This window comes from Hakea prostrata, chromosome 5 (assembly GCF_041222555.1).
Source record: "Hakea prostrata isolate BN-2017 chromosome 5, UWA_Hpros_2, whole genome shotgun sequence".
Taxonomy (NCBI): domain Eukaryota; kingdom Viridiplantae; phylum Streptophyta; class Magnoliopsida; order Proteales; family Proteaceae; genus Hakea; species Hakea prostrata.
This window is the reverse complement of record NC_142604.1, coordinates 20,776,717-20,844,936: the sequence shown is the minus strand read 5'-3', so window position 1 is coordinate 20,844,936 and position 68,220 is coordinate 20,776,717. Positions and strand designations below refer to the sequence as shown.

General features: G+C 39.9%; 2 protein-coding genes and 2 pseudogenes across 3 annotated transcripts; 2 read left to right on the top strand and 2 right to left on the bottom strand.

Moving 5' to 3' along the window:
* The first annotated feature begins 6,353 nt into the window (after nt 1–6,353).
* Nucleotides 6,354–16,434, top strand: LOC149015667 (protein LAZ1-like; annotated as a pseudogene). The gene is made up of 4 exons (XR_016173542.1): nt 6,354–7,536; nt 7,648–7,736; nt 9,072–9,332; nt 15,870–16,434. The product of XR_016173542.1 is annotated as a protein LAZ1-like (transcript).
* Nucleotides 16,435–16,702: 268 nt separating this feature from the next.
* On the bottom strand, nt 16,703–17,377 carry LOC149015666 (uncharacterized). The gene has a single exon (XM_089156568.1). It carries the CDS (start codon nt 17,375–17,377, stop codon nt 16,703–16,705), a length of 675 nt encoding a protein of 224 aa, XP_089012694.1.
* Nucleotides 17,378–17,449: 72 nt separating this feature from the next.
* LOC149015665 (zinc finger protein 1-like) lies at nt 17,450–18,611 on the top strand (annotated as a pseudogene).
* Nucleotides 18,612–40,324: 21,713 nt separating this feature from the next.
* On the bottom strand, nt 40,325–52,760 carry LOC149015664 (serine/threonine-protein kinase STY13-like). Its single transcript, XM_089155078.1, has 4 exons — nt 52,600–52,760; nt 52,272–52,349; nt 51,076–52,174; nt 40,325–41,057 (listed from the first exon to the last, which is right to left on the bottom strand). The coding sequence occupies exons 3-4, from the start codon at nt 51,978–51,980 to the stop codon at nt 40,718–40,720; spliced, it is 1,245 nt and encodes a 414-aa protein (XP_089011204.1). The 5' UTR covers nt 51,981–52,174; nt 52,272–52,349; nt 52,600–52,760; the 3' UTR covers nt 40,325–40,717.
* Between the last annotated feature and the right edge of the window lie 15,460 nt (nt 52,761–68,220).

Here is a 68,220-nt window from a genome sequence, read left to right as displayed (position 1 = left end):
AGCAAAATCCTCCAACTCGAAGGAGAGGAGGAGGATGCCAAACAAGCACCGGAGTTAGAAATAGGAGCAGCACTCGCTGGGACCACACCTTCATCGGACGCCAACATAGTTGCCTCGGATGCCCGAAGAGTCTCCTTCGGGGGTGCACCAACAAAGCTCACCAACGGCTCACCAACAGAGAGCGCCGGCAGCACCATCGGCAACGGAGTGATCAAGATCTTCCTGGGAAAGACGAGCGATCACTTCGGGCAAAGGAGGCGCAGGGACGGCATCAATAGAAGCTGCAGAATCGACTTGAAGATTCACCGCCAGCAAGCCGCCTTACGCTTGGAGGATTCACTAGCTGAAACCACCGCACCGGCCCCAACCACCACCGACGGAACGCTTTTCTTGCAAGATTTTGCTCTGATAAAGTTCGGGTTGATCTTGGGAGCCACTATGCAAAACAACAAAAAAAACGGCCGTATCAGACGTAAATAAACGACAACAACAATGGGGAAACCCTAGTTTTCTACATCTTCGACAGCACCAACAAACTAAACCCCAAGTATAACTACCGTGCGGTTTACTCGGGGGGAAGTGGGGAAAGAGATGAGTAATCAAAAAACTCACTTGTTCGTAAATGGATAGAGTCATCGTTGGAGTACGAGGAATACGGAAGGAGCCGAAGGACGAAAGGTTGCTTTGGCACTTTAGCAAATCTATCTTGCGAAGTCGGATAGATGGAGAGTACCCACGAAGGCTTTAAATAGCCTAAGGTATAAGACGACGGTTGAAGGCTAAGGACAACCGACGACCCAGATCGAAATGACGCTTCGAAATCCGCAAAAAGCAAGATCAACGGTCGAAGGGATGCCACATGGAAACATGTGGAAGCCATCACCTGATGCAAAGATACCGCCAATCGTCGCACTGCCATTAAAATAATGCATGTATTTCCGATTCATTGGAAACAGTGAATGGTATACAAAAGCAGGAAAACGTTTGAACTTCGCAGAAGGGAAACGTGCGGACTTTGCATTAAATGAAGTAGTGGGGAAGATTAACGCATCTTCCCGAAACGCATCTTCACAATATTTCTACAAGATTATTATTCGGCGAGGAATGAAAAGTTAAGTGATAAGTTTTATCATTAATACTTTGATATTCAAGGCAAGATTTCGGCAGAAACGGGGAAATTTTGAGGCCAACATGAAAAAAGAAATGTCTATTCATTAAATTGAGGGTACATCTTTACAAAAGAACAACTCCCTAAGCCTTTTCTTCATTTTTGCCCGAGGGACTCTGGTCGGGAGGACTTTTCTCAGGACCATGAGAAGAGCCTTCCTCAAGAGTGGCATTGGCTGAATTCTCTACAACAACAACTTGAGACTCGGCTTGTGATTTCTCCTCTGGAAGTGCCGGCTCGTCATTCAGATATGCCTCATATTGAGGGTCAGCTGGAAAAGGATCATCTTCTCCCTGAGCCCAATCTGGGAGATCCATACCAACTTTCCCGAAGACCTCTGGGTGGCATACCTCACGAAAAGGAGCAGTGTCGAAGTCAGGGATCGTTCCAAGGATCTGCTCCCAAACGTCGTTCTACCCCATGCGATAAGCTTGAATGTTGTAGAAACCTAGCAATTCGGAGAAAGGTACGCTGTTTAGGTATTTCCGAATGCACTCCTTCCGAAGGTCTGGCTTTATATGCTCAGGCTTGCTAGGGATCGCCAACTTCAGATGTTCTTCGAGCTCCCTACTTTTGATTTCAAGGCTGTCACCAAACAACGTGGCAGCTGCCTTTTGCTTCCTGGCCTCGCGCTCGGCAGTAGAGACACGAATTTTCGAAGCTTCAAGGGCTTCCTTGAGGGAGATCACTTCTTCCTCATGCTTTTTCTGCAGCTCCACGGTAGCTGTAGTCAGTTGGTCTATTTCAGAATTGGCCTTGGCCAATTTCTCTTCACAAGTTTGCAGCAAGGAGCTGGTACGACCAACCCGGCTCAATGCTTCCATGTGTTGATAAAAGCTCAACACAAAGCATTCCCGGGAAGACGGAAGATATCGAAGAAGTCATAAGAAATTATGAAAACATAAGTAAGCAAGAAGACCGGTACCTTGTAGATTGACTAACAAGGGAGGTATCATCCAGGGCTTCAAACTTTTGGTGATCAGAAGGAGCAAGACTGAGGGAGCTCCATTCTCGCAGCTTTCTCGAGATCCCGAGTGACCCCGTCGGTCATCTTCGGGGTCCACCTGGGGATGAAGACCTCCTCACCATCCGTCGAAGCTTTGGATTTTTTATTTGAGGGAGCATCAATTGTGTCATGCCTCCTCTTGGTTCGGGCGGAGGAAGAGACATTAGCCCTCTCCACCATTGGTTTCTTCCCTTTACCCGAAGCATCAGCCTACGAGCCTCGATATTCCCGATACCCCGTAAGAGGGGTCGGGAGAGGGAAGAGAAGCCTCTTGATCTACGGTCAAGTCCCCCGGGCGATCGTTGCTCGGCTGTCACAACGGCCCTAGCGGCCTTCACCCGCAGGCTTTCGGGGGTCTGTTCGGGGAGGCACCGCAAAGAAGAAGGACAAGAATCGAATTCAAAACATATCACTTCAGTCAAATCAAAGGATGATGGTTAGAAGCTCACAATGAGCCAAGCCCCAGTACTGAAGGATGGAGTTATACTCCACTTCATATCCATGTATCTCTTGATACCACGGAATGGATTTGATCTTCCTGATGGCCGCCTCGTCTTCTCTCGGATAAGGGAAGGCCCCGGTTACTTTCGGACGAAGAAGTAAACCTCCTCCAGGTGGTTGGGAAGTTAAGATCTGATGGAGGCGCTCGACGAGAAAAAGTATCGTTCGCGCCATCTTTTGTGGTTAGAAGGGCAAGTTCCTTTGACAAGGATGCTGCCCCTCCAATCAAGTTCAGCCTTATTGCGTTTGGAAAGAAAAACCCATCCGGGAGGATGGGAGATAGAAAGAACATGAAAATGTACAAAAAGAGAAAGAGATGGCGTAATGCCAAGCTCAAAACACAAACCCAAGAAGCCGACGATGAGACGCCGGCTATTGGGGAGGAGCATTCTGGGACAAATGTTCCAGTGATTCAAAACTGCGGAGAATAAAGGATTAAAAAGGGAAAGCGAACCCCGCTTTCAAAGTGCATCTATGTACAGAGAAAATTCACCCGAAAGGTATGAATCAACCCTCTCATCGGGGTGGGGAGCCCTAACCCGATAAGAGGAAGGAAGGTCAAAATCTTGGACAAGCTGAAAGAAGGGTTTCTCCATTGTAAATGGAAGGAACGAGCCGAGGTCCACCATTGGACCCGGAGGTTTGAGGCTGCCTAGAAGACTCGATAATCTTGGAAGATCTAGACTCGAGAAGGACAGGAGAAGTTTCGGTTTTTCTTTCAAAACCTTTTTGAGAAACTTCGGCGAACTCCTGCTAGAGGACGGTTAGGGTTTTGTTATCACTATCCGACTGTTCGGGAGCGGGGAGAAGCAAAAGCATCATTGCTATCACCAACATGGGGTACTAAAGAAGCCCTATCGTCCGCCATTACTCGTTTCAAGTAAACTACAAAAAGAAAAGACCAAGAAACTTACCGATTCAAAGGAGACGGAAGCTTGAGAGCAAGAAGGCGCGAAAGCGAACAACAAAGGTTCAAATTCCAGATAGGAAGAATGAAACCTACGAGGACAACGAACCGCTTTTAAAACTCCCGCAAGAGTGTTCGGGAATCTGAACGATCGAGATTGATTCAAAATCAACGATCAAGATTGAAAGACGTTTTGAAAGTTTGAACTCACGAATCCGAAATAGGCGTTCGGAAACCGTCGCTTGGATGACGTGAGCCACGACAGTGTGGCCTTACACTTACAACGCTCGAGGAAAAGTGACCACCGCATTAAATGTGATATGACATTTAATGAAGCACGCAGAGATCATCACCTGACGACGAACCCAGTTAAAAACCAAGCCCTCGGGATCGACCGAACGCTTGGTCTGGGGGGCTCGTGATATGGAGAGTTTATGATCAGACCGGGTTCATACCTGGTCCGACCCTCGACCCCGGTCAAGACGAAGAAAACCGATTCGCTCCCGAGCGAACCGGATCCGGAAGATGGCTTGCTGAAGAAGAAAGCTTATTCGGCTACAAGCATGCCCTAATCTTACTTATGGATTAGGGTAATCACCCTGATGATGGCAGACTCAAACTGACGGCTGCGAATAATCATCATCAAAGGGATAACTATCACATAACCTAACGGTTATCTCAGGAGTCCTCTACTAGTCCAAACTAGTAGAAGTCTATCGCTCAACGGATCTCACTGATGAAATCCAACGACTACCCGAAGAGGGCTCAAGTGCATCCAACGAAGGAAATTCGAAGGTACACTCTATATAAACCTCACTACCATACAAGGTGAGGGAGGGATCAATCGATCAATAAGAATACTATCTGAGACTCAGGTTCAGATACATACTGATAGATCTAAACTATCAGCGTTCTGCTATCTAGATCACCTTTCCCGTTTCTTCATTCATTAGCTCTGTGCTTCTAGCAGAGCCGTTTGTGATTAAGTTCATCAACTGATTTAGCCTTCGGAGGTGGACTCCCGACCCCAGCGGTCGGGCCACATCTGACGCTTTCGTTTTGCAGGACATCACGTGGAGATCCAAGGGCTGAGCAGATTTTGGACGCATCAGGACGCATAAAAAATATAGTGGCCATTGAAAATATATAGTGTTTTGGGAAAAAAAAAATAATCTCAAAACCTTAGCTCTAATACCATGAAAGCATGCAAATAAAAACTCTAATTTTGATAAGTAGGTTGCTTATTTTGATGGATAAGTCTTATGTATTTATAAATAAATATGGCTGTTGTACAAGATTCGTTTACAATATTCAAATTTGAATTCAAAATTAAAAACTTGAATTAAAAAATCAAATTCAAACCATAACACATCCGTTATGGTCTTTCAATCACTTTTCCACAAAATCACAAAACCGTTTCCTTCTCTTTCATTTCTTTCTCCCTCATCCCACTACACGGGACCCACATATTTTTTTTCTACCTTTTTTTTTTCACCCAACCTTTGCAAACAAACGTAGGCTAAAGTGAGAAAACCAATTTGTAGAGAACTATTTATTGTTTTTTTTCTTTAAAATCTATATTAGGAGACTCCTAATTAAACTAGGGAACTCAGGTTTCTATCACCCACCGACAAGTTAATCTGGTTACCTAATACCACTAGGACTAGGAGTCTTATCTAGTCTTAAATACAACTGGCGACCTCCTTCTCTTACTATCATATTTCATATCTTTGCCATTTTTCCTTTTCTTTTTCTTCGTTTTGAAATTCACGGATCACTCAATCATGCTTCAATTATTCTTGAGCAGACAACTAATTTGTTACCGGTGAAACAATTGGACGTTGAGTTTGATAGCCTGTTTATCCCTCAAATTAGTAAGTGTAATATTCACATTATGCTTACAGAACTTGAGATCCCTATTGTTTCCGTTGAGGGATTGAAGGATGAGATATCTATATATGCTTCTGAAGAGGCAGAGTTCCATAAAACCGACAAGATAATGGAGAGTTGATTATCGTCATAATTATTGATGTCTGTTTGGTAGACTATTTAGATTTTTGGCAAGAACTTAGAGATTTTGAAGCCAATTTGAATGGAGGTGAAGGTTTTAGCTTGTTACATGATACCTCTTCTGCAGACTTGTGTATGATTTGCATGGAAGAATACGTTGGAGGAGCTGACATCATAAAGCTGGATTGTTCACATTTTTTTTACAGCCAATGCATCATCAAGTGGTTGGAGTACAAGAATTCATGTCCATTATGTCGTTTTACAATGCCAAATTAATCTGAATCTTGATTTCTTATGGTCTCATTTTACCTTGTAACGACCTTACTTGAACAGGATCTGTTCTATAGGCTTGTACCTCTTGTATTTTTGAGTTCTAAGTATCTTGTAAATTTTTAGTTACTCGTGACTAGAACAATAACGGTTTGAATTTTGAATCTGATCTTGTTAAGTTGTTATATATTAATGAAATAAAATATGTCAATACATTTGTTTGCGTCTTATGTGTGTAATCGTCGTTATTTTCTTACTCGCGACAACGTTGCTGGCGGTTCCAGAAAAGAAAACTCTCTTTTGGTTCAATCACTCCCTCATCATATTGATTGATCAATTAATGGAAACGCGCGAATTGTTATCTGAATCGTCCAAGAAAGTTTTTAATTTTCCTCTCATTAATTAATTATGTTAACCTTCCATCATGGGTTGTTATTTAAATGGTATTAGTTTTTCAGAAAGGAAAGTAGTAAACAACGGTTGATTTTCCCCGGGTGAGAGTGAGAGAGTAACGTCTGTTTTGCAACACATCGTCTCTCTGAAAACTATGCTTCTTAAACGAGTTATTCATCTTCAGAATCGGGCATTTAATTTTCTCATCAAATCTTTTCTTTTCTTCATCAATTTATCATTTCTCCATAGCTGGAGCTGGATTTCCAAGAATTCAATCTTATCGACTGCTTCAACATGGGTTCATCACAGAATTCCCAAGATAGTCTCCCCAAGGTGCGGAAGCTGAGCCAAGAGTCTTCTCCTGTAATTACTATCAAAGGAAGTTCTACAGTTCACAAGCACTTGGCGTTTAAGTTCACTCCATGATCCATAAAGCCATCTTACTATCCTTCCTCTTCAGGGTCTTCTGGACAACTTTATGGGCATCATGGATGGTCAAGACCACTAATTGATCAACAACCAGTAATTGGGAGGTTAGCAACCGAGGATTATCATGTAACACTGGGAAGATTATCACACAGACCATCCTGATTGAAACTTTAGACCTAGAAATGCAGATGAGGATTACTTGTGTGGTAGGTATTTACAGAAAGCCCTGTCACGGATCCCCATCTGCATATGGTTAATGCCCAAGCTAGTTCTTATATCCCTGAATCATCTCTTTGCTTATTCTTGGGCCCTTCAAATGAGTTTGGTTAACCCACTATATCTGGGCTGGCCACCTTGTGGTAGTCCTGATATGGACAAAATGTGCCTGTTTCATGAGCATCTGTGAGGTATCAAAACAAAAGGCCTGCATAATGTATAGTGTATAATGGAGGGGTTATATATATCGGCAAATGCTGTGGCATTTTCTAGGATTTTAACTTTATGTACCTGAGATGAGTGTATTTCCTTTAGTACTCTGGCTGGAGAAGGGATTCAGCAGGAAAACTATATTATGTCTCAGGTCATTGCATCACAGTAGATGGTACATTTATCATGGATATTTGAACTTAAAACAGTAGCTAATGTTCATATTTACCAATGTTATGTTCATTTTTAGGTGGGGAAGAGAGGACGATCGAGTTTATGGAGCGGCAAGGACGGAAAACACCCTTACTAGAGAATAGTTCTCACAAAGGAACTGTAAAGCATACCTTTCCTATGAACTATTTCTTTAAACCATGGAAACTTGGTCGATGGTTTTACCAGCTTGTAAAGTTTGGAATTGTTTAATATGTATGTTTACTTTCTAGCAGAGCCCTATGTCTTTCAATATTTATTTTGTATTAGTGGAACTACTGATGCAGTTTTGTTGATAGCTTTGTTTTTTTCCTTACTTTTTATCAGATGATAATAAAGACTTTAACTTCTATTTTAGTGGTCATCCTACAAGCGTTTGGGGTGTACTGTGATGGAGAATTTAAATGGAGGTGTGGGTAAGTTACAGGCTGTACCACTGTAAAAAAATCTTTTTGTATAAATTCAATATCTTGGCATTGGGAAGCATTCACATTTAGTTGGCGAGCTCCATGACAGTTGTTACACCTAAAAAATCTAAGGATTGATAACTTTGTAACTTTAAGATGAACCACTCCAGTCCACCAGAATAGCATTAGGGTAGCAACATCTATTTACTCAAGGTAATGCATCTGCGGAAACAGATCACTCAGCCATGAAGATTCATTTTTGGATCCATTGGTACTGCTTAGCTAAGCAGGCATGTATCATTGGGGGGCTAGGTATAAGAAGATGCTCTGCACAATAGATGACTCACTATTTGAGCAATTAATAATACCTTTGTGTGGAATGAAGAAGAAGAGTTGTGCTGGCCATACCCAACATGGCCACTGTATTCACCATACCTCAAACTAGAGACTAGTGCAAAGTTTTGGTTTCTTGTCAGATTTATATCTGGTTGCTTGAAACCAAAAAAATTCACAAAACTGCAAAATTTCAACTGAAACCTTGTAAGTAATGACAGTTGCTTTGGAGGCCCAAAGCCAAACTAGGTCTTGAAACCCACACGAAACTCTATTTAGCCCTCTATGCATAGTTGAACCCTTAAAATTTTGTGAAAAACAAACAACTGAAGTTGTTGGTCGGCTTTGGACCTCAGGTTCGTGGAGTATTGTGTTGTATACATGGTCTATACAACCTAATCTACACAATTAAAACAACTAAAATGTGAATTTTGAATGAATAAATATAGAATTAGAAAAAGATTTATGAACATTGTTAACAGGGTTCATTACAAACATTTTGAAAAATGAAGAATACAAGCTAGTAAGATTGGATCCACTTGACCATCCTAGAATCCAACTTTCCTGTTTCTACATCAAGTTTTTGACAGGATCAAAATTATTAGTTGATTGTTGTTATTGTATCACAAATGCTGGCCATGTCATAGCAATGCTGGAAGAAATGCTAAAATTCTTTCTTAGAGCCCTCTTAATGAATCATCATTGGTTGTCATCGCATATCATATGCTTTTTAGTATGTAATAGAGCATGCATTTTGTAGTGATTTTGTTTATGTTCTTCAGCAAACAGTGTCTTGATTCGGTAAGTTGTATAGGTTGCAGATGGATTGCTAGGTAATTGTTTTTTACCAAAAGGATAATGGAGTTTGCTGGTTATTGGAAATTTCTAGCTGAAACAGCATGTACTTGGCTGATTGCAAATTTTAATCGATATATATGCATGAAAGGCCATAAAGCATCATTCTGTGATGTTTTCTCTGTTATTGATATAGTATGTCTCCTCAATTTCTAGGTACCCATACTTGTCAGTGGTTCTCAACTTCAGCCAGTCTTGGGATTTGTACTGTCTAGTTCAATTCTACACTGTTACAAATGTTGAATTGGAGCACATTAAACCACTTGCCAAGTTTCTGGTCTTCAAATCAATGTCTTTTTGACTTGGTGGCAAGGTGTGGCAATTGCAGTCTTCTCTGCATTGGGTTTGTTTAAAAGCCCTACAGCTCAAGGCTTGGAGTTCCAGTCAAGTGTTCAGGACTTCATAGTTTGTATGGAGGTACTCTCTCTCTCTCTTTCACAAACACACACACACACAAAAAAAAACAGTTGTCCCTTGGGTCTCTCTTTTTTTTTTTTTTGAGGTAGTTAATAGGATTTCCATTGGTTATGCTTTTTAATTTTTTTTTTTTACTACACTGGATGTTTCCATGGAGGATCACCTCTATCACCATTCATTTCCCTGTAAGTGTCATTTCTTTCAATCCACTCAGATTATATTCCATCTTTAAATTTCCTTTCCCAGTATTATTTTCTATTTTCGATTCATGGGTCTTTGATGGCTATATCCTGTTCATTGGGTTGGCATTGTTAATCTAGGGTTTTTAGGTGCTGTTTATGGTATGAGTATTTGATAGATCATATTGAATGTTTTGGTGATCCTTTCCTGCCACCTAAGAAGTGTTCAAATCAGGAGCCAATTTACTTTGGAACTATACTGGGATACTGCTCCCCTTCCCCCTTCCTTTACTGTTGGCTCTTTAAAGATCCTAATTTTCTCTCTCCTTCCTAGGGTATTTCGATAAGCTATACTCTTTACCCCAGAAAAGAAGCCTCCCATCTCCTCTATTCATGTCAAACCAGTCACTAAAAGACAACGATGCAAGAAAAAGAATAAACAAGGCTGGGCAGTCTCTGCTGATTATTTTTATCCACAGCAGGATAGCCTTTTACAGTCGTCTATCATTAAATCCACCGTGATTAAGGACCCCACTGCAACTCAAAAATGAAGGACAAAAAGCTGTGGTTTAGAGAGGTAAGGATTGTGATTTTCCAGGAGGGTTCCAATGGCTGCGTTTGATTTTCCAGCCGATGATTCAAAGGGAGGTTTTCTATGTTCATCTTTGCTGATAAGTAGCCCTGGTGGTTCAGGCAACAGCATAGGGTTCGCTCAAGCTGGGAGGATCCTAGGAAGAATAGGACATGAAAAATAATGGCATTATTGTAATTTTAGTACTGCCCTTAGTTAGTAGGGTACAATGGTCATTTCATAGTCAATGTTTATAAAACAAGCAGCATCAATTTTGGAGGGACCAAATGTGGTTGGTGATTTTTTGATGGAGCACATTTAAAGAAGTGAATGAATCCTAACTTGTGTCTAAAAGACATAGCAGAAACTTTATTTAGGGTCATAAGTTACCAAATACAGAAGAAATGAAATCTTTCCTGTGTGGGAATCTTATAAAAAAAATAAAAAGAGAGATCCTAAAAAATCCTAGCAAATCTACCCACAATAAGGAAACCTCAAACATGGAAAGTAAATCCAAAAAGTAAATATTTTTCTAACACCCATATCACTGCCCAATTTTGTCTTACAACACTCCTCAAGTTGGAGCATAGATATTTATCATGCCCAGCCAATGATACTACTGAACACCTTGGCTTAAGCTCTTTGTAAGCACATCAACACATTGATTGTTGAGGTAGCAAAGGTAATATGAATTAGTCCAGCCTCAATCTTCTCTTTTAATTTGTCTATCAATCTCCATATGCTTGGTCTTGTCATGTTGTACTGGATTGTGAGCTAAGTTGATCGTGACCTTGCGACCACAGCCTGGTTCTTACTCCTCCAAGTCACCAAGTTGCCTCCTAGATATACACAATACTCAGGGGTAGATCTTCTATCATCCGGGCACCCTACCAAGTTTGCATATATATATATATATATATATATATATATATATATATATATATATATATATATATATATATATATATATGCCTCAATCTTTAAGTGTTTATGAGCTGAAATCGAAATTCCTTTTCTTGGTGTGGCCTTCAAGTACCTCAATATACGATACACTGCGTCCAGGTGTGAGGAGTAGGGATCATACAAATACTGGCTAACAAGACTGACTGCAAATGTGATGTCTGGTATGAGATTGAACAACTCTCCCTCCAACTTTTGATACCTCGTCTTGTCAACCAGTTCTCCTTCTTTTGCCTTCAAGGTTAGGATCAATAGGAGTTTTAACAAGCTTACATCCTAACATCCCAATCTCCTCAATTAGATCCAGAGTATGCTTTCTTTGAGAGAGAGACACACCACTGGCCGAATATGCCAACTTCAACCTTAGGAAATATTTGAGCTTTCCCATATCTTTAATCTCAAATTCGGCTCTATGAAGGTCTTTACACCCAAAATTTCATCCTCGTTGTTGTCTGTGATGAAAATATCACTTACATATACTAAAAGTACATTAGTGTGGGAATCATCTCTTTTAATAAACAAAGTCTAGTCTGCATTGCTCTGCTTGTAGCCATTAGAGATCATGGCGTTATGGAACCTTCCACACCACACTCTTGGAGGTTGCTTCAGCCCATACAATGCGCTCTTCAACTTGCATACATTTCCATGAGTCTCAACAGTGTAATACCCAAGTGGCACATCCATGTAAACCTCCTCTTGGAGTTTTCCATATAGAAAAGCATCCCTTGACACCTAACTGTTGTAGAACCGCACTGTGTTCATCTTGGTAGCATGGAAAATGTCTCATGGTAGTCAATTCCATAAGTCTAAGTGAAGCCTTTGGCCACCAATCTTACGTTGTACCTCTTAACAATCCCATCTACCTTGTGCTTGATCATGAACAACCATTTGCACCCAATTGTCTACTTTCCTGCAGTTAAAGTCACCAATTCTCACATTTTGTTTTTCTCCAGAGTTCACATTTCCTCATCCATTGATTCCTTCAAGTTTGAGTGAGATAATGCTTATTGCCAAGTGTTAGGAACAAAGATAGAGGACAAAAAGGAAATGAAAATTTGAAACTTTGGGAATAGGGGCTGATATGAAAGATAATTGGAAATAAGATCTTTGGTGCAAGCCTGCAGCTGCTTTCTCAATGCAATTGGTAGAGACATTAGGATTAAAAAAAGGGGATCAAAGAAAGGCTCACCTTCAGAGATAGGTTCATCTGGAGAAACTTGTATTTCAGGATTAGGAGTTGAAGCTTCCCTCTGGCTTGGCATAGGAGGGACTTATCCCTGCTTTCTTTGATAAGTCTTTAGAGGTCTTGCTCCCTCTACACATCATCCACTAGCTGTCCCTGTCGAGTTATTCTATTTTCTAGAGTACAATCTTCTACAGGATTCTTGGGAGAAATATCTAAAGGAGGAATCAAGACCGGAATCTCTTCACTAAAACCCTCCCCTTGAAGAGTGTAGGGGAAAAAAAGGAACTTGTTCCTGGATCACAACATTCAAACAAAGAAATGAAAAAACCAGAATGATAACACTTATACCCCTTCCTGTGTATGAGGATAACCCAAGGAAATGCACTATAACCCATGAGGATCCAACTTAACATGAATGTGGTGGTTTTGAGCAAAGGCAACACAACCAAAAACCTTAGGTGGTACTATAAAGGTTGGTTCCCTTAAAAGAACCTCAAGGGGGCAGCTGTTATGTATGTGGCCCCAATTCTATGTTACTTTAGGGGGCGTCAGCCCCCCGCCGGGAACGAAGCACGTGGAAAATTATTTTTCTACCTGATTTACATGGAAATTCATCCAACGGCCCAGAATTACCCGAGATATGGACAATGTTGATTATATCTTGGTTTAGGGTTTTTGGCATAAATATGTAACTCTCCTCCTCTGGAATTTATTTTTTTGGCTTGTTAAAATTAGTGGATTGTTTGGCGGCCGTGGGTTTTCTTCCCCTTAAGTGTTTCCCACGTAAAATCTTCTATGTTTTGTGTTTGATCCTTTTTTTTCCCTTTTTCTTTCATTGTATGATTGTTCCTCAGTTTCGATCCTAACAACAGTGCTGGTCTAAGACTTGGGAAGGCATTCGGTTAATAAGATAAGCTGCAGTAAGAACCACATCACACCAAAACCAAGGTGGCACAAGCACAATTAACATTAGGGAATGTTGTATCTTAAGTAGATGTCTATTCTTATGTTCGTCAACCCCCATTTTTAGGTGGAGTGTCAGCACAGCTGATCTTGTGTATGATATAATGGTTAGTTAGCTAAGAGGGGAATGCACCACCCAAGTATTAAGTCCCATTATCCGTACAAAAGATTTTGTTTATGGATCAAATTGTGTCCTAACCATGTTATGAAAACTTTGGAAACCTGCGAAAACATCACTCTTTCGGTGAAGTAGACCCATACAGTCCTAGTGCAACAATCAGTCAAGGTGACAAACCAGTAATTGGGCGATTAGCAACGGAGGATTATAATGTAACACAGGGAGGAGGAGCGCCGTCGTTGTGGGGCAACGCCGCCAGGTTTGATGCTGTTTGGACATCATCAGCTCCTACTGCTAATGAGCTAATTGGTTGGTATTGGTGGGCAGGCAGTGGGCGTCTGAAGACCAACCAAGAATAATCACAGAAGCTTGACTTGTCCCTCAAGCTCAAATGAAAACTAGTCCCTTTGATAATTAATTCCCTAGTCCTTCCTCTGTTTTCTTGTTCTTTTCTTCATTTTTTTCCTCTAATTTTGGCTATACTAGGAATATTTTTTACATTTTGAATATTGTATTTTTGTTAATGTAGGAGTCTTTCACTCTGAACTTGTCATTAGGGCATCTGTCTTCTTGACGAGCCAAATCATTCTCTCCCTCTCTCTCTCTCTCAGCTGCAGCTAAATCTTGGCAGAACTGTACACATCTTTGTTGCTGTAGCATTTCAAGATTCTCCTTCATTATGATGCTAGAGATTGTGGGTCAGACAGACCATCCTGATTGAAACTTTAGACCTAGAAATGCAGATAAGGATTACTTTTATGGTAGGTATTTACAAAAAGCCCTGTCACAGATCCCCATCTGCATATGGTTAATGCCCAAGCTAGTTCTTATATCCCTAAATCATCTCTTTGCTTATTCTTGGGCCCTTCAAATGAGTTTTGTTAACCCCTTATATCTGGGTTGGCCACCTTGCGGTAGTCCTGATATGGACAACATGTGCCTGTTTCATGAGCTTCTGTGAAGTATCAAAACAAAAGGCCTGCATAATGTATGGTGTATAATGGAGGGGTTATATATATCGGCACTGCTGTGGCATTTTCTAGGTTTTAACTTTGTGTACCTGAGATGAGTGTTTTCCTTTAGTACTCTTGCTGGAGAAGGGATTCAGCAGGAAAACTATATTATGTCTCAGGTCATTGCATCACAGTAGATGGTACATTTATCATGGATATTTGAACTTAAAACAGTAGTTAATGTTCATATTTACCAATGTTATGTTCATTTTTAGGTGGGGAAGAGAGGACGATCGAGTTTATGAAGCGGCAAGGATGGAAAACACCCTTACTAGAGTATAGTTCTCACAAAGGAACTGTAAAGCATACCTTTCCTATGAACTATTTCTTTAAGCCATGGAAACTTGGTCGATGGTTTTACCAGCTTGTAAAGTTTGGAATTGTTCAATATGTATGTTTACTTTCTGGCAGAGCCCATGTCTTTCAATATTTATTTTGTATTAGTGGAACTACTGATGCAATTTTGTTGATAGCTTTGTTTTTTCCCTTACTTTTTATCAGATGATAATAAAGACTTTAACTTCTATTTTAGTGGTCATCCTACAAGCGTTTGGGGTGTACTGTGATGGAGAATTAAATGGGGAAGTGGGCAAGTTACTGTCTATAACACTGTATAAAAATCTTTTAGTTTAAATTCAGTATCTTGGCATTGGGAAGCATTCACATTTAGTTGGAGAGCTCCATGACAATTGTTACACCTAAAAAAATCTAAGGATTGATAAATTTGTAACTTTAAGATGTACCACTCCAGTCCACCAGAATAGCATTAGGGTAACAACGTCTATTTACTGAAGGTAATGCATCTGCGGAAACAGATCACTCAGCTATGAAGATTCATATGTGGATCCATTGACTGTTTAGCTAGCAGGCATGTATCATTGGGGGGCTAGGTATAAGAAGATGCTCTGCACAATAGATCACTCTGTACTTTTCCTATGCACCGGTGTGCCTTGACTTGTTTAGTTATCATTGCTTTACTCCCTAAAAAACTCTTCTTCTCTCAATCTTCCTAAGCACCCCTGTTTGAAGTCCCCTGTTTCTCATTGCAATATGAGTTATTATTATAATTGTTATTGTTCTCTTTGCTGCTCTTTACAAGGAGATTGTTATGCTGTAAGTGCCACCGCCATTGTGTTATATGGCATTCGATATGATTATTGGAAGATGCTTCTAAATAGTATTTGGTCTTTCTCCACAATTGGATTCTCAAGTTCATTGAAACCCAATTGAAGGTTGAAGTTGTAAAAACCTAGGACACATCACTTATGCTGTTGCTCTACCAGTTTCATGAAAATACATTTCTGAGTTAGTGGTTGGTTCTTCAACAATTCATGTGGAACAAAGGAAGAAGTGGAAGGGAAGGGTGAGATGAACCCCTTCACCAACTTCTGCATGTGAATATTTCCATATTAACCTACCGCAATTGAGATTGATCCTTAAGATTCACTCACTTGGTGTTGCATTGCATTTGTCAGTTTTTCCTTGTTTTTCATATCGTGCTTCTAACAAAATACTAGCTTAACAAGGATGTCTATTCTGCTTTACAGATTGTGAATGATGTCAAGTTCACAGTCACCCAGGCTGTGGAGCCTATGGAGAAGGGAATTACACAATTCAATGAGAAGCTACACAAGATATCACAAAACATAAAGAAACATGAGACGGAGAAGAGAAGTAAAGATGATAGCTGCATCGGTTCAACATCTCCTACACGAAGAGTGATCCTGGGATTGATGACCCTCTCCTGAATGGTAGTGTTAGTGATAGTGCAGTATCCAAATCAAAGTAACACCATCAGAGAAACCAAACCAGCAGCAGTACTGAGAGTGCAGGAGAGAGTAGTAGCACTGATCAAAACTATGGTGGCTATAATCAAATAAGTAATTGCCACCCCCACCTTGCCTGTTTTTGAAACACCAGCTGGGAAATATTTTCTTCTGAGTGATGGTAGAGAGAGCTCTGTTCATGCCATATTTGCATTGTTGTAATAGTTCTTGGCAGCCAACGATGTATGGGCTATAATTCATATGGCTCCAGTCTCCACTGGAAGCTGTAATTGGATTGGTTCAAATGAGTTGTATTGATTCATCTGTTTGTCATTGCATAAGTTGTCCATTGAATCCTTGAATATTCATCTCTATGTAGCAAACCAGAATCCTTGAATCCTAAAACTGATCCAATGCAAGAGCTGGGGGTTCTCATATGGACACCTATTGCAATCGTCAAATCTCTCAAATTAATGAACCAGATAATGATTGAAGAAGATTCACAATTCCATTATGACATGAAAATTGATCTCATTAAGCAAATATCACTAAGACTTACGAAAGTTACAACAAAACCAGTATAAAGTTATAAATCAGATCAAAAGATATTCAAATTAGACTTCTGTAGGCATTGCAAAACGACACAAAGGACACGTATTTTTATGCTCTAACCACTTGAAAATGCATTCTTTGTGGAAATAATGGGAACAAGGCAATTGTGCAATATGGACTTCTTTCACATAATCCTCCATGCAAATCGAACAAGATGTCTCTTCTTCTGCATTGTTGTATTTCTTAATCTCTAAAGCCTCAATCGAAGATTTTGAAGCTGGAACCAAGCGATACCCTCCATATCCGATTTCTTCATGAGAATCTATGAATTCCAATGTAAGGGTTTCAATATCCAGATAGATATTTAAAGACCCACTACTATTTTTCTCCTTGCAGGACTTGGCTTGTTCAAAAGCATATGTAGATATTTTTTGTTTCATTATTTCTGTGGCAGGAATGTTTTGATCATCAAGCATAGTATGGATGTGAGATTTGCTTTCTTGAGGGATAAGCAAGGAAGAGAACTGAATATTGAATTCTCTCTCTGGTATTCGAACAAGAACGTGTGTGTTCTCATGTAAGAGATAATAGCCTTCATCGTCCGGCCCTGTCGCTATGAAAGTTCGATTTCGAACAACATAACGGAATTTGACACTGATTTCTAAGTTACCATCACTGGAGCTTATGGGGTTTTCCTCAAAACTTGAACGCTGTCCAGTAACTGCAATAAATAACATGATTAATTTCTCTTGACAAAGAAGAGGAAGAACACGAACTGACAAAATCACCGACCCAGTTAGAAGGAAGAGATGCAAACTGTAAAGACAACGAGAAGAACACCTCTGTTTTTATAAATACAGGGACTCCTAAATCCTAATCCTAGTTATACTCTAAAGTGAGAAAACCAATTTGAAGAGATCTCTTCATTGTTTTTTTTTGTTTTTTTTTATAAAATCTATAATAGGAGATTCCTAATTAATCTAGGAAACTCAGGTTTCTATCACTCACCTGACAAAAACTTCTATTGTTAATATGATTAAACTAGGAAACTCAGGTTTCTATCCATTCAGATTATAAAGGAACATTCAAAAATTCAAATTTTGAATGTTCCATTGATAGAGTCCGCCCCCACGTTAAAAACCCAACCATCAAATTCAAATTTGAATGTTCCATAAACAGAGTCCGCACGTTAGAAACTCAACCACCAAATTCACAAACTTGAGTCTCAATCAAACTCAACTGTATTTCCCTGAATTGTAATACACTTGTAACTCTCCATAAATTCTAATATAAATTAGATACTTCCTATTCTGAGAACGGCAGAGAAAAACTTCCCTCAGAAACCTTTTATCAAGATCTCATACAGATCATAGGGAAAAGGAAGAAGTCAATCTTATCGATTGCTTCGACATGGGTTCATCACAGAATTCCCCGGATCAGTCTTCCCAAGGTGCAGAAGCTGAGCCAAGAGTCTTCAAAAGTTCTACAGTTCACAAGCACTTGGTGGGCACCAGAAACGCTCATAAAAGTGAGAGGACTCTAGCAAAGAGAGGAGAGAGGCTTGGAGAAGGAGCAGCAGCGGCTTTTGGGCATTCACTATGTCTCTTGGCGTTTAAGTTCACTCCATGATCCATAAAGCCATCTTACTATCCTTTAGGATATTCTGGACAACTTTATGGGCATCATGGATGGTCAATATTATGAATGTAACTTGCTAGTCTCCTTTGTGAATGTTTATGGTAAATTTAACAGTAAGACCACCAATTCATCAACAACCAGTAATTGGGAGGATTATCATGTAACACAGGAGGAGGAGGAGGAGCCGCCGCCCGGTTTGATGCTGTTTGGACGTCATCAGCTACTGCTAATGAGGAGGGAATTGGTTGGTATTGGTGGACAGGTAGTGGGCGTCTGAAGACCAACCAAGAGGAATCACACAAGCTTGACTTCTCCAGCTCTAATAAAAACTAGTGCCTTTGGTAATTAGTTCCCTAGTCTTTTCTCTACTTTTCTTGTTCTTTTCTTCATTTATTTTTTTCTCTCTAATTTGGCTATTTAGGAGGAATATTCTGTACATTTTGAATATTGTTTTTTGTTAATGTAGGAGTCTTTCACTCTGAAATTGTTTTTGCAATTCTTGAATTGGAAGTTTTAATTTTCACAGCCTGATAGATGGATCTAATTGAGAATTTACAAGCTTGTTTTGCTAATTAGGTGAGATTTTTGGGTCAGTTTTAGTTTCTATGATCTTTTACAATTTAGACTTTTGATTCAAATTTAGTAAGAAAGTTTATTGACTTGCTAGGGAAGGCAGTAGCCGCCGTCAGATTTGTTGAATCAAATCTAAATCGTACAATAAAATTCCTAATTTTTCACCCATTATTTATGGGTTTGTTATGTTAATCTTCTATCACTGGATTGTTATTTAAATGTCATTAATTATTTTGTGCATTAATTGCACAACACTAAAGTTTTTTTTTTTTTTTTTTCCTTGAGCAGGATGAGAAAAAAGATGAGTCCCCCCTTTTCTCTCTCTTTATTTAGATAAGATTTTTTAATTAGGGTTAATTTTTCTTAATTATTAAAAATAGTAATTTAATTTAATATAAAGTATAAATAAGTAATATAAGACATTTAGAAATTTCAGATAAATAAAAATGACCACATTATCACTTAATTAATGAAATTTAATGGTAAGAGACCAACATTAATTGCAGATAAACTCTAAAATCAAATTTATAATTTCAAAATTATACAAGACAAAGTAATAATTAAGATATAAGAGATTCCCATTTAAACAATAACTTGAGAGAAATGACAGATGATCAAAAACTCAAGATTCCTATCTGTATTATTCGAGAAAAACATTATATATAGTTCGAATATACATTTATTTAGTTAAACTTCTATTGTTAATGTGATTATCAAGTTAAACGTATTAGTCCCACTAGGACTATGAGTCTCTAGTTTTATATATCTAACTGGCTAGAGCCTTGAGCTGTTTCAATTTTACCTTTTTGTGATTGCTTGATATTCTCTGATCCAAACGTCTAACAAACATCTGCATGTATAATAGGCATGACATGTTGCCCTAGAGGATAACAAGAATGATCAAGTGTTATGATCAATCAATGACATTGAAATTGGATGTGCTAAGCCACACAACACACTTGCATCAGATTTCCTTTTATATGTCCCACAAAAGATTGGTTCCCACAAGACTTGGATTTTTGGACTCAACACGTACATGTGATGTAATCCAGGGGTCTGGGTTAACCTCTAGGACCCTCTGTTAATTAGAACCAGCAAATAAATGGGCTATCTATAAGATTAGGGTTATCTATGGACAGATTTGGGTATGGTTTTGGGATGTTCAAGGTTTAAATTAGGGTAGTTAGGATTTAACAAAATCACTAATGAGATGATTTTAGCATAACATGGATTCCTAGGAGGGCTGGATCTATTTGGGTATTTGTGTCCTGTGTATGGAATAGGTTAGGGAAGGGTTTAGGGTTTAACAAAATTAATAAACATCCTATGGGATGAACTAGGGTCATTAGGAAAAGGAATGGGGTAAATTAGGCCCTATATGGGTATGATTTGAGATACCCAAACTTACCCAAGGTGGATAAGGGAAGACAATCATTAGGTCTAGGGATGGTTAGGGTTAACAAAAATGGGTTCTATGGTATTGCAGCTAGGGGGAAGGCGTAGGGGATCTTGCGGCAAAAGGGGAGGGGGATCTTGATTGGATCCTGAAGAATTCCTAAACAGATCTTGGAATTATTCAAGATTCTTGATTCTTCTTCTTCTTCTTCTTTTTTGGGTTTCAGATCTTTCACAAGATTCGAGGGGGGAAATAATAGAGGAAAAAAAGATGGTAGAAGATCTACCGCAAGAAAGAGAAGAAGGGGCCCAAACTTGATATGATCAATAAAGCTTATGAGGTTTGAGTGATTATCTTGTATTATGTTGATGCCTCCCTCTTCATTCATAGCCATAATAGATATGCTTGGCCTAAATTAGAAGGCATACAATCCTACTTTAGTGGACATTGAAATGGTTGACTATAAGGGGGTGTGTGTGTGTGTGTGTTTTAATTTTTGGATTGCTATTCTAGTTCTGCAGTTGTACCATATGAGCTACTTTAAAGTCAAAATTAATATAACATTGTGTAATCAACCCCCGTATTTCTAACCCGAGATCCGTATTTCAAGTCCGAGAACGAGAAGGTCTAGTCGGGTAAGCTTGTGAGGGTCCAGATAGAAGTCCATGATCCATACCCTGAACCCATGGATCTGGATCCTTTGTCTGAAGAGCCTGCATTGCTTGGTAGTTGGTCTTCTGAAAGACAAGTGTTGTTCGGAAATGTCCAGAATAAAGGTAAGATCTCCCCCATCTCTTCTTTAGGGCTAGGTTGTACTTGGATATCAACCCCCTAGCAAAAGCACCCTTGTATGGCAAATTACATGGGGGCGGTTGCTAGTGGCGGTCGATCAAACCAAGCGACCGGCTGGAGCGACCGCCCGGTCTGTTTTCTGAGTTTTTGCCCTATTTTGCCCCCTGACTTCTATAGAAGGTAACCCTCGCCCAACTCACGAATATTTTATTCATGGTTACCGTTTTTGGAGGTTAGACGGCTGCGTAGAAGTTCCGAAAGTGGATCTGAAGTGCTAGCAGTGATCTGGAGATCAATCCTTCCCTTTTTCGGCTTTCTGAAGTGAGGTAATGGATTCACCTTTCATCCTTTATCTCCTTTGTCTTTTATTTTAGTGTTAACCCATCCCCTCATCATGGTAGTTACCCTTTATGATCAATTGTGACTCTCTTTCCAATCTATTTGAGGTGATTCATCCGAAAACGAAACACTGCTTTCATGAAAAGGATAATCCAGTCAAGGGGAGAGTTCTGGGTAACCCAATGATGGTAATTGTTAGGATTTCCTTCACCCTTTGGCTTTGGGAGTATTAGATTCGAGATTTAGGTCATGATCACTCGAAATCCGGATTGAAAACGGGTGATCAGAAGCCTGAGTTTCGGATTGAAACTCTCTGTTTTTGGGGTGGTCACTAGTGGCGGTCGCTCAACCTAAGCGACCGGCTAGTAAACAGTGACTAAATGATTTTTGGTTATGATTCACTTTGATTCAATTAACTCATATAATATTGTAACCCTGTGTTTAGGTATACTCTGTTTGAAAAAGAAAGTCTTGTAATAGTTAACGGGTCTCTTTTTGCGGACAGTTTACTTATATGCAGGTAAGGACATTCAATCCTATCTTTTGAATAGACTTGAACATGCTAGTCCAGTGTCTGTTAGAATTAGTAATTCTTTATATATATTGTTGTAGTCATGTTTTATATACTAATCTTGTTATACTACTGTTGTTTGTCTTGATTTCTTATATACTTTGTTGATTATGAATGTTATGTACTGTTAACGATTAGTATTTGGTTCTGATAGATGAGGTATTCCTTTGGGATATCTTAGCTTGGGATATCAGAAGGCTGTGGAATGGGACACATGCCTGCTGATGTCTCTAGCACTGTCATGACTGTTTGATGACATTCTTAGGTAGAGTCTAGAATTGCATGGTTAGGTACCCCACATGCTGCTACCCTTTCGGTAGGGGGATTGAAATCGAGTGACCCGTGATGACAGTGATGTGTCGTTGGTCCACTGTTAGTCATATAAATGGTAGGGTTGCATATGTTAGGGTTGGGCTCATGGACGTCCAAGGAACAGACCGGGTGTCGTGAGGAGTCATGAGAGCATCCGCCCCAATAAATGTGGATGACCATAGGGTTAAGGAGTGGAGTCCAACAGCGGTAGCTAGTCCGTGAGGGTTCTCATTCCTAGGTTGCGAAGGATACTGAACCAAGTTGGTTGGTGCCATAGGGGATGTATCTGGACTTCATGTAGACATGTAACCAGTATGACCTTGCATTGGATTAGAAACCCGAACATGCTCCAGTACTCATTACCATTGGTCGTGGTAAGAGAGTGTTGACTTAACCCCAGCCATGGAAATGAGAGCCAGGTGTGGACTTTCCCTTTTTCCCAGGATCCCTACAGAGGTAAACAGTCCTTGCCGGATCAAAGTGACTAGACCTACCCAGAGGAGGGCTGATGTATATCTTAAAGCATGTCAACTGTTAGAGACCTGCATAGTTAGAAATCATAGTATCATTCATACTTTGCATTCATTCATATTATTTGTGCATTTTGGCATTGTTGGATAATTGATGGAAATTATGATTGTTTCTTACTGAGTTCTCTAGAACTCACTCCTTTATTTTGTATATGTTTATTAGCCTGCACAGAAGAAGGAATTGTACATGAAGATGGATTGGTTTCCTATGAAGGAACCATCCCGTATGAAGAGGATGTGGCACCGTCAGTGGGAAATGGAGATAGCCTGTGCGGGAGCTCCTACGGGTGCATGGAGTGCGCTTATTGCACCTATTGATGGTCAGAGACGAAAAGTGGTTAGACAGTTCGCTCAGCGAATGGAAAAGAACTGGAGGACACCCTATCTTGAGATTCATGAAAAACACTATTTAACCTTAGAAAAGGAAACTGGAAAGAAATTGATATAACTCTTTTGTTTACTTCCGCTGAACTCGTATTCATTTTATTTATTATTCTTTCCTTTTATTATTGTTATTGGAGTATTTAGACTCTTGTAATTCCTTTAATTCATTTATTGAACATTTATTGCTCTTGATTATCTTTATTTGTATTTAATATTGTTGATAGACTAAAACCGTGGATCCTGTGACGGATCACTCCCACGGGTTGTCGGACGGATAACCGAGACCGGCGGGTGGGGTGTGACAGAGTGGTATCAAAGCCATGGTTTTACAAAGTCAATAATACTTGATACAAGTGTTAGATGAGCAATCTGAGTCATAGATCCAGAAGTGACTCAAAAGAACTAGAGTGAATAATAGAACATCTTTCGTTAGAAATAAACTAAGAAAGTAAGTGAACCTTTCTTTTGCATAATTTACTATAAGTCAAGTGAAATATATTCTTACATCTTAATTATCAAGAAAGTGCATAAGAGACAATAATACAAATGCAACAAACATAACTACACTTCATTAATAAGATACAGGGTTTACATAATTTGGAGCATACTCTACGCTTTACAAAATGATAGGAAATGAACATGTGCTGAATAAAAACTACAATATACATATCTAAACCCTAAAGTCAGTACTAAATCAAAATGGATCAAAGTCTAAGTCTATCTACTGTTGTGGTGGAGGTGGTGGTGCTAGTCTCATCTGGCGGAGCATATCAAGGCACTTTGCTATCTGGCCCCTCATCTCTACCTGCCCCTGCTCAAACTGATCCATCCGAGTGAACAGACCTATAGCCCAAGGTGGTGCGACCTCCGAAGTATCCTGAGCCCCGGATGTGCCTCCTGTCTCGAATTGAGAAGGTGGTGGAGAGTCTGCATGATCCCATCATCAGCCTCTACATCCATGTCCTCTAGCTCGGCTGGCACCTCTGGTGAGTTTGGTCCGCCCAGTAAGTGCATCTGAGCGACCAATCTGTGACCTATCGTGCAGCCATGCCCAACCGGAATAGCCTCCTCTCCCTAAGGTCGACCTTGAAGTGCACGAAGATCCGTGTCAGAAGTCGCCCATATCCAAGGTTCGCTCCCCTCAAATAAGCCACTCGATAGATCATGGCATTTTGGATTATGTAAGCCAAGTCTATCTGGTAGCGGGTGTACATAGAGAAGGTCATCATAGCCTGCATGAGTGAAATCTCACTCTGATGACCTGCCTTAGGCAGCAGGTTCCGTGCTATGATCCGTGAGATGATCCTGCATGAGGGAAGCAGCTCGGTCACTGACTCTACCCCGCTGCACTCCCTCGGGCAAATGCTCGAGTAGACGAGAGCTCTCTCCTCCCAGTGGATGACATCGTCTGACTCAGCCCCCGGCTCGAACCATCTCTTGTCGCTGTGGATGTATGGCACGTCTAGGATGTGATCCAGCTCCTCTGTGGTGAAGCATATGTCTGTAGTCTTCACCCGGCTCTCTATCACCAGCCTAGTGTCATGCTCTCCCACCCTCTCTCTGTGGAAGGTCAGGTTGCTGTAGAATAACTTGACTAGCTTCGGATAGGCATCCTTGTTCAAGAACAAGGTACCTCTCCATCCCACTACCGCAAACCTACTCTTGATTTGGAACTGCTCGACCTCTAAAGTCACTACCGGTCGACCATACTCGATCTGGTGCTGACTGAAGTGGCCGAAGTACAGCTCATGTGCCTCCAGGTGACCTGAAGTAGTTTGGATGGATGGGGTCATGTGCATCACCTCTACCTGGACCACGATCTCAACCGCGCATGGGTACTCTCCTACCTCCACGTACAGCCATCTAGTGAGAAAATCTGTTTTTTTAGGCGAAAAAAAGATGCAAAATGAGAGCCATGAGATGTCCAGTAATTACATGATAGCGTAAAAATGCATAGTGAATAATAGATCTATGCCTAGACATGTTATGGGAAGTAAAAGAAACATTTTGCACCAAAGAAAACCTAGAAATAGTTGCACATTGTAGTTTCTTACATGCAAACCATGGAAATGAAGGGTTTTGTGAGAAGATTACCTGTGTAGTGTGTAAGCATCGTGTGGGAAGTAGATCCTAAGCCAACGGAGTCTCCAAAATGCTTTCCTAACCTTTAGCACGAAATCCCCAGAGCCCAAAATGTGTTTTGAGAAGTGTAGAAGTGCAAATGAGACCCAAAACCGTATTTGAAGCGTTGTTGTCGCGCATATTTTGGGGCGGTCGCTACTGGCGGTCGATTGATTTAAGCGACCGGCTCAAGCGACCGGCCCAATTACTATTGCACATATTTTTGGATTTTGGCTCTGTTGTGATTCTTTTTGGACTGTGTGCTTGTTGTTGCTTATGTTTGTGAATGTTGACCATGTTGTGGAGTTACATTGACTTGAGGAATCTTTTCCGGACTTGATCATTTAGTGTTGCTAATTTCTGGAATCTTTTAGCAGAATAGTTCAATTAAGGAATTGTGCTGTTAATGGTCAAGGTGGTGAAGAAGGTGGAGAAGATCAAAACCGTGTTGAGATACTTGTCGTGAACACTGGAACTGAGCCTCCCCGAGTTGAAATTCCTTCTACTGGCGAAAATCCTCCGCGTGCACCGCAAGTAGTCTCTATTTCGGATGTGATGAATATTCTGGGAAACATGATGCATCAGCAGCAGAATCAGTTTACTACTATGATGCAAGGTTTCGCAACTACTCAGCAGAATGCCCAGGTAGCTCTTAACCCTAATGGAGCTAGTACTTCTGCAGCCTGATACTTTTGTGGACGGTTTTGCCCCTGGTCCGGATGCAAGGTTGATGGAGCATTTCTTGAAGCTTTAGATTCCTGCTTTTACTGGTATTTCTTCGGATACATTGTTTCCTAATAAGTGGATCTGAGAGATGGAAAAAGCTTTTCGCAACCTCCATTGCAATGAAGCTCAGAAGATTCTATGTGCAGAACAGAGACTGCAGCATGAAGTTGATGCGTGGTGGAGTGGTACCAGACCTATTTTGGAAGCTTTGCACCCGATTCTTATTTGGGAAATTTTCAAGGATGCATTTTGCAAGAATTACTTTCCTGAGTCTGTGAGAGATTCTAAAGAAGCTGAGTTTATGGCACTCACACAAGGACCTAGTACTGTTCTGGAATACCAGAAGAAGTTTGAAGAATTGTTCTACTTTGCTCCTGCTGCTTTCAAAGGTGATGGTGAGAAGGTAAAAAAGTTCTTCAAAGGTTTGAGGCCATCAATGAAGACTTACCTGGCGATTCATCCGATTGTGTATTATGCTGAGATGGTACAAAATGCGAAGAAGGTAGAAGATAATGAGAGAGAGAATTATTTGCTCCAGCGTTCTGTTGCGAACAAAAATCATTTGGTGGACCGTAACCGAAGATTCTCTAGGCTTGCTCCTTATTCTACCCCTTCGTTTCAGCCTAGAGGAGCTAGTTCCAATGTTAGCTCTGCCTCGAGCTATGGTTCTAGTAGTGCACCGGTGCATCCTGTTGCAGGTAGTCAGGGTACTGGACCGATCTATGCTAACCCTCATCCGGTGGTTAATAACCAGAGACCTGCATATCCTTCTTCAGCAGCTCCTGTGAGTGGTAGGGATTTGATCTGCTTTAACTGTGGGAAGCTGAGTCATTACTCTCGTAACTGCACTCAGAAGCCGAATTCTCATGTGTCAGCTTTGAAGCCTGCTTTGAATGTTCCCTCTAGGAAAGTGTTCAGTGTTGTTGGTTCAGAATCTGAGACAGATCATGATGTTGTGACAAGTATTATTTCAGTATCATCTACCTCTGCTTTTGTATTATTTGATACTGGTGCATCTCATTCATTCATAGCATCTTCTTTTGTGAGTCGTATTCCTGTTACACTTGAAAAGTTGGAAAGATGACTAGTTATTAGTACTCCTACTAGATCTGTTGTTAGATTAGATGAAGTGGTTGAATCTTGTTCGGTTGTGATTGCTGGTAGAACCCTAAAAGCCCGTTTGATCAAGTTGGATATGTCTGATTTTGATGTGATACTTGGAATGGATTGGTTATCAAGTATGGCGCAGTTATCCTTTGCTTAGAAAGGAATGTACTATTTCATCCTAAGGATGATAGTCCGTTTGAGTATTAGGGTAGTCAAGGGAAGTTGAGCAAGAAGATTGTGGCTATGATTGTGAAAGTCAGGCAATGGATTAAGGATGTTGGACTTCTTTCCTCTTCTGTGGATGTCTCTCGAAGGTGTGAAACGGTTGTTTGATATTGAAGTTGTCAAGGACTTTCCTTATGTTTTCCCTGATGATTTGTTTGGTTTGCCTCCAGAGAGGGAGTTAGAGTTTTCAATTGATCTAATTCCTGGAGCAGCTCCTATGTCGAAAGCTCCGTATCGGATGGCTCCGACTGAGTTGAAAGAACTTCAGACTCAGTTAAATGATTTGTCAAGAAAAGGGTTTATTCAACCTAATGTTTCGCCTTGGGGAGCCCCATTGTTGTTCATGAAGAAGGACGGTAGTATGCGAATGTGCATAGACTATCGGGAATTGAACAAGTTGACGATTAAAAATAAATATCCTCTTCCTACGATCGACGACTTGTTTGATCAGTTGAAAGGTGCCTTTGTATTCTCGAAGATCGATATGAGATCTAGGTATCATCAGTTAAGAGTGAAGTCCAGTGATGTCAGCAGGACTGCATTTAGGACTAGATATGGGCATTATGAATTTCGAGTTATGCCTTTTGGTTTTACTAATGCTCCGGCAACATTCATGGATCTGATGAATCGAGTATTTCAGGATGTCTTAGATAAGTTTATCATTGTATTTATTGATGACATTCTGATTTATTCAAAGAGCGAAGAAGAACATGTTGTGCATTTGAGTTTTGCTCTATAGCGTTTGAGAGAGAAGAAGTTGTTTGCCAAGTTCAGTAAATGTGAGTTTTGGTTACCTAAAGTTATGTTCCTAGGTCACATTTACTGAACTTGGCAACAACTTGAACCTTGGCAGGGTCAACCTTAATACCGTCGCAGAAACAATGTGACCTAGGAACATAACTTTAGGTAACCAAAACTCACATTTATTGAACTTGGCAAACAACTTCTTCTCTCTCAAACGCTGCAGAGCAAAACTCAAATGCACAACATGTCCTTCTTCTCTCTTTGAATAAATCAGAATGTCATCAATAAATACAATGATAAACTTATCCAAGACATCCTGAAATACTCGGTTCATCAAACCCATGAATGGTGCTGGTGCATTAGTAAGACCAAAATGCATGACTCGAAATTCATAATGCCCATATCTAGTCCTAAATGCGGTCCTGCAAACATCACTGGACTTCACTCTTAACTGATGATACCCAGATCTCAAATCGATTTTCAAGAATACAGAGGCACTTTTCAACTGATCAAACAAGTCGTCGATCCTAGGAAGAGGATATATATTTTTAATCGTCAACTTGTTCAATTCCCGATAGTCTATGCACATTCGCATACTACCGTCCTTCTTCTTCACGAACAACACCAGGGCTCCCCAAGGTGAAACACTAGGTTGGATAAACCCTTTGCTTGATAAATCATTTAACTGAGTCTGAAGTTCTTTCAACTCAGTCTGAGCCATCCGATACGGAGCTTTCGACACAGGGGCTACTCCAGGAATTAGATCAATTGAAAACTCTAACTCCCTCTCTGGAGGCAAACCAAACAAATCATCAGGGAAAACATAAGGAAAGTCCTTGACAACTTCAATATCAGACAACCGTTTCACACCTTCAGAGACATCCACAGAAGAGGAAAGAAGTCCAACATCCTTAGTCCATTGCCTGACTTTCACAGTCATAGCCACAATCTTCTTGCTCAACTTCCCTTGACTACCCTAATACTCAAACGGACTATCATCCTTAGGATGAAATAGTACATTCCTTTCTAAGCAAAGGATAACTGCGCCATACTTGATAACCAATCCATTCCAAGTATCACATCAAAATCAGACATATCCAACTTGATCAAACGGGCTTTTAGGGTTCTACCAGCAATCACAACCGAACAAGATTCAACCACTTCATCTAATCTAACAACAGATCTGGTAGGAGTACTAATAACTAGTCATCTTTCCAACTTTTCAAGTGTAACAGGAATACGACTCACAAAAGAAGATGCTATGAATGAATGAGATGCACCAGTATCAAATAATACGAAAGCAGAGGTAGATGATACTGAAATAATACTTGTCACAACATCATAATCTGTCTCAGATTCTGAACCAACAACACTAAACACTTTCCGAGAGGGAACATTCGAAGCAGACTTCAAAGCTGACACCTGAGAATTCGGCTTTTTAGTGCAGTTACGAGAGTAATGACCCAGCTTCCCATAGTTAAAGCAGATCAAATCCCTACCACTCAAAGGAGCTGCTGAAGAAGGATATGCAGGTCTCTGGTTATTAACCACTGGACGAGGGTTAGCATAGATTGGTCCAATACCCTGACTACCTGCAACAGACGCACCGGTGCACTACTAGAACCATAGCTCGAGGCAAAGCTAAAATTGGAACTAGCTCCTCTAGGCTGAAACGAAGGGGCAGAATAAGGAGCAGGCCTAGAGAATCTCCAATTACGGTTAGCCAAATGATTCTTGTTCGCAACAAAATGCTGGAGCAGATAATTCTCTCTCTCATTATCTTCTACCTTTTTCGCATTCTATACCATCTTAGCATAATCCACAATCGGATGAATTGCCAGGTAAGTCTTCAGTGACGACCTCAAACCTTTGAAGAATTTCTTCGCCTACTCACGATCACCTTTGAAAGCGGCCGAGGCAAAGTAAAACAATTCTTCAAACTTCTTCTGGTACTCCAGAACAGTATTGGGTCCTTGTGTGAGTGCCATAAACTCAGCTTCTTTAGCATATCTCACAAACTCAGGAAAGTAATTCTTGCAAAATGCATCCTTGAAAATTTCCCAAGTAAGAACCAGGTGCGAAGCTTCCAAAATTGGTCTTGTAGCATTCCACCACGCATCAGCTTCATGCTGCAGTCTCTGTTCTGCACATAGAATCTTCTGAGCTTCACTGCAACGGAGGTTGCGAAAAGCATTTTCCATCTCTCGGATCCACTTGTTAGGGAACAATGTATCCGACGAAATACTAGTAAAAGCAAGAATCTGAAGCTTCAAGAAATGCTCCATCAACCTTGCATGAGGACCAAGGGCAAAACCGTCCACAAAAGTACCAGCTGCATAAGTACCAGCTCCATTAGGGTTAAGAGCTACCTGGGCATTCTGCTGAGTAGTCGTGAAACCTTGCATCATAGTGGTAAACTGATTCTGCTGCATGCATCATGTTTCCCAGAATATTCATCACATCCGGAATAGAGACTACTTGCGGTGCACGCGGAGGATTTCCGCCAATAGAAGGAATTTCAACTCGAGGAGGCTTAGTTCCAGTGTTTACGACAGTATCTCAACATGATTCTGATCTTCTCCACCTTCTTCACCACCTTGACCATTAACAGCACAATTCCTTAATTGAACCATTCTGCAAAAAGAATTACAGAAATTAGCAACACTAAATGATCAAGTCCGGAAAAGATTCCTCAAGTCAATGTAACTCCACAACATGGTCAACATTCACAAACAGAAGCAACAACAAGCACACAGTCCAAAAAGAATCACAACAAAGCCAAAATCCAAAAATCTATGCAATAGTAACTAGGCCGGTCGCTTGAGCCAGTCGCTTAAATCAATCGGCCGCCAGTAGCGACCGCCCCAAAATACGCGCGACAGCAACGCTTCAAATACGGTTTTTGGGTCTCATTTCACTCTACACTTCTCAAAACACATTTTGGGCTCTAGGGATTTTGTGCTAAGGGTTAGGAAAGCATTTTGGAGACTCCGTTGGCTTAGGATCTATTTTCCAAGCGACGCCTACACACTACACAAGTAATCTTCTCACAAAACCCTTCATTTCCATGGTTTGCATGTAAGAAACTACAATGTGCAACTATTTCTAGGTTTTCTTTGGTGCAAAATGTTTCTTTTACTTCCCATAACATGTCTAGGCATAGATCTACTATTCACTATGCATTTTTATGCTAACAAGTAATTACTAGACATCGCATAGCTCTAATTTTGCATCTTTTTCGCCTAAAAACAGATTTTCTCACTAGATGGCTGCACGCGGAGGTAGGAGAGTACCCATGCGCGGCCGAGGTCGTGGTCTAGGTAGAGGTGATGCACATGACCCCGTCCATCCAAACTACTTCAGGTCACCGGAGGCACAGGAGCTATACTTCGGCCACTTTAGTCAGCGCCAGATCGAGTATGGTCGACCGGTAGTGACTTCAGAGGTCGAGCAGTTTCAGATCGAGAGTAGGTTTGCTGCAGTGGGCTGGAGAGGTACCTTGTTCTTGAACAAGGATGCCTATCCGAAGCTAGTCAGGTTATTCTACAACAACCTGACCTTCCACAGAGAGAGGGTGGAGAGCATGACACCAGGATGGTGATGGAGAGCCGGGTGAAGACTACAGACATACGCTTCACCACAGAGGAGCTGGCTCACATCCTAGACGTGCCATACATCCACAGAGACATGAGATGGTTCGAGCCGGGGGCTGAGTCAGACGATGTCATCCACTGGGAGGAGAGAGCTCTCGTCTACTCGAGCATCTGCCCACGGGAGTGCAGCGGGGTAGAGTCAGTGACCGAGTTGGTTCCTTCATGTAGGATCATCTCACGGATCATAGCATGGAACCTGTTGCCTAAGGCAGGTCATCAGAGTGAGATTTCACTCATGCAGGCTATGATGACCTTCTCTGTGTACACCCGCTACCAGATAGACTTGGCTTACATAATCCAGAATGCCATGATCTATCGAGTAGCATATTCGAGGGGAGCGAACCTTGGATATGGGCGACTTCTGACATGGATCTTCGAGCACTTCGAGGGTTGACCTAGAGGGAGAGGAGGCTATTCCGATTGGGCATGGCTGCATGATAGGTCACAGATTGGTCGCTCATATGCACTTATTGGGCAGACCAAACTCACCAGAGATGCCAACCGAGTCGGAGGACATGGATGTAGAGGCTAATGATGATGATCATGCAGACTTGCCACCACCTTCTCAGTTCGAGACAGGAGGCACATCCGGGGCTCAGGATACTTCGGAGGTCGCACCACCTTGGGCTAGAGGTCTGTTCACTCGGATGGACCAGTTCGAGCAGGGGCAGGTAGAGATGAGGGGCTAGATAACAGAGTGCCTTGACATACTCCGCCAGATGAGACTAGCACCACCACCTCCACCACAGCAGTAGATAGACTTAGACTTTGATCCATTTTGATTCAGTACTGACTTAGGGTTTAGAGATGTTTATTGTAGTTTTTATTCAGCACATGTTCATTTCCTATCATTTTGTAAAGCGTAGAGTACGCTCCAAATTATGTAAAGCATTATCTCATTAATGAAGTACAGTTATGCTTGTTGCATTTATATTATTGTCTCTTATGCATTTTCTTGAAAATTAACATGTGAGAATATGTTTCACTTGATTTATAGTAGATTATGCAAAAGAAAGGTTCACTCACTTTCTTAGTTTGTTTCTAACGAAAAATGTTCTATTATTCACTCTAGTTCTTTTGAGTCACTTCTGGATCTATGACTCAGATTGCTCATCTAACACTTGTATCAAGTATTATTGACTTCGTAAAACCATGGCTCTGATACCACTCTGTCACACCCCACCCGTCGGTCTTGGTTACCCGCCCGACAACCCGTGGGAGTGATCCGTCACAGGATCCACGGTTTTAGTCTATCAACAATATTAAATACAAATAAAGATAATCAAGAACAATAACTGTTCAATAAATGAATTAAAGGAATTACAGGAGTCCAAATACTCCAATAACAATAATAAAGGAAAGAATAAAGAATAAAAATGAATACGAATATAGCGGAAGTAAACAAAAGAGTTATATCAATTTCTTTCCAGTTTCCTTTTCTAAGGTTAAATAGTGTTTTTCATGAATCTCAAGATAGGGTGTCCTCCAGTTCTTCTCCATTCGCTGAGTGAACTGTCTAACCACTTTTCGTCTCTTACCATCAATAGGTGTGATAAGCGCACTCCATGCACCCGCAAGAACTCCCGCACAAGTTATCTTCATTTCCCACTGACGGTGCCACATCCTCTTTATACGGGATGATTCATTCATAGGAAACCAGTCCATCTTCCTGTACAATTCCTTCTTCTATGCAGGATAATAAACATATACAAAATAAAGGAGTGAGTTCTAGAGAACTCAGTAAGAAACAATCATAATTCCCATCAATTATCCAACAATGCCAAACTGCACAAATAATATGAATGAATGCAGAGTATGAATGATACTATGATTTCTAACCATGCAAGTCTCTAATAACTAACATGCTTTAAGATATACACCAGCCCTCCTCTGGGTTGGTCTAGTCGCTCTGATCCGGCAAGGACTGGTTACCTCTGTAGGGATCCTAGGAAAAAGGGAAAGTCCACACCTGTCTCTCATTTCCATGGCTGGGGTTAAGTCAACACTCTCTTACCACGACCAATGGTAATGAGTACTGGCGCATGTTGGGGTTTCTAATCCAATGCAAGGTCATACTGGTTACATGTCTACATGAAGTCCAGATACATCCCCTATGGCACCAACCAACTTGGTTCAGTATCCTTCGCAACCTAGGAATGAGAATCCTCACGGACTAGCTACCGCTGTTGGACTCCACTCCTTAACCCTATGGTCATCCACATATTATTGGGGCGGATGCTCTCATGACTCCTCACGACACCCGGTCCGTTCGTTGGACGTCCATGAGCCCAACCCTAACATATGCAACCCTACCATTTATATGACTAACAGTGGACCAACGACACATCACTGTCATCACGGGTCACTCGGTTTCAATCCCCCTATCGAAAGGGTAGCATCATGTGGGGTACCTAACCATGCAATTCTAGACTCTACCTAAGAATGTCATCAAACAGTCATGACAGTGCTGGAAACATCAGCATGCATGTGTCCCATTCCACAGCCTTCTGATATCCCAAGCTAAGATATCCCAAAGGAATACCTCATCTATCAGAACCAAATACTAATCGTTAACAGTACATAACATTCATAATCAACAAAGTATATAAGAAATCAAGACAAACAGCAGTAGTATAACAAGATTAGTATATAAAACATGACTACAACAATATATATAAAGAATTACTAATTCTAACAGACACTGGACTAGCATGTTCAAGTCTATTCAAAAGATAGGATTGAATGTCCTTACCTGCATATAAGTAAACTATCCGTAAAAAGAGATCCGTTAACTATTACAAGACTTTCTTTTCAAACAGAGTATACCTAAACACAGGGTTACAATATTATATGAGTTAATTGAATCAAAGTGAATCATAACCAAAAATCATTTGGTCACTGTTTACTAGCCGATCGCTTGTGCCGGTCGCTTAGGTTGAGCGACCGCCACTAGTGACCACCCCAAAAATAGAGAGTTTCAATCCGAAACTCAGGCTTCTGATCACCCGTTTTCAAACCGGATTTCGAGTGATCATGACCTAAATCTCGAATCTAACACTCCTAAAGCCAAAGGGTGAAGGAAATCCTACCAATTACCATCATTGGGTTACCCAGAACTCTCCCCTTGATTGGATTATCCTTTTCACGAAAGCAGGGTTTCGTTCTCGGATGAATCACCTCAAGTAGATTGAAAAGAGAGTCACAATAGATCATAAATGGTAACCACCATGATGAGGGGATGGGTTAACACTAAATTAAAAGACAAAGGAGATAAAGGATGAAGGGTGAATCCATCACCTCATTTCAGCAAGCCAGAAAAAGGGAAGGACTGATCTCCAGATCCAGCACTTCAGATCCACTTTCGAAACTTTCCCACACCGTCTAACCTCCAAATTTAGCAACCACGAATAAAATATTCGTTACTTGGACGAGGGTTACCTTTTATAGAAGTCAGGGGGCAAAATAGGACAAAAACTCTGAAAACAGACCGGGCGATCGCTTGGTTTGATCGACCGCCACTAGCAACCGCCCCCATGTAATTTGCCATACAATGGTGCTTTTCTTGGGGTTGATATCCAAGTACAACCTAGCCCTAAAGAAGAGATGGGGGAGATCTTACCTTCATTCCGGACATCTCCGAACAACACTTGTCTTCCAGAAGACCAACTACCAAGCAAGGCAGACTCTTCAGACAAAGGATCCAGATCCATGGGTTTAGGGTATGGATCATGGACTTTTATCTGGACACTCCACACGCTTACCCGACTAGACCTTTGGGTTCTTGGACCTGAAATAAGGATCTCGGGTTAGAAATACGGGGGTTGTTACATCCCTCCCTCCTTAAAAGAAATTTAAGGATCTCGGTCTACTTGTACCGTTTACCTTCCCTAGTTAATAGTTATAGTGGAATAGAGACTTGCATGAATTAGAATATAATCGGCCAAGTGATGCGTTGAAGGTTGTTGATCCGTTTGTCGCGAACGGAGTGGAATTATGGTGGTTTGGCGTTCCCCATCGAAGCTTAATGTTGATGCATCAGTGGGGAAGAAGAGACAGGCCCAAATTGGGAGTGTCTTCTCGCAACTCACTGGGAGAGTTCATGGGGTGCATTGATGCAGCGTCAATGTTAGAAGCGAAGATGATGGCAATTTGAATTGGCCTGAGGATTGCCATGGATAAGGATGCTTTGAATCAGATTCTATGAGACCAGTGCATCTTCTAACTACTCACAAAATCTGAGGTCAAGAGTTCAAATTTTCTTGAGATAGGGGTGAAGCCCGCAAAATATTTAAATAGTTATAAAACTATTGTTGTTGAAGATGTAATTTAGGTGAAGAGAAGAGAACTAAAGAAGAGGGAAAGAGGAGACAGAAAAGGATTAGGGGTTAAAAATAATAGTCCAATGGTTGTGATCAATCCTATCTTTAAAATCACAACATTAGATCTAGATAAAGTCATGTATCATGATCTAAGAGCTACACAAGTGCAAAAGTTGCACATGACCCCAATAGTATTTATTTGGCTTCATCTAAGGTAGCAATAGGGGTTTAGGTTGGGTTGGACTTTTCAAAACCCAATCTTAGCCCTAAAATGATATCAGCTAGGTCATTCTTGTGCCCTGATGGGCCAAGCCAAGCCCAATCTTGTTCTTAAAATTTTCCCTGATTGGATCAAGCCAGACAAATTGGTAGTGTCCATATCCTTGATTGGTTTTGTCCCTGCCCTTAATTGATCATTGTCTATTTTCCTTGATTGGCTCTTATTCCTGATCTTGGTCTTCGCCCAAATAAATTTAATATGAAAAATCTATTACGAATCTAATAGAAAATACAAATATAGATAGCATTTACCTAAAATAAAATTTATACTTTTCCGCAATGATTAATTTCCCAATCTCTTTACAAGTTGATTTTACTAGTTTGAGATGAGGTCAAAATCATAACCACAAAAAATTTGGGAGTTGGGACAAATCAGGTAGGACAAACACTAATTCCCATGCCCGCCGTGGCCGTGTCCTAATTCAATGTTAGAATATTTTGGTCTCGATCTATTCTCAAAGCCAAAATCTTGAACCTAAACCTTTTCCAGGCTCAAAATGGATTAGAGCGAATGAGGGCCACAAGAACCAAAGTTGCACCATGGCTTCATCCTACCTCAAAAAAGATGTTGAGTTGGCCTCAAAAAGACTACGTTCATGCTTCATGTAATTTAGATTGGAGGAGTTCTTCACTCATCTCTAACTCCATGGCCAATGAGATAGGGAATGGAAGCAAATTCAGGCTGAGGGGTGCAAGGGTGGTGATCTTCAAAGCCTCAGGCGCCCATGGGGAGTAGTTGAAGCATGGTAGCAGCTGCTCGGTTAGGTGCAGTAAACAGACAGAAAACACAAAATTGCACTTTGGACTCCAATTCAACCCTTTGTGAAGCTCAATGTGGATGCTTCATGAAAAGAAAAAGAAATCATTGCAAGAGGCCGTGATGGAATTCCATTAACTGCAAGGTCAGTTCCTACTCATTTTTCCTGGGCAATGGAAGGTGAGGCACAAGCTTTAAGGGAGGCTTGTTGTATGTATTTCTATATTGCATCAATTTTGTGCAGGCTGAATCAGACAACCAGCAGCTAATTAAGCTTATTCAGTCATATAACAGCCTGCCCAGTCACAATGAAGCCAGTAGTAGAAGACATAGTCGAACTGATAGCAAAATTTTTAAGTTTTAAAATCTGTTGTGTACCAAGTTCTTTCATTGGAACACACAGCCAAGTGGATGGATAAAAATCATTGTTGATGGCAGTACTTTCCATCAAAAGAAGTCTGAATTTGGAAGTCTTGCAAGAGATTTAGAGGAACACTTTCAATTTGGTTTTGGAGATTGATGTGTACAGCTATTTGTAAAGCCTTACATAGAGGAGGAAAGAATAAGCAGATAACACAGCTTATGATTGAAAGTGATAATCTGTCTCTGATCAGTATGCTTAACAATGGTTCTCCACCACCATGGAAATTCTCTCACATAATTGATGATATTCGACGGTGGCTTCCGTCTTATCCACAACTTCAGTTTCAGCATATCCATCGAGAACGAAAATCTTCAGCAGATTCAATAGCCACAGACTCTACTCTTCAACGGGACTCTTTTCTCTCATTCATTCCCTTACCTTGTATCAAATGGTCTCTCCTATTATATATTTTAGAGCACATTGCACTTTGCACTGACACCCGAAAACAGAGGCCTTAAAGCACTGACACCCCACTTTATGTTTAAAAAGCATATAGACCCCATTAGATTTTCATTGAATATATTTGTCAAATTTATCATTGAAAACTTTTAAGACACTGTTTATTATAGTTAAATCATTGTTTATTTTTTAAAAATATCTCTATAATAAACTGTCTTAAAAGTTTTTAGTGACAAATTGGACAAATATATCCAATGAAATTCAATTTTGTGGTCTCTGTGCTTTTTAAATATAAAATGGAGATATCCGTGTTTTAAGGCCTCCATTTTGGGATTCCAATGCAATTTGCTCTATATTTTAAGATGTAATATTATGCATTGATTTTCTCTTTCTTAATATAAGTTGCTTTTACCAAAAAAAATTAGTAGCAATTATCCTAGTTAGGAAGGTCCTATCGATTATAAGCCTAAAATATTGGTCATGTTTCAATTTGTGGTTATTCGAGCTTGGCCACCGCTAGAAATGAATGAAGTGATGAGTCATTGAAAAAGTAATAGGGAGGAGAGAGTAGGACTTGATGCTTCGTGTTTTTATTTTATACAGATGAGATTAAAGGTTGAGCCAACAAACTTTTCGTTCTCCAGATACGAACAAAACTCACTTTAGGAGGATAAGCCGGAAGAGGACCCATGAAAAAGCCGAGCATGGGTTCAATAGGACCACCATGCCTTTGAGACGTGGGGAAGAAAAGATTCTCAAATAAAGATTGAAGTGATAACCAAAATGACACTAAAGCCAGGGAGAACGTGTGTGAAGCAAAGCATTGCCAAGGCAGCATTTCACCCCCACTAATTAGGAATTCGGATCATCTCTCCGTCAGAGGAGCACAGAGGGTTTCCTGACCACAAAAACCAGTGGGTCCCACTGGTGAAAAAGTTTTTTTTTTCTTTCTTTTTTTTAAAAAGTGTTTTCCACCGTGGGCCCCACACGTTTTTGTGGTCAGAAACGTCGGGTTGGGGTCACAGATCTGGACTCACTAATTAGAAATTGTAACTGTGGGGGAATTCAAGTTTCACACGTCACAGCACGCCCCTAATTAGAAATTGTAATCCCATCCATGGGATGTCAAACTGTAGAGTAATATCTTGTTTATTTCTAACTTATAAATATGTGACATTTGTCTCAACGTCACATAAAAAGGTTGAAGTCTATTTACAAGTCATATTATTTTTAAAAAAAAATTAAATCACCACAATTCTCAATTCTTTGATGTGACTTATAAATGAATTTCAATCATTTGATGTGGTGTTGGATACATATCATACATCTACAAGGAAATTAATGGCTCATTTCTGACAAGAAAATGAACGGGATAAATTTCTGTCAACTGTGAGATCAAAATCACAATCTTTGCAACCTGCACTATCGATACCTGCTGCAGCGAACAATGATTTCAAGCTTAATTTTAAGGGTGTTCTTTATCCACAACGAAATCTCAGATTTGTATGATGTCTGGATTTATGGATAGAAAATTTAGTTCTCGAGACATCCTTCCACGACACATTTAGTATAAAGATCTACCTCTAAAAATTGACAAGGTAGACCGCTGATGAACCCCCCCCCCCCCCCCTCCACTCTCTTATATATGTAGAAGAGAAATGTGAGAGAGAGGCAATCCCCTACACTTGGTGAGTAGAAATCCCAACTCATTTTATGGTGCCACAATGGTTCTATTAACTCTCTCAAGCCAATTGTTTACCCAGAAAAAAAAATCCCCTCTCTCAAAGCCAATTTAGTCATATTGTAGGTATATACGATGACCATGGAAGCGAAAAGGAAAGAAGGCTGGACCACTTCTGTGACGCCTGACAAAAGGTATTTCCACCGCATTCTCCTAATGGATTAATGCATTAGCGGCCCTAGAATGGTCAAACATGATCCGAGCATTTTTCTCTATTTGTTTTAGGAGTTCCTAATAGTGGAAAAATGAAATTCCTACCTCTTCTGATCCACTCAAATTTTATTCCATCAAATAAAGGCCTCTGAATATTGTATCGAGCAACAAAAAATGATCAACAATCCCCCAAAAAAACAACACAAAAGATCAACAATCCCCAAAAAATGAAGAAAGCAAGGCCATCGAGACCAGGCTGAAGCATCACCAGAGGTGGCATTTGCAATATTCATGGAGAGATGGGTAGAAACTTCTGCTTCCCTATCTGCAAATGTTACTAATGGCCTTTTCAAAATAGAGTTGTCCTGGGTTTTCAACAGCTGAAATCTTAAATTCTCCAAATACATTTATCAAACTAGGTTGGGTAAGAGGAACGAAAACCACCCCCCACACAACACAACAGAGATCCCAAGTGAATAACTGAAAGGACAAGAAGGTGGATCTGAGAAAGCTTACTCATCAAATTATGAGAGAGGGAATAGTGCCTGAGAAAGAAACCACTGATGTAAAATGGAGAAAAAAACAAGGGAGGCAAATAGAATTAAGGCAGGCCAACATATAATAAGAGAGAAGAATGCACATCAAATCTGTTCTACTACTAATTCAGCAACAATAATCCAGTATAATAAAAAGCAGAAACTAGTAGATACCGGCATAGAGCAGGCAAATACCAGAAACCAGGAGTCTCTGTCATAAGATTTCTTTTCACCTATCTGAACAAAGATGATACTGGAATACACAAGACTAAAAGATAAAATCAACTCTTTTTCCAACCACCACACCCCCCCCCCCCTGTCTCCCCTTTTACCCTTCATTCTTTTAATAAAACACCGATCAGTCGGTTGTCATTGGTTGACTAATACAGCACCTGAAGCGAGCCTTGCGGACTGTTGTCATTATCTCTGTCTCAGCATTCTCAAGCATTGTAACAACTTCAGCAAAGCTTGGTCGAACCTCCGGATTTGCATCCCAGCAGCGAGTCATGATTTCAGTAAGTACAGGTAGGCAGTCATTAGGTATGATTGGCCTGACACCTTTGTTGACAACAGCAAACGCTGCCTGCACTGCTGTCATATTCTGGAACGGGAGCATACCCGTTATGAGTTCCCAGAGCACAATACCAAAGCTGTACACATCAACCTTCTGAGTATATGGCCTGTGCTGAATCATTTCTCTGCAGCAAGCAAGATAGATGCACTCAAGTAGCCCGGTTTGGTAAATGACAAACACAAACATAAATATGAGAAGGTAAAAAAAGGCCCCACACAGATTCAACTAGGCAAGCAAAAGAAATATGGGAAGGGTTTCCAATATTGCCGGCATAACAGGAACCTTCCCCCACCAAACCAACCAGGACCCAGGACACAGATTCTCCAATAGGGTAGACCACATCATCAAGGATGAGAGTATGTCAGAGATGACATCATGTGGGAAGATCTTTCTCCCAGCAAAAATATACAACCAAAGGTCCTTCAATACAGAGCAATCTTCTAAGTATTTACCAAAAGAAAGGGGGAAATTATTAATGCAAGAATTTCACCTCTCCAATTAACTCTTCTATGATCCATGTCCAGATATTTCTCATACTCAACCCACAAAAGTTAGATGGTGGGAAATCAATGAGTTCTAACCCTAAACCCAGCCCACCAGAACAAAATCATTATCCATTTGTGAAACAGCACAAGAGATGGAAATGCTCCTCAGTTCTCAGCACAAGGACATTAATCCTACTCAGACAGGTACATAAAGCAACTAAACCACTAGAAGCATGGTTTTCAAGTTCCACCCTAGGTGTCCAGCCAGGCATGGCGATGTCTAGGAGACCATAATGCACAGAAGGCTGCATTGCGTTGGTGACGCCTAGATGCCTTGGAGGGTAGGTGATCACCTTCTTACATGTGTTGTTTTATTTATATAAATTATGCATGCTGTTAAGTGTTTCTCTTTTTTTTTTTTTTGGGTGGTTGTGTGGAAGGGGGTAAGTGTTGTCAGGGAAGCCTAGCTGTGCTTAAAACGTCCAACAAACCATCAAAAATAGGAAGTCAGGCTTACCATACTATCAAACATAATAGAAGTACAATTAAATCCTTCCTTGCCAAACAAATGTCAAGACAGTACATGTCAGTTAAAAAAGGGGGACTAAATCCTTCCTTGCCAAACAAATGACAAGACAGCACATGCCAGTTAAACAAGGGGGGCAAAATAAGTAACTTGTAAATAAACATGGCAAAGAAAGCCTCCACATTAGCTGCACCATCCAAACTGATTCATTCTACTCCAACCAAACATTAAGACTACATAATAAATAGGCCAGATAGAAGACCTAAAGACAGCTCATATGTAAAGAACAGGACATACAGTGTCAGCACATTATAAAGTAAAACAATTTAATCCATCTTTGCCAAAAGAGCCCTCTAGTGACAAAGCAGTAAAAACAGGCGACTGCTTCCAGTTTTTCCCTACTTCCTCTCTTGGCTATGTTGTCTATGTGGCTTCATTAGTTGGGAAAATAGTGATGTCCTTTTCTATCTTTTGGTCTATTAATATGGAACAATGGAACCCACCCCCAACAATTTGGAATTAAATAGAAAACTTTAAGTTGGTCTGATTGTCAAATAACTTCCTCCATCTCTCTCTCTCTCTCTCTCTCTCTCTCTCTCTCTCTCTCTCCAAGCTGGCTCTCACTTTTTTTCTGGGTATGGTAAGAGATCATTTCTCATTCTAATTTTCACTCTCTCTCATTGATATTAGATTTCTCTCTCCTTCCTATGTCTTTCAATCACTCTCTTTTCACCTTCTTTCTTCAACATTAATTTCTAAAAAGGATGAACAAGGTGCCGCAGGCCTCCGCCATGCAGAGTCCAGGGGGACACTTTTCGTATGCAACCCTTACCCCGGCAAATTTTGCTAAGAGGCTGTCTAGATACCTTGACTTTGTGGCCACTGACCATTACACCAAGGCTGCCCCTCTCCAACAATAAGTTCTGCATCCCCGTTGTCAGATTTGTTAGTTTCCTTCCCCCCCCCCCCTTCCCACCAGCCTATTGATCTTATTTTCCAGATAGAACCTTCACTCTCTAAAGGCTTGCATTTGCCCCAAGATATCCTACAAGAACTCACCGAGATCTGAGTCAATATCTCTCTTTTTTTGGCTGACTGAGACGAGATTGTGTACAACTTCATACCCCAATCAAATCTCAGAATTTATCCCACTATATCTTGGTAATATCTCCGCAAGATCTCAACAATTTCCCGCTACATCTCAAAATTTACAGTAATTTTATGCTTCCCAACCAAATTTGGCTTTGAATTCAACAAGAAGTAGAAACTTACCCCATTTACCCCTAGACATAGTACAAGAACTCACTGAGATCTCAGTCATATCTCATTTTTTGGCTGACCGAGACAAAATCGCATACAGTTTCATATCTCAGTCATACCTCAACATATCTTGGTAATATAGCTCAGTGAGATCTCATCAATTCCCAGTACATCTTGAAATTTTAGAGTATTTTCATGCTTCCCAACCAAATTTGGCTTTAATTTCAACAAAAAAGTAAAAAATTACCCCCATTCACCCCTAGACATAGTAGTACAAGAACTCTCCAAGATCTTGATCATATCTCATTTTTTGGATGACCAAGGTGAGATCGCAAACAACTTCATATCTCGGTCATATCTAAGTGTTTATCTCGATATATCTTGGAAATATCTCAGCAAGATTGCATTGATCTCCAGGTACATCTCAAGATTTTCGAGAAGTTTTATGCTCTCCAACCAAATTTGGCTCTGATTTCAACAAAAAATACAGAATTACCCCAACTCGGTGAGACCTCAATCCAACTCCTCTTGGAGCACTGAAATTGGCCTCTGAAATTGAGTTCTCAAACCGTGCCACTAGGATGGTCATAGACAAGCTAACCATTGTATATAATCAAGCACTTCCTTCTTTCTTTCACATGCCTTAATCAAACTAGGGCAAAAGCAAGCCTTTGGCTCATGCTGTTCTGGTGCGAAGAGGTGTAAAAGCAATTGATTGAAAACTGCAAGTAATGAATTGGCTTGTTCTCTCAAATGAGTATCTAAAAGCAAGGTGGCCTATGAACAAACTAACCACAAGTGTCGTACAATCAGCTAAGATACTTCACAGGAAAGACAAGGCACTGAAGCCCCTTCGTAATGACGGAAGCCATCAAACAGAAGGTGTGGTCAATGTTCAATAGTGAGAAAAAAACACAAATATATGACAAAGGAAAGAACCACATGTACTTTTTGCAGATGAACAATACCTGCGGCTTGTGGTTAGTCAATCTTACTACGTATTAAAAAATGCTATTGGTATCCAGATTGTATAATTGCTCATTAGTTACAATTTTTGTTGATTGCTCATTTGCTCATTACTCAGGACTCCATACTCTTTATTTATGGCTCCTTGCTTATCCCATTCATCAATTACAACTCCTTGTGGATTTCGCTCGAGCTTTTTGAGATTTCCTTTCCATTTCTCCCAGGCCCTAGCACCTCCAATGATGCACCAATCAATAACAATAATGGGCCTTAGGTTAACCCACCCTCCTCAACAAACAACAATTTTGGGATGTTTGCGATGATCAGATTCTAATAATAGGCAATTAAAGTTTATCCTATAATAGCAATTCTCTGATTGAATGGTAATTATATCGTAATGAATCGGGGGAACTTAACTATAGAATGGTATAGATTCATGGCTTGTAGCCACTACCGCTATTAGACAATCAATCAGGCACCAATACACAATTGTGAGGAAGCTTACTCCTAATCAATTTGAACAAATATTTTTCTCCCTTCCATGTTATCTAGCTTAGTTGTTCCAAGTGCCGCGGAGAATTGTAGCCAAATTGCCCTATTGGACATCACAGATAGGTCGGTTTACTTTATCTTACAAATAATTAATGAATGTCTTCACAAGAGTCAACAACTTGACATCACAAAGCTGGACGCCGCCCTCATTCATTCATTCATTCAGAAGCTTTCTTAAAAGGATAGTGGGTGGAAGAGCAAGAAGGACAACCATCAAACCGAACCAGTCATCACCGAAGATCCACCTGTGGAGGGGGCACAAATTGATTAATCTTTTGATTGAAAGGTCAGGTATACTTGCTAGTTTCAACTTCAACAACAAACCTCTTGTTGCAATGTCATTGAATCATCGGTCCAATCATTAATTAGTATCAGGTTGTTCCGAAACCAATACTAACACTGATACGTATTGGTTCATACAGGTCATATTCGATGTATTCTTCCCTTAAGGATACCAATGCCAACGTCATTTTCACAATTTTACCACGTTCATATCACCCCACCAATCTAGTACCAAACAGGATATTGGGATGAATGTTGGTAAATTTACCCTCCATCCACTTTGCACCCACAAAAATAGTTGTTAAAGCGGCAGGAAACCCAAGGCATTTGAGGGCCAGCTAAACACTTAAATGACAAAAAGCCTACCTAGGCGCTTTTGTATTTATTAATATATTCTTGCAAGACTTGTAATTCTCCTAATCTTAAAATTTCTATGAACACTCTTGAAACTAACACATTATATTGTTTACTCGTGTTCCTGTTGGAAATCAAATAAATCATTAAATTAAAAGTAAAAATATCTTATTAAAGAAAAGGGGCTGAGTGCACCCTCGATGCAGACATCCATAAATACTAAATAAAGATGGGGGATAGAGGGAAGTAATAGATAAACTAAGATATGAATGAAGGGTGGGAGTTGAAGCATTCTTGATGTCAATGGATTCTAGAAGTGATGAGTGAAGAGCCACAAGAAATAGTGGGAAGCAAAAACCACTCATCCTCTTGGAAACCCCCTCTTCTGCTTCTTCTTCTTCTTCTTTGCTGCAACTTCTCTTTGTCAGAGACAATAGTTGTGGTATTCTTCTTCTTCTTACTCTCCCTCATTTTGGTAGTGACAATGTCATAGAAATGGTCACCGCAACTTCTCTTTGACAGAGAACTGTTCCAGCTACCACTGCTACTGGTCCTCAATCTCTTTATTCTTCATCCTTGATACAGACATAGGCCTGCTACGGTGGGCTTTCATGGGAGGAGAATTAGAAACAAAGGGAAAAAAGGGTGGGGTAGAGCATAGGGGCAAGAGAAGGGAAGGTAATCTCACAAAATAATACTCAGTACTCAATTTATTCAACCTAATCTTAAAAAGAAGTTGAATTATCCCAAACCACAATTTTCCGACTCCACAAGAAACCCAAAATTTCCAACTTAGATCTACACCAATCCAACCATCAGAATGGTCCAAAACTTTAGGGATCATCCCTATATATCATTACCCTAAGTTTTTCCATGTTTCACTCTATTCCAAATTTCCAATAACTTTTCATCTCATAACTCAAGAACCTACCCCATACACTCTGAATCTCTCCAGAACTATCCAACCATTATAACCTATGAAGTTAGGTATCCCAATTAAATTTCCCAAAATCTTATAGCCCTAAACCCTAACCTTTTGAGTTAAGATCCTGGAAAGTTGGCCCTAGTTGACCTCTTCAACTTAGGGGCCTTTTAAAACATGCCCTACACAGCTTTGAAGGGAATGGCAGCAGCACTACTTGCACAAGTACACTCCCCCCATTCTTGGTAGTGTGGGCGATGGAAGTCCTTCAGGCAGTATCATGGCCTTATGGATCCAACCAAAAAAAAACACACTTCAAAAAAACAACCAAAAACCCAACTGGTCACACACCCCCCCCCCCAAGGAAAAAAAGCGGGGAGAAAGAAAAAAAAACCAAAACGGCCCACAACCAGCACGGCCGGACGGACCAGCCAAGCCAGCCAGCGCCGAAACCCACGAAGGCGCAGATTTTAAAAGTTAGTGTTTGACCAGTCAAACCCCTACCTGCCTAGTTTGTTATTTTCTAATCTGGCTGTCTTCGGACATTCAGAAGGCTGGATCATAAGCCTTTACTACTTTCTGTTTCCAATTAGTCGCTATCTTCAACTAGTTACTATTTCAACAGGTTCCCGTCATTCACTTTCTGATCTAGTAAGCTGTCTGAGTCATCAGCAGCCATTGCAAGAGATTGACAATGAATTACCAAAAGCAACTTTAAGGCGGTCCTTGCAATAGACCTTGAGAAGGGGTTCCCAGTTAGAAAGCTGAGCAAGTTGTGGGTAAGGACCTAAGACTGAGAAACTCCAACAAACCATCCCTATCTCGAGCTCTCTTTTCTATTCTGTGTTCTATTCTCTGCTGCTGCTGCTGCTATTTGGAAACCATTATTCCATCAAGTCACTGCTGCTGAGCTCCAGCTTTGTATAAAAAAGAACCAGATCTGTGCTGCTGAAGATATCCACAGAACCAGTGTTGGACCACTCGAATCCTTCCTGCAACCTGGATTTTCTTCTACCTCAAGTCCCTACTGGTCACTCTTCTGACTTCTATCCGCTGCACAGTTTATGGTTCTAGGGTTTTGTTCAGGCCCCAAGTGGACTGCTTCTTGATCACTATTTTGAGCCTTCTAATTGTTAATGCTACTACCTCTGAATCCCTACTGTGATTACTGCAAGTCTTCTTTTACTGAAGCATAATCTTCAAATTCGACTAGCCACATCCCTCTACTTAGGTCTGAGTTTGCTTTCCAACATTTCAATGAAGTTGAAGCTTACTTTAAACTGCTACCTTCATTTGACATGTTTTTATTAATTTTTGCATGCAATCCCTTGCACATGTTTGCTAATACTGGACAAGGTCAAATAATAACACTTATTACGAAAAACCACAATTCAGAAATTAAAGGAAACAAACCTTTTTCTTTAAAGAGATAACAGTGCAAGTATTACAATACTGTGGGGGGGGGGAAATAGGTAGGAACTCTCAAAGAAAACAAAAGGTACAAAGATGGAGAAGAAGAAGAAAATCAAAATAAAACTACACAATTTTTCGTAAGGACTCTCTGGCCTCACAAGTAAGAGTAGTAAGACTATAAGACCCTATCTAAGAAACTTTATAATAGTAATGTCAAGTTGCTGGATCATGAAGCAACTTCATATTTATTAATTTTATTTAAATATATGGAAAATGGTAACAAAAATTGTCTAGGATCGGATCTGGGCTTAGTATGTTGGAATAGCATATCTTATAATCTACTGCATATATTACTATAATTGCCTTTATCACGGAATTCAGTACACAACTGATGTCAGCCAGGATCTAGGGTTTAATTGATTGATGCAAGCCCTAGGTCTAGAGGTCCACCTTCATGTGAATCAGCAGTAAAATAGGGTTTGTAATACCCTAAGGTTGAGGGGATAGGGCTAAATAAGAGATTCTAGGGTTGGAAACGGTGTGGGGTTAAGTTCAGCTATGACTGAAAAATTAGGGACGAAGAATCTTCTTTCCTGAACCTTGCTGCCCTATCAAATTCAGAATTGGATGTTCAAGTTTAGGGTTTTGGACTTTAGGTTTTTTTATGGGAATTAAAGTTTCTAGGGTTTGGACTAGGTTAGGGTTAGGGTTAGGGTCGGGCGTCTAAGAGAGAAGAAGATGATCCTAATGGGGCTTAGGTGTTTGGATGAGTAATTAAGGAGATTTAGGGTATTGGAATTTTAGCATTTTAGGGTTTTCAAATGAAGAAGATGAATTGCAGATTTCTACGGTTTAGATGAGGGAAAATGATGGGTATAGGGAACGAGTGTGGATGGGAAAGTAATCCTAAAAGGGTAAGGGAATTGGGTATGGGGCTTAGGAGAAACAGGAGAACTTGGGTTTATAGGGTTGGGGAAATTTCTAGTTTTGAATTTCCTGGGTTTCCTATGCTGCCACAGGTAAGAAGTAAGAAGAAGAAAAAGAAAAAGAGATGTGGGTGGGCAGGGAATGATGAACTAAGGCTGGGGAAGGGAGGGGGTTAGGGATGAGAGAGGAAATGGAGGCTGCCGCACAGGGTAGGGGAAGAGGGAGGGATGATTTGCAATGGGGGGAAGGGCTAAGTACAGAATTAGGCTAGGGATGGGAAGGGAGAGGGGGCTAGGGCTGGGGTGAGGCTGCTTATACTTCTTGAGGACGAAGGGGCCTTGAAGAGTGTAGAAACCGCAGAATTGTTGCTCACAACACAGCCGCAAGTTCCCTCCTAGGGAACCCACGACTCCTCCCTTGCCCCTTCAATTCTCAAATTTTATTCATCAAAACATAATCTGAATTTTACAAGCTAGAGAGGCTTACTTGTAGCCTTTAAGAAGGACCTCACACTAGGACTCAACTATAGAAAATAACTCACACTAGGACTCCTACTTGGACTAAAGCCTCATACTCATAAAAGGACTCTATCATATCTCACTCTAAGATGATCCAAATTGAAAAATAAAACTAGATATGGAATCCTTGTAAGAAGTAGCCTGTAACTACAGAACTCTCTTACTACTTAGGAATCCGAACCTAACTAAGACTCTTCAATAACTTGACAAACAAGGACTCAAATTCGAAGATAAAAATAAATCTAGGATCCTATAAACATACTGATCCAACTAAATAAGGTTCTAACTAGAATAGGACTCTTTCATAACGAACAAGGACTCAAATTCAAAAACAAAAATAGATCTGAACTCCTGACAAGACTCTGAATCAGGCTAGGTCAGATTGGGTTTGACTTGGGGACCCAAATGACCAAAATACCCCTAGGCTGGCTGAAATTCACTGGGTTTCTAGTAAGGCTGCAGGGTACTGGTAACCTCCCTGGGCTTTTTTTGGTGGTCCTGGATCTGATTCACATCAACAACAGTATACTAATAAAAACACCCTGATTTCCTAGCATTCCTTGTAAAAGCGTAAAACTTCTTCCATCAAATACTCAATCAAGGGTAGTAAAATTATTGCTGTGATAGGATATACCAGATAAACTCAGCGATAATGCTTACACATGTCAAACACTTCCACGTTGAACAAGCATGGAGCGTAGTGAACTAGAATGGGGGTTCCCCTGCTTGCCCAACACATCATTTCTTTCAATCTCATCAACTAGTAGGTACAATGGGGCTCACATATGCATATTTGATACCGCTTCCCATACAATAGGGCATCAGAAAGAGCCCTATAGCTGCCGTAATGCACGTTTAGGATTGAAAAATGTTCGTACAGTAGTAAATTGATTGCTTATTGTGCTAGCCGCACATGCTCTTTGGCTTCGGAGGAGTGTGCATCTGCACATTTCTTCACTCCATCCCAACTCTGAACCTTCTAAGAGGTTGATAAGGTCATTTTTTTAGCTGGGTTGGTTATGCTATCCTTCTATTGAAAAGAAATCAGCTCTCTGCATACAGGAACAGAGATCTGAATAAAGAAACCTAACTAAATGTCTTGAATAGACCTTTAATTCTTGTTTCAAACCCAACCAACACAAATTGGTCCCTAAGAATGACTCTAGATTTGATAAAGACCTCCAGAATCTTGTTTCAAAACCCAAAATCAAGAACCCTAAGCTTGAGTATATTAACTGTGAGTATATAAAAATTCTTGCAGTATTAAAATTGATGCAAGGAATGTGGGTGTGCAAAAATTCATGCAGCATTAAAGTTGATGCAAGTAATCATAGAAAAGGAATGAAAAAATCAGCAACATGGCTAGACAGAGTCAATTTTTCAAGAATGTCTCCAAATACAAAACGCCAATTACTTATTAAAGGCATAGAAACACATTCTAGTTAAAAGGTAATAACCCCACTTAACTGCATAGTTATAATTGTTGTCTTCGAGTGGCAAAAAGCAACTACTTTCAAGCAAAAAAGCTGCTGTGAGTTACATAATAATAATCATTGTTTTCTAGTAGTAAAGGTTGTCAAGGACTCAAGAACAGGCCACTCAAAACTAGAGCAATGACCTCAACTCAACCGAAACCAGCAAGCTCTCTGAGCAAGCAAACTCAACAGCACATAAAAACCACATCACCAAAATACATTGGAATCAATTAAAACATATATAAACCACTGCATCGAACCTAATGTAAATGATTATCATGAAACAGCCAAACTTAATACCAGACAGAAACCACCATTGACAATTACAGAAAGAGGGAGTAATCTAACATGAAAAGTTATTACAATTTTGACAAACAGCAGTAGAAAAGGGAAATCAGAACCAGCATCTAAAACCAAAGTCAAAAAAAAATATATATACAATAGCAAAGGGAAGCTGCTTACGGGGCCATCCAACGATAAGTTCCAGTCTCAGGTGTCATTCCCTCTGTCTGTACCTCAATGCGCGCCACACCAAAATCTGCAATTTTAATAGACTTGTCTGCAAAAATCAACAGGTTATCTGACTTCAGATCTCTGTGAATGAAGCCAAGCCCATGCACATACGCCATTCCCCTTGCAACGTCCAAGGCCTGCTTGACTGCCAACTTCAGAGGTACCGATCGATTCTGCCTCCTCATCAGAAACTGCCGGACTGATCCTCCTTTTGCATACTCCGTAATAATGCACCAAACCATTGGTTTTCGGCATCCGCCAATAAACCTGACAATGTTTTGGTGTTTAAGGGTAGCCAACATCATGACTTCCTGCTGGAACTGCTGTTCCATCAGCTGTGCCCTCTCTGTATTGTTTTCTGGCCTTTCTAGTATCTTGATAGCAACATCTTCACCATTGTATGTCCCTTTATATAGCTTCCCAAATGCTCCCTGTGCGAACGCAGTCCCCATATTAAGCTTCCTTAAATCTATTGTCCACTCATCATAATTTGCAAGCCCTTCTGTAGGGTACCTGCTATCCATCAAAGCTTGGGCTAGCGCATCATCACTCAGCGCATGGGAAACCCTCCCTGGACGAAGAACGCTGTGACCTACAGAGTAATTGTTATTGACAGGACGGAGGCCAGGATGGTTTAAGATATGAGTGTGGGAATCGTTTGATCCAACACTGCTGTTGTCCACGGACATCGACACTGAACCCCCACCGTTACTCGTAGGCAAACTCCCAATACTGTCGATAGACATGTTGGAACCCTCGCCAAGTTTCTCATAAAACCCTTGCGTGAAATCATAGAAGTGGTTGGGATGGTTGTCATTTGATATAATTCCAGTGAATTTCGGACCCTCTACCATTTTTCCGGCAGTTTATGAACCACTTTCAGATCTCTTTACTTCTTCAGCATCGAATTTTCAGTTCACAAGCGAGAAGGGAAACCCTAACAGCAATAACTTTAGCTCTGATCGTTCTGAATTCGGTTCGGATAGGGATAAACTGGTTGATGAAGTTTCTTTAAGTATATACAGTTCAAATCACAACCTCTCAAACCCTAAAAAACATCAAAATGGAAGTCATGAGGAACAAATTTCAAACTTCAATTCCATTCTGATCTGAGATGAAAGATTCTTCCGTCAGATATACCATACCTGTTCTCACCACTGTTTCTCCGAGAAAAAAACTCAAAACGATGAATCCACAATCGAAACAAAGCAAAACAAGAGCAGCTGCAGAAACGAAAAAGAAAGTCAAAAGCCCAAAAAAAATCAGATTTTTTCTATCAGACTGTAGAGGAACTTCAACTATGTATCGAATCCATCTAAAATAGAAGAAAAAAATCACAAAAAGCTCGTAAAGAAGAAAAAAGACCATCAAACAAAGTCAGAAACCCTGAAAAAAATTGGAAATTGGAAATGGTATATTCTATGTATTCAATCATCCATCAGCAAAAAACCTACCACGATCGACGATGCTTACCTCTGCGATTCTACAGAATGAAGCAAAAATCCACTTCCAAGAAAAAACAACAACTGATCCACGCTTGAAACACGAGAAAAGTGTAGCGGTTACCCCTGTTGCAGACGGAGACCAGCAGTAGCAGAGGAAGAGTAAGTCGTCCTCATTTTCTTTTCTCCTCGTTTTAATCTATTGCTTTTATTTTCATTTTTTTATTATTTTTTATTTCTGTGTCTTTATTTTATTCAGACCCTTGGACCAGATCTCACTTTCCTAAGCAGTTCGATAAATTGCAATTTCTCGCGATATCTCATATAATCTCTCCACGCATGGACGAACCCATCGAGGAACGTTACACAAGTGTTGTTCAGAATAGAAAGCGAAACGGATGTGACTCGGAAGGAAAACGTGACAGATACGTTCAAAAAAGGCATGAGTCGCATGACCCATTAACGGAAAACCCGAGGAACGCGATAATTTGGATGGGACGAACTTATCGGTGAACGAAATGCATGTGTTTGGTCCAGAGAAAAAACGTAACGGGTGTGTTTCTGTGCTTGTCAGAAAGAAAGCGTAACGGATCTATTTGTCAGAAACAAAGTGTAACGGATCAATTTGTCAGATAAACGAAACGAAACGCTACATTCGTCGAAAAAACTGCCTTACGTCAGCAAAAGAGCGGAAATGCGCTACCAATAACACATTTGTTCGGAAAACATAGAAACGTAACGGAGGGGTTTGGTCGGAAATAAAGCACAACGGATGAGCTTGTCAGAAAGAAACGGAACGGGCGTGCCAGATTGGTTGTCAAGACTCAAGAGACAAATTTATTAACCATTGAGAGAAATATCTATTACCACTCCAACGCGGTTTGGTAGCCAAGAAAGAAGAAGAAAAAACAAGAAAACTTTCAAAAGAAAATTTGAAGCTTCAGGGAAAAGATAGAGACATTAATATTCATTGTATCATCATTATTTTTGTCTTATTGAAAGTTTCTTTCCAATTCTTTTCTTGGCTATCAAACATATTATAAGGACTCGATCCTTTGCGTTTATCCTAGATGGATGGTGTCTACTATAGAGTCCGGATCATCTCTCTGTCAGAGGTGCACTCTGTACTCCTTGACGGTTTCACAACCACACACTTAGTGGGGCCCACAAGTAAAAGATAATAAAATATTTGAAAAAAAAATTTCACCACCTTCACCTATGTGCATTAACGTAGTGTGTGGTTATAAAGTCGTTGAAGAGTACAGAGTGCACTCCTGACAAGGAGATGAGCCGGACTTGTCTATTATAACCCCTTAGAGACCAGTAGTGATAATGAATTGAATTAGATACGTGAACATGGTGCACATGCAATGCAGAGAGAATGATTTATAGTTTCATGATCAAATAGATCCTCTTCATTGCAATTCAAACCTTACACGTGCCATTGTTTCAACATTTGAGCACCCTCATACCATCAATGACATTTAGCCTTAAGAGATAAAGTTCATCATATGATGTATCTTAAACCTAAGGAACGGTCAAACTTTGGTGCTCTTTAAGCCTTGAGTCAAAGTAATTTTTTCCTCACATCCTTTCGTGTTAACTTTCTTATGTTTTCTATCAAAAAAAAGTTTTTCTTCTTTTCCTTCTTCAATCTAGCCACATCAGTCCACTTATCTCCCTTTCCCACCCTTGGCCAATCACAATTAACTTCTCCTAACTCTACTAGGAGTCCAGATCAACGACTCCGACGCTTCCTGACCACAAAGAGCAGTGAGGCCCATGGTGAAAAACACTTTTTGGAAAAAATAAAAATAAAATTTTTTTTTCCACCAGTGAGACCCATTGGTTTTTGTGGTCAGGAAGCCATCGGGGAGAGCACGAGTGCTCCCTCGACGGGGAGATGATCCGGATTCCTCTACTAGATGTTGAGTTTTTTGTTGTATAAAATATGGGTATACTCAAATAAATAGGGGTGTAAACGGATTGGATAATAGTAATATTATATCCACATCCTATTATTCGGACGGATTCAAATAATATCCTATCAGGTTTTCGGACGTATTCAGTCGGATTCAGATCATAATCGGATAATTATTTTCTTAAGTAGATTTTTCTAACTACCAATTGACATTTTTACCATTTTATTTGTGAGATTAAGTTTGAAATTTAGAATTTTAACAATTTTGGTAGTTATCTTCGTAGAAAATCTAGAAAAATAGTAACATATCCCAAATAAAATATTAAAAAATTAAAAAAATAAATCCAAATGAGTAACTTAATCGGATAATTTAATCGGACGGATAATAATCGGTAAGAAAGGGATATACCATATCCACATTTTATTAGTAATCCAACCGATTTTGATACCGCTAAACGGATGCGGATGCGAATTCAGGAGCGAATTTCGGTTATCCATTTACTCCCCTACAAATAAAGGAACTCAAGGTTAACTAAAATTTTTTGAAAGCATGGTCCAACCCGACTCTATTACAGCCCTAGTTTTCACAATGTGGATTCAAGAATGAATATATCTACCATACAAGTGTTTGAATCATAGTATAACTTTCTTGGGTTTGCATGAACCACTTATTTAGAATTTAAGAGGAATTGTGTACATTTAACCCTTTAAACCAACGGAAACATGGATAAAATGGAAAATGACATACCTTCACTAAATATTTTTTTTTTGGTTTTTGGGTCAAACCTTCACTATATCTCAATCTTACTTGTTCCACCATTATTTTGTTTACTCTTGTGTCCAAGCTTTTATGGAGTCTTTAGCTTTCTCAAATGAAGCATATCAATCTTAGGCAGTCATTCAATTGTGTTTTTATTTTATGGAATAGATTTAGTTCCCTTTAAGATACATCATGTTCAAGCCAAAACCCCAAAAAAAAAATGCATTTCATACTTGCACTGTTTGATTTTTGTTCTTCATTATTTGGCTTCTTACCGATGTCATTTTGTATTTGGTCTAAACCCTTTATTTTAATTAATTTTTTGTTTTTTGTTTTTTGTGTGTGTACGTGTGTGTATGCGCGTGTTGTTTGAGCAATTTTCACATCTTTAACACAAAATTGCCCCTCCCCCACACCCCATGCCCCCTACCAACCCCTATTCTGAGAATAGATAAGTGTTAAGGAATTTTGAACTCATCATGGCCCTTGCCAACTAAGCTTTTTTGTGCATGACCAACTAAACTAGTTAAATTTTTAATTAAAATTAAATTTTAAACTAACAAAAAATATGATTAAATTTATTATTCATGCCAATTAAAAGGTTATGATTTATTTTAAACTACAGCCTCACCAAATAATTTTTCATTTTAAGTACCAAACATGAAATAATTACCCAACCCAATAGGTGATTATTAATCACTTCAAAGCAATCTTTATCTTGGTGCAAAGTAAATGTGTTTCACATTATCCAACATTCTTCCACTTGTTCCAATCAATGAATAATAATAGTATGTATTTAATATACAAATTACTCATTTCTATATATTACAACAAGGTATCATTTCTTGGCAGCAAGTTTCAATTTAGAAAAATCAACCATACAATTCAAGGATCCAAATAATAATTGCCCTTTGAATTTAGTGGTATTGTTGCATAAACATGGTAACTGTAGAAGTCCTAACTCTTAATTAAATAAGTTTAATGTATCATTTACAAAATGATCAACATAAGCCCAAATAGCCCACATACATAAACAAATACCTTTGATTGAGAGGATCCACTGTCAAACTATTTTATCAGGACACTATAATTTCTAACACCATCTCTTGCGTCGAATTATTTATATTTATATAATAGTGGACATTATGTGATATAAATAGACCTCTTTCTAAATAGAAGGTTTGGGATGCAACTATGTAAGGATTGAAAACTATACTAGAGAGAACTTAACAGTGAAGCTGGGGAAAACTACAGCGGTTTTTCCTATAATCTTTTAATATTGATGAAGGGTTTTAAGAGGAAAGTGGTATTTGAAGTAAGATACTAACAAGACATGGACTGAGATGGCGACTTTGTATTAAAAAAGTCACAAAAGAAGTCTTAGACATATCAGTTACCTCCTAGAGGAACCTAACAAGGTTCAAATAGTCATTAAGACAATGAAATGCTATTTTAAAATTTGGTAAAGTAGGGGTCAAAATATTCCTAGTCTTGAACTAAAGCCCAGGGAGGGCCTTTGGCTAAAGATTTTGGCCTTAAGAGCAAGTTAGGGTCACGCATCCTGGTCTTGAATTAAGGCAAGGCGGGCCTAGATTTTACCCTCTACGATCTTGGCCTTGATTCTGGCCCTGGTTTTGACCCTAATTTTGGCCCTGATCTTAGCCTTGATATTGGCCCTAATCTTGGCCCTTGATTTTGGCCCTGATCCTGGCCCTAATTTGAGTCAGGATCCTCCACCCACATGGAGAAGAATTAACTCTAATCCACATGGGTGGATACTTGACACGTGTCAAATTTTAAAAATATGATCATGTTTTGTAGAAAATTAACCAAAATAAATTATAACCTCATTACCAATATAGTAAGCATCCATTTGATTTTGGTCGTGATCCTGATCCTAATTTTGGCTCTAGTCTTAATGTTAATTTGACTCTGATCATGTACTAGATTTTTCCCATGATTTTCATATCAACATTGATATAAGTCTTGATTTTGACCTTCAATCATTTTGATCTTATTATTTTTAAGGTAATTTTTATTTGTCGACCTAAGTCATAGTTCTCAAAAATATTGACTTTTTTTTTTTTTTTTGATCAAGGCGAGAGAATATATTATAAGTAATAAAAATTAGTGTATAGAGAATTAATATCTAACAAATCTACACCCCAACTTCTCAATATGTATATTGACATATTTCTTTTGCCTCCAATGTGATATTTCAAAAAAAACTTATTAAGGATAGATAATTGTGTTAGTAACTAAAATATTATTTTCTTTAACTACAAAAAAAAACACTTTTTTCTGTAGAATACTAAATTATCATTGATTTACTTGCTAGCAAGGTTTTGAATATCGATTTTTTTTGTTGAATAAGGATATCAATTTATCGAACAATTGTGAATGAAAACATACTTACATATGGCTTAAGTGCTTGACTTTAAAGACAAACTTTTCATTTTATCAAATCCCTTTTGAATTTTGATGTTTCTAAGTTTACAAAAGGAGTTTATGTGTAACTTTCTCTACAATTGAATTGGTTTTCAAATATCTCTAAATTTAATTACAATTCTTCTCTCTACCTGTTCTCTTTCATGAATAATTTCAACTTTTAGCCGCTAGAGAAAAACCATAGAAGAAAATAAAACAAAAAAAAGAAAGAGGGAGAGAGAAACTCGGGGGAAAGACTAGAGTGAAGTTTGACCACTGTTTTAGAAATTGAGAATCGAGACAAGTCTTTTTCTTTTTCCCTTCGAGCTGACATATAATAACCCTAATTTTCATCGAATAGCATATTAGAGAACCATAGAAAATATGGATTTCACTATTCTCTAAATTCTAAATGGGTACAAATGCAAATTAAATACAAGTTTTGGACTATTTGTTGACATCTTTATCATTTTATTTCCCTGAACTGTGTTTAGAATTTAAGAATTTAATAACTTCATATTTATTTCTATAGAAAATCCAAAAAAAAAAAAAAATCACTTATCTCAAGTAAAAAATTTTCAAATAAGTAATTTAATTGGATAATAATCAGTTTGAAGGGCATTACCATATCCACATCCTATTAGTGATCAAACGGATTCGGATATCCTTAAACGGATGTTGATGCAGATTCGAAAGCAGATTTTAGTTATTCGTTTAGTCATTTACATGCCGAGCAACATTCTATATTTTTATTAATAAAATTTATGTAAATAACTATGAGTTACTTATAATCAAATTTTTAGTTCAATTAAATTAGGATTTTTTTTAGAATCAAACTTGTAAATAAATGAGGATTATGTGCCAACTTTGTCATAATTGACCCTAAGGATTAGGTCTCTGAGTGCAATTGCGAGAATAGTGACCCGCCTTTCCATAGTCAAAGCAAGTAACATCTCTAATGCTAGGAGAAGCTACTGAGGTAGGAACTGCAGGTCTTTGATTACTTATCGCTGGACGGGGGTTAGCATACACCGGTCCAATACCATAACTTCCCATAGCTAGATGTACTGGCCCACTGCTAGATCCATAACTTGAACCAGAGCTATAACCAGAGCTATAACCAGAACTAGCACCTCTAGGCTGAAAAGTAGGTGCAAGATAGGGAGCAGGCCTAGAGAATCTTTTGTTACGGTCCGCTAAATTGTTCTTGTTTGCCACTCACTCTGAAACTGATAATGCTCTCTCTCATTATCTTCAACTTTCTTGGCATATACTTCGATCAGCTGAATAGCACGATATATCTTCAGTGATGGTCTCAGTCCTTTGAATAATTTCTTCGCCTTCTCACGATCACTTAATGCTTCAGGGGCAAATAAGAACAACTTTTCAAATTTCTGTTGATACTCCAGAACTATACTAGATCCCTAAATGAGAGCCATGAATTTGGACTCCTTGGCATCTCTCATAGACTCAGGAAAGTAGTTCTTGCAAAAGGCCTTTTTGAAAATTTCCCAAGTAAGATTTTGATGCAATGCTTCCAAAATCGGCTGAGTAGCATTCCACCAAGCATCAGCCTCATGCTGCAATTTATGTTCAGCACAAAGGATATTTTGAGCTTCATTATAGCGGAGGTTTCGGAAAGCTTTCTCCATCTTTCTCCATTCTCTAGTAAAAGAAGGGACTTGAAGCTTCATGAAATGTTCCATCAACTACGAATAAGGTCCAGGAGTAAATCCATCAACATTGGCACCAGCTGCAGCAGTACCAGTCCCAAGAGGATTACGAGCTGTTTGCTTGGTCAGCTTCATAGTTATAAAACCTTGCATCATATTGTTAAACTGATTATGTTGTTGATGCACCATGTTTCCCAAAATGTTCATCACATCCTAAATAGAGACTACAACAGGCGAGTTTGGGGGAATAGGGTTTCCACCAGCAGGAGGCTCTTCAGTTCCTGGAATTATGGCATTCACATTCTCAGTAGTGTTCTCAACATTGGCTTGGTCATTCACACCACTTCCTTCTTCATTCTGGCCATTCAACACACCGTGATTCCTTAACTGAACCATTCTACAAATTCCAAAATTAACAACACTGTAATGTTAAGTCCAGAAAAAAGATTCTTCATGCTAAACATACTCCCATTTATTGCAAATATCAATATACATAAGTTGCATTTAGCACAAAAATCAAAATTCACCAAAACAGGGCCAAAACTCACGAAACTGCACAACAACTGGGTCGGTCGCTTAAGCTGGTCGCTTAGTCAATCGACCGGTACAAGCGACTGCCCCCTATGTCCACAATAGAAAACATGGTTATATACGGGTTTCGGCCTCTCAAATTCATTCTACATTTCTCAAATCAGAAAAGGCTCTAGGGAACTTTGCTTTTAGGTCAAAAGAGAAATTCCGGAGACTTCGCTGACTACAAATCCGCTTCCTACGCATTTCATTCGCATTGCACTGGTAATCTATCCTTAAAAACCATCTTTTTCATGATTTATATTAGAGTCACCAATGCATTACTTTTGTCTAGGTTTTCTTTGGTGCAAAACAATTCTTTTCTTTTATAGAACATGTCTAGACATAGCACTATGCATTTAGACACTCATGAGCATCTCATAGACATATTCTAACCCTCATTTTCTCTCTTTCTTTACAAAAATTAGATTTTCACATAGATGGCTGCTCGCGGAGGTAGGAGAGTTCCCATTCGCGGCAGAGGTCGTGGACGTGGTCGAGGTGATGCCCATGATCCAATACATCTAGACTACTTTAGGTCAAAGGAGGCTCAGGCGCTATACTTTGGCCACTTTGGTCATTGACGGGTCAAGTTGGGTCACCCCGTTGTGACAGGAAAGTTAAAGGAATTCAAGATCGCAGAGAGATTCACGGCTGTAGGATGGGGTAATATGTTGACCTTGAATGATACAGCCTATCCCAAGCTTGTCAGGTTGTTCTACAACAACTTGACCTTCAATGAGGAGCCAGTAGGAGAGGCAGGCACCAAGCTTATCATTGAGAGCAGGGTGAAGAACACAAATATTCATTTCTCCACTCGGAATCTTGCTCACATTCTACAGATTCCACACATTCCCACAGAGAGGAGATGGTTCGAGCCAGGGGCAAAGTCAGATGATGTTATCTTCTAGGAGGAGAGGGCTTTCATCTATACCTCTATATGCACCAACAACTGCAGCGGGGTCAAGTCAGTGACTGAGCTGCTACTATCTTGCAGGATCATCTCTAAGATCATTGCCAGGAACCTGTTGCCCAAGGCAGGTCATCAAAGTGAGATATCCCTCATGCAGGCGTTGATGACTTTTGCAGTGTACACCCACTATAGGATAGATTTGGCATACATCATCCAGAATGCCATGATATATTAAGGTGACACATCCTGGGGTGAACCTTGCTTATGGGAGGCTTCGACTCGGATCTCCAGCACTTTGGAGTTGACTTCGAGGGTGAGGAGGTTTTACCTATTGGCTTTGGTGGCACCATCGGTCACTCAGTTAGTCACTCAGATGCATTTACGGGGTGGACCTAACTCACCAGAGTTGCTAGTTGATCCAGAGTAGGATGCAAGTGGAGAGGGCATGGACGTAGACTCAGAGGATGATGATCAAGGAGACTCACCACCACCATCCCAGTTCGATGTAGGGGGTCCATTTGGGGCTCAGGGTACATCAGAGAGATCATCGACTTCAGCACCTACCAGGGCCAAAGATGCAGTCTTGGGTGAGATACTCACTCGGGTGGAGCACCTAAAGCAACATCAGGCAATGATGAGGGGTCAGTTGGTAGCGTGTTTAGACATTCTTTGCCAGCTGAGGCTAGCACCACCACCACCACCACAGGACTAGTTTAGTCATAGTTATGCTCATTTGACTTTGTACAAACTGACTCTAGGATTTCAGATAGTTATTGTTATATTTATTTTACCACTTGTTCATTTCCTATTTATTTTGACTTGTAAAGCGTGAGTCATGCTTCAGCTTATGTAGGGCTTCTCTTATTAATGAAATTCAATTATGCTTGTTGCATTTTCACATATTGTCTTTTATGCCTTTCTTGATGGTCATTATATGAGAATATGCTTCGCCTTATTTATGGTAACTTATGCAAAAACAAAACTTCATTTACTTTACTGTTTCACTTTCTAGCAAAAGGTTGTACCTATTATTCACTTTTGATATTTTGAGTCACTTCTAGATCTATGACTCAGATTGCTCAAATACCCCTTGTATTAACTATTATTGACTTCGTAAAACCTGTGGCTCTGATACCTTCTCTATCACACCCCACCCACCGGTATCGGTCCTGCCCGACAACCCATGGGTGAGATCCATCACAGGATCCACGGTTTTATCATCAATAATAATAAATGCAAGTAGTAAAAATCAAGAGCAAGAGTAATTTCAATTAATTCAATAAAAAGGATTAAAATGAGTCCAAATACTCCAAAGGAATGAATCAAAGAAAAGAAATAAAGTAATCAAGTTCCAAAATTTATCGAGTTCAGCGGAAGCAAAATCAAACTAATTCAGTTTTATTCTTTTAGTTCTCTCCTGAGCGGGGTCTTCTCTTCTAATTTAGCAACGAGGGGAGCCATCCAACTCTCCTCCACCGACTTCTCAAAGTGTTGAGCTATCTGTCTCCTTCTGCCGTTAATGGGTGCTATAAGCACATTCCAAGCATCCGTAGGAGGCTTCATGACATACATCTTCGTCTCCCACTGACGCCCCACATCCTTTTCACAGGAGTTGCTCCAGTCATACGGAACTTCTCCTGGTCCAGTATACCCATTTGTATAATATAATGTAACATACAAAGAAAATGAATGAATTCTAATGAACTCAGTAAGGAAAACACATCTCACATACATATCAACAGTGTATCAAGGTAAGCACATATATAAAGAATGATATGCAAATATATGGATGCAGCTATAAATCTAACTATGCAAGTCTCTATATGGTGGATATGCTTTAAGATATAACACCAGCTCTCTGCTGAGTAGGTCTAGTCACTCTGATCCCTCATGGACTAGTTACCCCTATTTGGATCCCAGGCAAGGGGTTTAGTCCTCGTTAATCAACCATGGTTGGGGTTTAGGTCCACACTCTCTCACCATGACCATTGCCATGAGTACTGGCGCATGTTGGGGCTTCTAATCCAATGCAAGGTCATATAATAACATACTACATGTAGTCCAGATACTTCCCCTATGGCACCAACCAACTTAGTTCAGTATCATTCTCTACCTAGGAATGAGAATCCTCACGGACTGGCTACCACTGTTGGACTCCATTCCCTAACCCTATGGTCATCCACATACTGTTGGGGCAGATGCTCTCATGACCCCTCACGACTCCCGGCCACTCCTTGGATGTCCATGAGCCCAAACCCTAACATATGCAACCCTACCAATACATGATCAACAGTGGACCACTGAATCTCCGCACGGATTGGTTTCTGCTATAGGATGAAACAAAGTCACGTCACTATTATCACGTCACTATTATCACATCACTATTATCATGGGTCATTTAGCTTCAATTCCCCTACCAAAATGGTAGTATCATGTATGGGTACCTAGCCGTGGAATCTAGACTCCTATGTATGTCATCTAGTAATCATGTTAGTGTTGGGGCATCAGTAGGCAATGTCTCATACCACAACCCTCTGATATCCCAAGCAATGGATACCTTTTCATCAATTACATCACATCACCAACCATTATTACATAACCATACATTCTATATCACAAAGTAACAAAAATACATATAAACATTAATCACAATATATATTCGACTACTAATCATTAAATCATACTATTACAACAAGTTATAAGAGCAACGATACATGTAAGAAATCAACCAGTTCATCATATAACATATCATCGCATATATATAAGAGTGTGTCCTTAACTATAGATATGTAAAAATTAATGAAATTGCCATTAGACCTCACCTATAACAATTCCAGTATACCTCAGAGATCACCTAAATATAAAATACAAAAGTTGAATTAAGTACATGAGTCAAATCAAAGCAACAACCAACTTCACAGAGCTACTGTGACCCAGCCGGTTGCTTGGGGCAGTTGGTTGGACAAGCAATCACCATGAGCGACCACCTTGTTCCAAACTACTTCTAAGTCCGAAATTTCAACTTTTGATCTCCCAATTTTAATCTGATTTTGGGATGATCTAGATCCAAATTTTGTCAATGAGGAGCCTACAACACAAGCATGAAACAAAACCTAGAATTCTATTGATTCAATATTCATATCATCTCCTTCAATCAGATCTGTCCTTTATTCGGATGCAAGGATCCATTTTCGAACATGATCTAATCAAGATCATTGATGGGGAATAGAACCAATACAATTAACTCACTACCAATCCACAAAGAGGATGGACCCACACCATTCAAAGAGACGAGGAAAGAATATAGAGAGTATGGGATCACTTTCCTCCACTTGATTCACAAAATTGACAAAGGATTGGATCTTCTTCGCAAATCACGCTTCTCTCACCTTTTAGTACGTGTTCTCTGCCTCCTAACCATCCTCAGCCATAACCCGAATATAATAATGAGTGAAAAGGTCGGGATTTGCTATATATAGGAGATTGGGGCAAATTAGGACTTAAAATCCCGCAAGTAGACCTAGCGATCGCTTGGGGCGGTTGATTGGCCAGTCAACCACCTTAAGCAACCGTCCCCCAGTACTTTTTAGTACTTGGGTGCTTTGCTCAAGGGATTGATCCCCAACTCAAACCCTATAAAACATATGGGGGAGTTCTTACCTTGATTCTAGACATCTTCAATCACATCTTGATTCCGAGTGGTGATCCACTTTCCCAATAAGGCAGGTTCTTCATTGGCAAAATCTAGATCTATGGACTTATGGTATGGATCATGGACTTCAATCCGAATACTCCACAACTTAATCCGGTTGGACCTTAGGGTACTTAGACCTGCATTACGGATCCTGGGTTAGAAATATGGGGGTTGTTACACTACCCCTCTACTATATGCATTGTTTCTGCTTCCCACGAAATATTTGTAAACAAATTGATTATGTGTCAAAGATTTTGGCTAGGGTATCCCTCTAAGCAAAAGCAAATTAATATTAACTCTAATCTCTTGGGACGGGTGTTGTAAACGAAAGCACCTAGGAGGTCTAGGTTTTGTAGCATCATCCCTGATTTACAACTCACTGCTAAGGAGCACCCTCATGTAGATATATGGTCACATGACACCACAGTGGCAAAAATGAAGCAATACCTTGACATTAATGGGGAGTATCTCTCAATCTTTAGTATCTTCAAATTTTCAAATTCTACCTTGGCTCTAAGCCGATCAAATGATTTATGGGTGTCTCTTCTTTCTACCAATGGTGAGTTCTCTGCTAAGATGGCCAGGCGAGCATTCATGAAACAAAAATACCCTATCATTTCTAATGAGTTCACAAAGTTGTGGAATTTTGTTTGGAAATTACCTTTATCACACCCCACTCGATGACATTTAACCCACCCCAACAACCTGTGGGTGTGATCCACAGCCACAAGATCTGAATTACACAATCAATAATAAATAAAACACAATCCCATAATCAAGAGAAAAAAGAACACTTCATTATTTAATTAAGGAAATAAAGGTTTCAAAATCCAAGAGTGAATATTAAATGAATCAAATAAGAAAGTATCAGCAAAAGCAAAAATAACAAATATGTCTCATTATGGTTTGCTATCATCTTTCAACAGTTTGGGGTATTCTACTTCAAGTCACTCTATGAAAGGACTCAGAAGACCATCCTTCATCCCTTTATCCATGCGACGAACCATCATAGCTATTTTCCCGTCAATGGGTGTCATAAGAGCACGCCATGCACCCGCAGGAAGCTCCATGTTTAACATAAATAGGTCCCATTGGCATCTTCAATATCTCTTTTGGGGCGTTTTCCCATGCATAGGGAATTTCTCCTATTTTGCAAAGGTATCTGAAGATAACAGAGAAAATCTACAAAGATGAGTTCTAATGAACTCTGTAAGACAACAATTCCATACATAAACTACAACTGCATAATAATAAGGGAATGAATAAATGAAGTGCTAGGTTATGAATGCAGCTAAGAGTCTAACCATGCGAGTCTCTATCTAAGCAAATACGCTTTAAGATAAACACCAACACTCCTCTAGGTAGGTCTCGTCACTCTAATCCCTCACGGACTGGCTACCTTTGTTGGGATCCCTAAGAAGGGGTACGGTCCTCATCATCAACCATAGTTGGGTTACAAGTCCACACTCTCTCACCACAACTATTGGTATAAGTATTGGTGCATTTCGGGGATTCTATCCAAATGCAAAGTCATATGGTAACACATTACATGTGGTCTAGATACTTTCCCTCATGCCTAGTTCCCTTTTGGTCTAGTATCCTTTTCCACCTAGGAATGTAAATCCTCACAGATAAGTTACCTCTTTTGAATCACATTCCTTAAACCTATGGTCATCCACATAATATTGGGGTGGATGCCTCTCATGTCTCCTCACGACACCCAAGCCATATTTTGGACGTCCATGAGCTTAACCCCAACATATGCAACCCTACCATTTGTATGATAAATAGTGGGCCATTGTGTCTCCCTACGGAGCGGTTACGTCTTTTGGACGCCCACAAGACCATGTCATAGCTACCATGGGTCACTCGGCTTCAATACCCCTGTCGTAAGGGTAGTAGCATCTATGAGTAACCTAGCTATGCATCTAGACATCTTAGTTATGAAGTACAACAACCATGAAAGTGTTGGGGGCATCAGAGGACAGTGTCACATACCACAACCCTTGATATCCCAACCTATGAGTACCAAGCCAAACATTTCCCAGTTCATAGTCACACCATACAACAATAGATTCCACAAAAGAAGCAAAATACAATACACATTATTCACAAATCATAATCAATGTGTAAGCAAGCATGACAATAATTACAACAAGTTATAAAGTCACTAACATGCTTAAGACAATTATAGAAACATCATATTAAACAATTTGGTTACATATGCAATTGTGTCCTTACCTGACTTGGTGGAAAAAGTATGGAAAAACATGCTAAGTCTCACATTCACCCAGCCGGTATCCATTCACTCGAATACCAGAGGGTGTTTTCCAATGCCCCATAGATCAAGTCTCAGACAATTACCAATCACTCCACACAATAGACCAATCATGAGCAAGAATAAATCAATGTCATAATATTAAAAAAGAAATAAGTCAAGGATCTCAGAAGGATTACAAAACAAAATCAAAGTGCGGAGGTGATGACAAAACTAAAGTGAACAACTGTAAAGGAGTAGAAAAGGAAAAATTTCCTAAGTGTTACATCAGGTATGTGTCCTTAATTAAAATATAGTTTCAAAACTCAAAAACTCCGTATCACGAATGATATAAATCAATTCATGAGTCAAACTAATTCTGGTATGTGCAGTCGAGATACAAACATTCTTCACCGTGAAAGTCATAGTCCCTCAAAATCTTGTACACCGTACAGATCTGTCGCTGGTGTCTCGTATTATTGAATTTTTGTGAATCTAGGTCAGCAACAAACTCTAAAGCAACAAATTCCCCGAAGGGTGAGCTCAAAAAAACTCAGCAAGTAGTTCACAAACAAATAACCAATATCACAATTCAAATCAATACATCACATAGTGTAATATGACATGAGGCAAAATGTAACAATGCAACTATACTCTAACGAATGCTAGTCTTTAATGGTAGACATGCATTAAAATAGAACACCAATCTCCTCTAGGTAGGTCTCATCATTCTGATCTCTCATGGGTTGGTTACTAGTCTTGAGATCTTGGGTAAAGGGTCGAGGCATCCCACTCGGACTATCACCATGGCTAGGGTTTAGATCAGCACTCTCTCACCACACCATTGGTATGAGTATTAGCGTGTGTTAGGGTTATACCTAGCCCAATCCAAGTCAACTACTTAGTCACATCAACCTAGGTTCAGATAATTCCCCTCATGCATCTCACACTCTTGGTTCAATATCCTCCCCTACTAGAGTCAACGTATCCTTTGGCACCAACCAACTCGGGACTACACCTTTTCTTAACCGTATTGGTCATCCACATATAATGGACTGGAAGCTCTCATGTCCCATCACAAGTTGGCTACTGATCTTGTGAGCCCATGAGCCCAAGTCTATTACATGCAACCCTACCAATGAATGGCCCCCACAATGTGGTCGTGTCCTCTCACGGGTTGGTTACCGGTCTTGAGCACTTACCACCTCACATTGCTGCCATGGGATCACTCGGCATCAATACCCACGCCGATAGGTCTGATATGATAGGGTACCTAACCAAACTCCACAGACTTCCTAGTCATGGCATCCAATAATCGTGAAAATCGTCGAGGGGCATCTTAGGATTGTGTCCCATACCACCTCCATTGATATCCCAAGACAGAAACACCCAAGTAGGTATTCCCCAATTCACAATCACAACTCACATTCACATAGC

Excerpts from the sequence above, each read along its gene's own strand:
- LOC149015664 (XM_089155078.1), bottom strand. The coding sequence starts at position 51,980 with ATGGTAGAGGGTCCGAAATTCACTGGAATTATATCAAATGACAACCAT. Across the intron at positions 41,058-51,075 it reads ACTTATCGTTGGATGGCCCC|AGAAATGATTCAGCACAGGC; the intron begins GTAAGCAGCTTC and ends TGCTTGCTGCAG.
- LOC149015666 (XM_089156568.1), bottom strand. The coding sequence starts at position 17,377 with ATGTTATTTATTGCAGTTACTGGACAGCGTTCAAGTTTTGAGGAAAAC.